The sequence below is a fragment of the Henckelia pumila genome, unplaced genomic scaffold, assembly GCF_033568475.1.
Source record: "Henckelia pumila isolate YLH828 unplaced genomic scaffold, ASM3356847v2 CTG_461:::fragment_3, whole genome shotgun sequence".
Lineage (NCBI taxonomy): Eukaryota > Viridiplantae > Streptophyta > Magnoliopsida > Lamiales > Gesneriaceae > Henckelia > Henckelia pumila.
In genome coordinates, this window is record NW_027331831.1 from 14,250,550 (window position 1) to 14,322,638 (window position 72,089).

Genomic DNA, 72,089 nt, shown 5'->3' on the forward strand with positions numbered 1-72,089 from the left:
TCAAGACAACCCCTTAAAACTTTCACATCGACATTGACATCATCATTATCTTCATTATGAAGATGAGGCAAGTGCACCACTGAAAAAGTATATGTGGAAAGATCATGAGAAACAATCACCCACTCAATCGGTCCATCAAGGCGGTGGACGGACCAATAGATAGCCCCATTCAAAAACTTTCCAGACCCACCAAATGCGTGTCCACCAGGCCAATTCAACAAGGTCTTCCAAGAGTTGGCCCTCAAACTATAAACCTTTAGCTGAATATCCAGTGTGGGTGCACCTGCAAAAGGCTCAAAACTAAGAGACTCCACCATTTTATAATCGTCGATCAACTCATCGTAACCAAAACCATATCCTATGCCGTAGTAGTCGAAATCCAGAACTGTGCCAGAATTTGGCAATTTTTTGGCTTTCCCTATTGTGGGGTTCCACAAGCTCAATGATTCATCCGATGAAGATAGACATATCAATCCATTACAGGACCCCTCGAACCATACCACATCATGGGGCTCGTACAAAGGACAATCAATGCAAACACGTTGAACAAGTAAATTTTGATCAAGTGGAGGGTAAATGGTGCCACCAAAAGCCGAGTGATCAGCAGCAGATTGAGGAGACCAAGTGTATAGATCCATCGAAAATCCCTTGGAACCAAACATGAGTCTATCATCGTTCGAATTCTTAAGATGGGCCTTGGCAAAATCATAACTTGAAATCAAGAAAAGCCAAGATTTGGAGACACACCTGAATTTCAAGAGGGATTTTGTCGGCAACCTCAAAAGGATTTTGACGATGATTTCCTCTGGAAGGGAAGGAACATCATGTTCCATCACTCAATTGTTCGTCGATCACTGGGCATTTGAGTGATTAATTTACGTTGACGATGCAAAACAAAACAAACAGTGGATTTTTAGGGTCTGTTTTATATTTGACTAGCGGTCGTGCGTGTGCATCATTCAATACGTATAGCAGGGGTCATTCCCAGTCTTATTTGTTTAACCTTAAAGTTGTTTTTGGTATGCAGGATAAGGCAAGGATAATGATAATATCCTTTGTTTGACTCGGTTTTTTATTGTGTTAGGATAACTATGGGCCCGGGATACTTTTTTTTTTTGTCAGTGGGAAAATGGGAGATAAAGTAACCCACGTGAGAGCTTGTATTATGAATCCTATTTGCTATAGTAGATGAGAGAGAAGAGTGTTTTTACTGATTTCTCCCTTGCCCTATCTATAATTCCTAATTCTCACACCGACAAAACACAACCAAGAAGAAGTCCTTTGCGGGCGACTAACGAGGATTACGAGCTCTCCTACTACAGATCTGAATCGATTTCTTCATCTTGCTTAGGTAAGGCGAGTACACGGTCTTCTACTAAACCATCTGGACTGATTTCTTCGTAAAGTAAGAGAGTGTTTTAGGCTGCTGAATGACCGTTGTTCTATGTTTGAAAAATTACGGTGATTTTTCTTTTATCCCTAATTTCTATGAACTCGATGATCTTGAGCAGATGACCTTTTCTGGAACGATGATTTTTATTTTATGCGTGAGGATATTGGAATGGGTATTTTCATCTGTTATCGATTCCTCCAAATTTTTACATTATATGACTTTTTTGTGGGTTATGAAACGTTGTCAGTCAGTATTTGATTGTAAACTTTTCAATTTGCTCATCATTGTGATGGATCTGTATCTTTTCTCCTTTGATTTGATACATACACATTTCATTTAACAGTTGTAATCAGGAAGAAAGTAAGTTCTCATTATTCTCTAATTCCTAGAATAATAGTCTACTTAATTTTCTTCTTTTTAAGAGATGGACAGAAAACGTACAAACATTATCCTCATTCTCATGGCCTGTCAAATGTTATGTCGAAATTTTTTGATGGTAATTATTTTAACACGACAACGTTTGAGATTACTCGAGAAGCAGCGACGTTATCCTCGTATAGAAACTTCATCATACACCCTGAATGGGAGAATATATGCTCAACTCAACCACCTACATAGGATAATTGATGCAGGGGATGTTCAATGTGTGGTTAACTTACAAATGAACCGCAATGCATTTGGACGGTTGTGTTATCTGTTAACCAACATAGGAGGGCTAGTTGATTCGAGATATGTACGAATAGAAGAGAAATTAGATATGTTCTTGTCAATTCTGGCTCATCATAAAAAGAATCGTGTCACTCGACATGGCTACATTCATAGTGGACAGAATATTAGCGCATATTTCCACGAAGTAATGCGAGAACTTTTGAAGTTACATCTGTTACTTCTAGTTAAACGTGCCCTTGTTGACAAGAGTTGCACAAATAAGAATTGGAAATGGTTCAAGGTACTATAATTTTATTTGTACATTAACGTAATTGATGTTCTTCTTCACGTAATAGTTTTTTAAATTTATTATGTCTTCATCATAATTAACTGACATAATTATACGAGCATTATCAGGGATGTTTGGGGGCGTTAGATGGAACACATATATCAGTACATGTCCCTACTCGAGACAGGGCAAGATACAAAAATAGAAAGGGCACTATTGCGGTTAACGTACTGGCAGTATGTGATCGAGAAATGAACTTCATATATGCTCTGACTGTGGGGACCCGGGTTGCTAATCTCATCTTAGGGCAATAAAAAATTAATAACAATTAATCAAACAATACATGAATAATAAACTAAGAGCTAAAATTTTTTTTTTTTTAAAACCATCACCTCGCTCAATCGGGCACATTCAGCCGATCGAGCGAGCTAAAATTCTAAGCTCTCGGTCTGCAAAACTTTTGGTCTCGCTCGATCGGTGAAAATCACCCGATCGAGCGAGCCCAAAAGTCACCCGATCGAGCGGGCTCCAAATTCTGGAAATTCTGCTGCAACTTAATGCTGTCAAACTTGGAATATAAAGACATCACTTAACACACTTAGACAAATAAGTATGTGATTTTAGAAAAACTCGAAAACCACCACGTTCTCGAGTTGTTCTACCTTGCGAGGATAATGTCGAATCATACCTTTCATCGCGATTCAAACATCTTGAATCTGTTGCCAATGCTGAGTATCTCAAAGCTAGCCAAATCAGTCATACAATGCTGCTCATTTCAATCAGTGCTACTTGAAGGTATTCTTGATTCAACTTCAAACACTTCAAGTCATTCGAATTGAACTCGTCGATTTAACTTCGATAATCTTCACTTCAAATCTGAAATGGTTTATAACATAGCTAAACATCAATATCCAATCTGAATTGATGTTTCTTTAAAGCTTATATAGTTCAAATCTTGCTAATACAATCGGAATTCAAACCGACGTCGCAACTATTCGAGTCCGATAAATCTTTTGATTCAAATATCATTATTTCTACGACTCGCAAATAAGGTTAACCGCAACCTTGGCATAGAATCAACTCAATATACAATCATATCAAAAGCAATAAAGATCCACTACCTGTGATGGATCGAAAATAACATAAGTTCTACCTCAAGAACAAGTACTTAAACAAGTATGTGATTTGTTCGGGATAACTCAAGAATAGTCGTTCTTGAGTTTCAAAGTCCCTGACTCGCGATTTCGTCATTATACCTTTCATTCTCGAGTTGACGATGTTCCACATCTGAATAGGAAGTACAACAACAACGCCTACAAGAATCTGATCATTCAAACATCAATCATCTTCACTCACATTCGCTTCCATCTTGATCACTTCTTCTTCGGTTTCAAGTTGAGGTTCTTGAGTCAATAGTCTCCTATTAAACTCTGAAACATATCATCAAAAACATGCAAATCAAACCTCATTCTATTCAGTCATTTCAGAATTGAATCAAACTCATCAATATAGATTCAATCAACATCATTTCAAACTTCAACTTTTTCTTATTCGATATAACTTGGAGTCTTGCATCGTTCATCTTTCAAACGTGACTGAAACTGAGAAATAAAAATGCTATATCATCGCTAACATTTCACTTACATCTCAATTCAATCTTTGGTTATCAAAATTGATCCTAAAACATCGACCGGTGTTGTAGCGATTGAAAATCGGGAACCGACTCGGTACCGAATTCATTTCTAATCAATTCAATCATTCGTATCACTTATATTAGCTGAATTCATCATTCAATTCATCATATCAGCAGCTAAATATATCAAATGTAAGCTGGACATCATAACAAGTTCATTCCTTAGTTCATTTTCAATCCAGCTTCGATATATAACGGCATACGAATTCAAGAACACAAACATCAAGTCATAATCTGATCTCTGCCAAATTTCGTTCCTCAAAACATGCCGAGATAACAAAATACTTACATCAAATCGAAGCCCTCGTTGCAAGGATTCCAGAACATCTTTCGGAATTGAAATCGGACGAGCGAAACAAAAGTTATCGACGTTTGAAAATCGAAAAGCAAAGGAAATGGAAGAGGGTTCGAGCTCCTCTGTTCTCATTTATGAATCTGATATTGACATACACGTATCAAGGCTGAGTAAGCTTCAAAAAATCTGATATATATTGAATATTTGCAATTTAGTCCCTCAAGTATTCATTAATTGCAATTCAGTCCTTGGCCTTCTTTTTAATTCAATTTCAATCCAAAATAATTTAAGAATATTAGAATTAAAATTGAAACTCTAAATATTTCCAAATTAAATATACTTGGATTAAAATAAATTAAATTCGGATTAATTAAATAATTTCGACCGTTTGCACTTTAGCCCTTGCAACTTCGATATTTTCAAATCAGTCCGTGATCGGGTTGTATCTTCAAAATTAATCTTCGTTAATTCCCGAAACATGGAATTTAATCTTAAATCCCATAAATATTCAAATAGAATATTTATTCTTTTAATTTAAGAATTCTCGGAATTTAATTCTCAAAATCCGTAAATTCTCAAATTAAATATTTTCGGCTCGGAAATTAAATCTATCATTTTCATAACTTCTCAAATCAATATTAGCCCTTAATATGGAATTTAATTCTCAAATTCCATAATTAATAATTTAATATTTTCGGGCCTTACAATTCCTCCCCTCTAAGAAATGATTTCGTCCTCGAAATCGTATTCATCCGGAATATCAAATCTAATTGACTGAATGATTATCTGAAGTGATTCTCACTTCAATCATCCAACTCTGCATTTCGTATCTCACTTCATCTTTCAATCTCATGTCAGATTATTACTTTGAATCTGCTTCTATTCTCTTGTATTCGGTATCTATTCAGTTGTACTTTAAGTCATTGAAAAAAATTTATTCTGAGTTGTTTCTTCCTTCAATCAAGGATTTGTCGAATAATCGACTTAACTTAGAATCTCGTCAATATCTATCTCATCTGAATAAAGTACATAAGAAGAATCTATTGATACTTCTTTTACTTAGATACTGAACTTATCAAACAGGAAAAGAATACATTCGGTCAATGAAATCATCAATTATGTCTGACAGTTCATTCAGTGAAATTCATCCTTTGTGATGACTTGATTCTTTCTCTATATCATTCTATACAGAGTATAGAACATAAATCAAGTCTACACTACTATTCAGTTCATCGCTTCAAGATTAGTATTCAACTTCATATTCTGAATCTGTAAATTAACTCTGCTCTTTCTCTATTCGGAATTGAATGATGTTTCAAGAATAACTTTTCTACTTAACTAATCAATTTCAGCTTCAATAGTTATATCTATCATTCAATTACTAATTCTGATTCATCTTCTTTGCTTTCATTCCATACAGATTCATATTCATCATCCTTGTGTTCCTCAAATCAAATCTGATCTGCTGTCAACAAATCATGTCTGATCTGATATCATATAATTCAGTAATATCATTCCAACACAAAGAAATCTAATTTCCTTCATCATATCATCATGACCTTATCTCAAAATCGATTCATTAGCTGTTACAGAAATTATAATTATCAAGTGGCAACACATCAAGACAAGTATTACCGAATTAGGTATCAAAGTTCTGAGAATAGTCTCAATATCTGGAAAATCAACTCAAATAAGCCATCAATCGACAAATGGTATAATGTAATCACATATAACCAACTCTCAGAACATCAATCAATCAATCGATGCCACATTTGTCGAATAAATCTAAAGTCTTAATTCTGACAATAGATTTTAATCATTCCTGTAATTCATCATATCTCTATCGTTAGATAGCTGTTATTCACATCTTATACAGTGTATTCTACAAATCTGATTATCGGACTATCTAGTAATCAGAGTATAATATGTTGTATTTTCAAATTTCAACGTATTCAGAGCTGTTGATAATCGATATCATAACAGATAAAATTTCATTCTCGAAATTCAATTCATCTTCTCTGATTAGTCTTCCAATTCAAAGATAACATGTTGTACCTTTACCTCAAAAAATATTCAAATTCTTTGGATTATCTGTATTACAAAGTAATAGTAAACCCAATGTTTTAATCTGAAACATTATTTCTTGGCTTACTATTCGTCTTGCAACGAATCTAATCACAATTCAGTGATTTGATCACACAGACAAATTATCGTATCCAGTAATTTTAATCAATCTGTTCATGGCTACCACCTGTTTACTTTATATAAATTGTTTCATCTTGGTAGTTTCACAAAATATTCTTTCAACTCATGATCTCATACCAATTCTGGAATTTCTAAACTGTCACCGAACTCATCTGGTCAACGATTTTCAACTTCATCAGAAACTCTCTATACGTTTAACTTCAAAAACATACTAATTCGGTTACTTCTATTTGCTTTATCTTCTGATAAAACAATTATTGGATGAATCCCAAATTCATTGTTGTGCATTTTCTTCATAATCTGATATTTCTTTTTGGAAAGATCAAGCACAATCAGATAATCAATCATAATAGAATTCATTCATTCTGATATGAGGCTTCAATTCATATCTTCATCTGGCATTCTTTACTGAATTCTCATCGCTTCAGTTTATTTTCTGTGTTTCTTTCATCTTATAAACAGTTCTGGATCGCTTCCAATCAAAAATCATTCTGATTGGTCACATATTCATCTGAATAGTCAAACCAAAATACACAGAAATCTAAAATCAATTCATCGGATGTCTAGTCCATTCCTCATTTCTATCTCTAAGTACAGACAATTCATATCATCTAATCCCAAAAATTCAGGAATCAAATTCAAATTCTTCTATCAGTTATGAGCCAATAATCTTAAAATACGCTGAAATATCATCAAAGGATCAAGAATTCTCAAAATCAAAAGAATAAATCAAGATTGAGAAAATCCCTCAATCAAGGTCATCCAAAAATCAAATCATCTGGATAACAAACTCTACAAAGTGAAAACAACTCACTTACATCGCATAACTCAGAATGAGTGAATCAACACAAGCTCTAAACGAAAGCAATGTGCCATGAGATCCAATCAATATTCAATCATTCAAGAATTATATCTCCAGTTGATGTAATCGATTCAGCATAATCAAAGAAAAGACTCATCTGTAACTGATTTTCATATCATCTTCTATTTTCTAAACCTCAAAATCACTATTTAGTTCATATTCTCATCACGTCGGTATTTCATCAATTCATCAATTCACTATTGAATTCCAGTTCGCAACTTAATCTAAAGTCAAAAATATTACTGGAACATCTCCGTAATCTCTATTCATTGGCATACTTATCACTGCTGATTTAGATCTTGAACATATCTAATGCATCGAATATATTGATTTCGGAATATTTCTGTAATCAAACATCATATATCAAACCGAAAAAGCAGAATCTTAATTCGAGATTCTATATCATATCAACTTATTCATATGCACGTTATGTTCTTGCTGATCTAATTTTATCGCTTCTTATCATCAATTCTTCTATTCATCTGTATTCGATTATTGCATCATCATCTATTGCACCAAAAATTAAACAGGTTAAAACAACATAAATTTGTTACCTGTACTTTCATTCTCAAGTGCAATTTCATTCTGATTCTCTGTATACTTCTGGAATAGAAATTGTAGTTAAATACGTGTTTTTCTCACACACCGTAGCATCTTTACAATTTCAGTCCTTTTGCTTCATCATTCAACTTTAGTTCTAGTAACCAAGACTATGTCTTTCATAACATGTTTCAGTCATCAGCATTTATTCAGGCATAACCTTCCAATTCAAGCCATAATGAAAAAACTAAAACCCAAGCTTCATTATTATTATTTACAATTCAAAGAATCATAATAGACTTGAAATCTAGCAATGCATGCTTTCCTATTCAAAGTACTCTTCTTCTGATTGGTATATTCTTCCTTTTCTCCTCATTTTTATTTGTTGTGGAAAAGAACTTGTTAATTAAAACTTTATTCTAAGCACTTACCAACAAACATATATACCTCTATTTTGTCAGAACTTATTCGTCAAAATCTATCAGCTAGTTGCTAGGTCTTGAAGTTGGTAGAAAATCAATCTGATATATCATTCATCGGTATCTTCCAGATATCTGAACATCAGTTCTTCAGAATAACTTCTACCTGCAATACATCTATTCATTCGCTGATATTCTGTTCTGTTCAATCTGACCATACCATTCTGTTCAGTCTGGCCATACAACTCTGTCAGTTTGGGGTGCTTACATCACCCAAAGAACAATATTCTCTTCGATTCCGGGTGCTTACATCACCCGGGGAAATTCTTAGAATAACATTGATAAGAATTTGAAAATTTACAAATCAGTAAATTAATCAATTCAATTTAAAAAGTAGATCCAGAGTACATGCAATTTATTAAATTATCGAATCAACTATTGCATAATCATGCAATACTATAAATGCATGTAACTCACTCTACCCCGCTCAGCTTCTATCTCAGTCCAAGAAACTTACGCTTTGATACCACCTGTTGTGGGGACCTCGGGTTGCTAATCTCATTTTAGGGCAACTAATAATTAATTAAACAATTAATCAAACAATTAAATAATAATACATCAAGAGCAGAAAAAAAAAAATTTTAAATCCCGAGCCTCGCTCGATCGGTTAAAATCATCCGATCGAGCGAGTATCAAAACAAAAGTCTCGGGTCTGTACATATATTGGCCTCGCTCGATCGGTCAAAAGCAGCCGATCGAGCGAGCAAGAAAAATCATCTTTTCTGCCCAACAAAGCAAGTCTCGCTCGATCGGTGATAATCACCCGATCGAGCGAGCTATCTTCTTCACAAAATTGCAGAATTCTGTTTGCTGATCTATTGCTGTCAAAACTTTAATACAAGGTATATATCATCATCCAAATCAATTCTAAGCATGTTATAAAATCTGAGAACATGCCTACATTCATATACCCAGTTCCTATTATCAACTCATACAATTTAATACATCCAATGAATAGCATAAAAGACATAAATCAACAAGCTACACTAACTCTCAATAGTGAGCTTCTAAACAAGATTTCAATGTCAAGTTCAATGCTATTTACTACCATTCTTCAACTTAACCCGAGTCCACACTTGCTACATCTCTCTCCCGAGCTATCAATGTTCTCTCAACCAAGCTCCTGCCCCACCTGTTGCAATGCACACATACAAAACAAAGCAACAGCCGGATAAACTCCAGTGAGAAATCATTCTCAGTATAATCGATATATAAATGCGTTAAATAAATTCATATCAACTCTAAACATATCAACTCAAGAATAGAGTAAAAATAACGCATAAATCGACTCAACTTCAAATCAAAATTTAAATTTATATAGCGCGCTTATCTCAAGAATTGATTCTTATCACTTCATTGTCATCAAGATTCGTAAACGATCTTGACATGGATATCCATCTAACGAGTTCGTAAACGACTCGCAAATAAGGTTAACCGCAACCTTGGCATAGAATCAACTCAATATACAATCATATCAAAAGCAATAAAGATCCACTACCTGTGATGGATCGACAATAACATAAGTTCTACCTCAAGAACAAGTGTGATTTGTTCGGGATAACTCAAGAATAGTCGTAAAAGTCCCTGACTCGCGATGTCGTCATTATACCTTTCATTCTTGAGTTGACGATGTTCCACATCTGAATAGAAAGTACAACAACAACGCCTACAAGAATCTGATCATTCAAACATCAATCATCTTCACTCACATTCGCTTCCATCTTGATCACTTCTTCTTCGGTTTCAAGTTGAGGTTCTTGAGTCAATAGTCTCCTATTAAACTCTGAAACATATCATCAAAAACATGCAAATCAAACCTCATTCTATTAAATCATTTTAGAATTGAATCAAACTCATCAATATAGATTCAATCAACATCATTTCAAACTTCAACTTTTTCTTATTCGATATAACTTGGAGTCTTGCATCGTTCATATTTCAAACGTGACTGAAACTGAGAAATAAAAATGCTATATCATCGCTAACATTTCACTTACATCTCAATTCAATCTTTGGTTATCAAAACTGATCCTAAAACATCAACCGGTGTTGTAGCGATTGAAAATCGGGAACGGACTCGGTACCGAATTCATTTATAATCAATTCAATCATTCGTATCACTTATATTAGCTTAATTCATCATTCAATTCATCATATCAGCAGCTAAATATATCAAATGTAAGCTGGACATCATAACAAGTTCATTCCTTAGTTCATTTTCAATCCAGCTTCGATATATAACGGCATACGAATTCAAGAACACAAACATCAAGTCATAATCTGATCTCTGCCAAATTTTGTTCTTCAAAACATGCCGAGATAACAAAATACTTACATCAAATCGAAGCCCTTGTCGCAAGGATTCCAGAACATCTTTCGGAATTGAAATCGAACGAGCGAAACAAAAGTTATCGACGTTTGAAAATCGAAAAGCAAAGGAAATGGAAGAGGGTTCGAGCTCCTCTGTTCTCATTTCTGAATCTGATATTGAAATACACGTATCAAGGCTGAGTAAGCTTCAGAAAATCGGATATGTATTGAATATTTGCAATTTAGTCCCTCAAGTCTTCATTAATTGCAATTCAGTCCTCGGCCTTCTTTTTAATTCAATTTCAATCCAAAATAATTTAAGAATATTAGAATTAAAATCGAAACTCTAAATATTCCCAAATTAAATATACTTGGATTAAAATAAATTAAATTTAGATTAATTAAATAATCCCGACCATTTGCACTTTAGCCCTTGCAACTTCGATATTTTCAAATCAGTCCCTGATCGGGTTGTATCTTCAAAATTAATTTTCGTTAATTCCCGAAACATGAAATTTAATCTTAAATCCCATAAATATTCAAATCGAATATTTATTCTTTTAATTTAAGAATTCTCGGAATTTAATTCTCAAAATCCGTAAATTCTCAAATTAAATATTTTCGGCTCGAAAATTAAATCTATCATTTCCATAACTTCTCAAATCAATATTAGCCCTTAATATGGAATTTAATTCTCAAATTCCATAATTAATAATTTAATATTTTTGGGCCTTACATATTCAATTGGAGGCACTCTCGAGCTCGAAGCATCATTGAACGAGCCTTTGGATTGCTTAAAAAGAGATGGACAATCCTTTGAAGTCCCTCGTTTTATCCAATAGCAGTCCAAAACAGGATCATACTAGGGTGTATCCTACTTCATAATTTTATTAGGACCCAAATGCCAGAAGATCCCGTTGAAGACGTAGAACAAGATAGTGTGGTCAGCCTAGAGGAGAACCAGGAAATTGATTTTATAAGTAGTTTTGAGTTGTCTGGCGTATGTGATGCTTGGAGAGACGAGTTTGCAATGAACATGTGGAACACAAACCATTAAATAGACTTTCTTTGTATTAAACATTTTCATTCCTATACGCTCACATTTATTTCCTTGCTTTCTTTATTAAACACTTTTCCTCGTACTATACATTTTATTATTTTTATTTCCAATCTTGAATGTTATTGATGCACCATTTGATGTGAATGTTCTCTTTAACTACTTTATTCCATGTAAAACAAATTTTCATTTCATATCCAATTAATGGTAGTGGGTTATGGTAACATTATTTCCCTATTTTCTTTATGATGAGTGCAGGTGTAGTATCGACAAGTCTTACATGTCATGGAAAGCAGCGCAACTTCTGCAAGTTTTACGGGAAAGTCAAAGAAGGGAGAGAAAACTAGAAGAAGTTGGACCGCACGTGAGGAGGAAGTTCTAATCCCTTCGTTGAAATACGTGATTGCTAAGGGATGGAAAAGTGAAAATGGATTCAAATCTGGATATTTAAACTTGTTGGAATATGCGTTGAAGGAGTCACTTCCAGGTTGTGATCTACGTGGGAATCTCCATATCAACTCGAAAGTACATGTGTGAAAGAAAACTTATAGCACTTTGGTCACTATTTTGAGCAAAAGTGGTACTGGTTGGAATGATTCTGAGAAGACAATTGAGGCAACAGACGAGACATGGGAGGCACTCATTAAGGTATTACCGTGGTCGTGGTTTTTGATCAGATAATATCATAACACTGAATATTGATTCCTGTTTAATTGCAGGGTGACACAAGTGTACGTTCCATGAGACACAGACAATTGACGCATTACAACGACTGGTGTGAGATATTTGGTAATGACCGGGCAGCTGGGGAGACGACCAATAATTTTATAGACGTGCTGCAAGATGTCCTCAGACTAGACAGTGGCACACCAACTAATTTTCTCAATTGCGAAACTCCGACTTGTCCACCTGTAGAAACCGCAGCTGAATCGATCACCGATACTCATACTCCATCATCTAAAACATTTCTAGGTACATCCTCTAATACAAACAAAAAACAAAATAGATGAACTTGATGACTCTTTTGTTGGAGCAATCAACAACTTGGCTCAAGTTACAAAGAGCGCAATGGCAGACTTGGTGAAGAATTTGGCACCCGAGGATAAGATATCAGATGCACAAGACGTCGTATTGGAAGCTGTTCAACAGATTTCAGAACTATCGGCGAATGAGCAAGTGCGAGCTGCACAACTTTTGTTTCACAATCACGACGACTTGACGCTATTTAAGCATCTAGGTGAGCAAGGGAGGATAAGTTTGGTCAAATGCTTGTTAGATGGAGAGTAGGCGTTGGAATGGTTACACAAAATCTTAATTTTTGTGTTGTCTGCGTAGCAGAATAGATTTCGATAGTTTTATGTTTACAAAGTCTTTTGTTAGTATTTGGTGAATATTGTTTTGTTCTTGAGGTAATAACTCGCTTCAGTGCTTACAGTGATGGAATCCGGTTGTTAACTAGATGGTAATGAAGATTTAGAGCCACTATGCATGAAGTACTGTGTAATGACAGTCTGAACTCAATGAAGTGTATGGTTACACACATGTTTTGTATGTGGTATTTGTTTGAGAGCCTTAATATAGTTAATTTGCAATGTGTTTTAACCAGTAAAATTAATATTATTGTTTTGGTGTGAGCTTTTAAATTAATTTGTTTTTACATTTTGAATTGAGGTCATTACAGTATGATCTTGAAAGATGGCGATGGAAGATATGAAAAAATGGATAGAGTAGATATGATGTCTGGTAAGTACGATTAAAAGAGGCAGATATGGATGAGTTAATGTGACCCCATGCTCAACTAATTCTTTGGCATAGGATTTAAATGCAATGTTCGTATGTTTCCTGACTTCAACATCTCATTTCCTAACAGCTGAGGTTGCCAAAAATATTGGAAAAATTGCAGATGATTTAAAGGGGTCGATTATAACATGGCAATTGACTCTTTAAATAATCTGTGTTGGGTTATTTTATTTTTTAACTTAATTTGGAACCTGGATTACATGATAGCGGTGATGTGAAGAATTAAAGACACAAGTTGCATGCTCTGAAATTTCTTGGTGGTTCTCATGCTGTGAATTCTCTGAACATGAGAAATTTTTTAGATCAATTTCATAAACATGATAATAAAACATTATGTACCTCACAATACCTTATATTGCCCACAATGATACAAAACATGAGTACACACATCACACTACAATACTACTCCATACTAATGGAGTATAATACATAGTTTCACAAGATTTAAACAAAACAATAACACAAGCCTAACTTAAACATCCAACCAACCCTATTACATCAACATTAGCAAAAACCAACAACACAAGCAGATTGTGAGCTGCATCCAAAAAAGTGAGGTTCCATACACAATTACGTACCATTTCAAAAACTTTATCCATTTTTTTCACTAGTGAACAATTAGATTGTGAGCTTTCAATCTCATCTTTGTTGAAAGCAGATATCTTAATTCCACTTCCCATGGTTGTACTGCACTCCATCTTCTTGCAGACATAGGAATCACGTCGATGCTTGCTCAGAGTTTCCTCTTCTTTTCTCATGTTAGCCACGAACTCTGCTGGAGTTATAAGAAAAGCATATTGTACAGAAGCTTTAGCTGCAACGTCGAAAATGATAGCATTCTTACGTTTAGCAGGAGTTTCCAAAACCTCAACTTCATCATCTGAAGTTAATTATACATACTCCAGATTTAATTTGGACTCCTTTGGCATCATGTTACACCAACAATAATGCTCAGTATCATGAGAGGATTGGTCCTTCGACTTACTCATGTCAGCATCTTCAAGGAATGATGAAGTTTGATTTCTAAACACGACACAAGTGGTTTTACATTCACTTTGTTCAACAACATTCATGCACAAGTCCTTATATAGAATGTTTGAGGTAGAAGTAATAAATGGAGCATTTACAACCACATGCACCTTCCACAACTACCACATTAATTTATAGACTAAAGTCTCTCTCACATCAAATTGAAGAATGACTGATGTGAATCATAAAAAGTGACTTGGTAAATAAATTCTGATTCTAATAATTATTATATTATATTAAAAAAGTCATAAGAACCAAGTAGTTGGACAATATAAATGCATACATAATACAAAAAATTACTTCATGGTTCAAAATAACCGTTACCTCAAACATATATTACCATAAGAAACAACCATGACACATCTAACAATCACAAAGGTTAGCATAGAAGCAAGTGTCATGGTAAAAAATACACTACGCACAACTAATGCAACATACTAGTCTAACGCATGGCATTGTCATAAGCTTATGTAATTACTTGAACAAGATAACAATAAGCAAGATTAGTAGAAGGAAGACCAAAGAATCGAGGAAATGAAGCCAAAACAACAACATATTTCCTCTACGGTGAACGTTGGAGTTGGACAAACACGTTTGGGTATGTCAGAGTGCAAGAGTGAGCTGGACTCAGTCTCAGCATTGAATGATGAATCTTCATGTCGTGAATCATTGGTTACTCTTTTTTTGTTAACATATTTGGTAGTTGGTCCACCTACTGATGCACTTCATGTTGATGTTGCTTGAAAATTGGATACGTCTTGGAATCGATGGTATTCATCATTATAAATTTCTTTGGGTGGTTGAGAGAGGCTGGACATATGTAGTAAAATTTTTCAGGTTATGTAGAAAACTATCCAGCTTATCGTAAAACCATCAAACCATTCCCACACTCACATTGTGGTGGATTTAGCGAGTCCATATTAACTACAATAGGAAATTAAGGTTAATTTGATACGGTTAAAATGAATTTAGGAAAGGATAGAATCCACATTAGAACTAAAATTTAGGACATTGTGTTTGTACAATTTGCCATAGTGCTATTGAAAGATTATCAGCTTAAGTCATATATACATTACTATTTAACTATCAGAACAATAATATTTTACACAATCAAACTATTATTTTTGTGGAAAAGAGTCTATATAACAATTAAATCAACAACGGATAGGAAGAGCTTCAAGAAAACTCATGTACTAATTAATAAGCACCGTTTGATACTATTGACTGCAATTTAATTATAACTGCCCGTTGAAGGTTCTTCATACAATAAAAATAAATAAAAATTAAATTAGAAACATATCAGTAGAAGATTAATGAAAGTTGTTAAAATTATGAATACATGTTAAACCCAAAAAAATATGTACTTACAAATGTTTGACATGTGAGGCTGCGGAAAATGCTGCATCATAATATGATTTATTAATTTTCCAAAGTTTTAAATCGTGTCATTTACATAGTTGTCAAGGAAATTCAAAAATCGCTTTAATGCTATAGATATGATAACTCATGTAAAGAAATCAAGATAATGTTGTGTTCAAAAACAAAATCCAAACAAATTACGTACAGGTATTCAAAACTGTAAATAAGACCATAGAATTCAAAATTTTCTTCCCATTGAATCTGATGCTAATACATTGACAAGCTGAAAATGAGACAAAAACGTTATATATTTACAAAGGGATGTCGAATAAAAGCAACACATACACTCATAAATCACACGGATCCAAAAATATACATTGATTCTGGGAAATCCTAATTTATTTCACAGATGACAGAGGTAAGAAGCGGCTACTCACCGAACGCTATTGTTGGAGCACCGGAGGATAAATCCTTGCAACGATTTGACAAGATAACTTGAGTCGATGATGGGCATTCAATGAATTGTGTGGACAACTGGTGTTGGGCTATCATTGCCATCCGTAATTTTAAAAATTAATCAAGGGTACTTTGGATAATGTACATTTATTTTTTAATAATACATAATTATAATCCCACCAAATCAAACACAATATAATTTATCACACCACAACACAATATTTCTTATAATCATTGATATAATCTATCCTTCTTTAATTTCATCACACGAACTAAGCGCACCCTAAATCTCTTTACTTCAAATAATATTTGTAGTCGGGTAAGATTTTTTTTATCTAATAGTTTTGTACTTGAGTTTTGTTATATTTTATTCTAGCAAAAGTAACATCTAATTGAAAATACAAAGATAAGATTATTTTATCTATATGATATCTTATATGATTTTAAAAATCTTATCTAAAACTCCTCGTAATTCATTAAAAATATATATTTTTCATTTTAAATTTAAATTAAACTTTACATCAGAATATATAAACTTGATATCATTCGAATTCGTATTCTAATCGATTGGCAGCTCTGATTATAATTGTGGTAGGAAACTAATTCCTTATAGTGTGTGTGTGTGTGTGTGTATTATAGCGCTTGAGGTTAGATGATCTTTAAGATTTATGGTGAAAGTTTCTTTGTTTTCTTGTTCTAATTTGTGTGAATTCAGGCTTCTCCTTGAAGTTTACTCCATCGTCAATAGAAATTTTTTTTAATCTGCTAAGACATGTCAAAAAAGTGCAAGACAAGTTCATCAACACAAACAAAAAAAGAGAACCATTTGTACGATGATTTGTTCATTTATCAAAAATACAATTTTATACCCGTAAACGAGATCGATCTTGGGGCCATGCTCCTGCCAGGTCCTTCCAAGGAATCCGATGCCGAGTCGAGATCCTCTACAGGAACCAAGGAATTAGTTGTGGTTAAGCCAGAGCCATCGGAATCCACTACAAAGGACATTAATGAAGCAACTTCTTGCATAATAGACGTGAAAAAAACTCGTCCGAGCAGGGGCAGATCCAGAATGTTAACTTTGGGAGGCCGTATGCTAAGTGACGACAGTGACAAAACTATCATTTTCTAGTGGAGGTCGCAAATTTTGATCTTTAGATTTGTAGTTTGTGCGCTACTTTCTTAAAACTTTATATTCATGTGTTTGAAAATTGAAATACATAAAGGAGAAAATTGAGAAAAAAATTTGTATTAGATTGATTGTTTTTGTTTCAGGGAACCAAACACTTTATCGAAAAACAAAAATAAATAAAATGATAATTTGTCATGCCAGCGTGAAATATTTTAAAATAAAAATTTACGTTCTTTAAATTGAAAGATTTTATGGAATTTTGTCTATTCAAGAGAGTAAAAACATGGAAATCAACATAATTAAAATTAATTATCTCAAATTCATCTATCCAGTACTACCTAATCGATTAAACTAGAATGTAATATGATGTAACTAATATGTGACATTAGCCTTGAAACGACACTACCGCTGTCACGTAACCTCTTCCACGACTTATACATTTCTGCTCCCATCTAGAGGAAAATTTATGATTTAGTCCCATTTGTTTGGAGTTATTTCTGGTTCAGTTCCAAATAAATTTTTTGTGTCGATTTAGTATCAAACGTTTAATTTTTTCTCTCATTCAAGTTCTTCCGTCAATTTGATGGTTAAACTAAATGGTCAAAAGCTTGCACGTGAGACACATAAGATCCAAAAATCTTACTCCAAAAAATTTGTCTCTGAACATCCCAAATCATTTGAAAGCGAAAATATGTTCATTGAAGAAATTAATTATTTCAAACATTAGAGAGGAATAGTTGTCAAATTCAAAGTTCTCTATTTTCTTAGATCATCGATCTTTGCCTTCTATTCCATTAAGCTAATTTCCCATTTGTTAAGCCCGAGTAGCCATTTTTCAACATTGATATCCACTTGCATAACAATTGGTATGTGTACATAGAATTACAAAAAAAATTGAAAGAAACTAGAAAATATATGAACAATGATGCATGATTTGAAAGCTAGAATATCACAAAGTTTTCCTTCTTTTTTTCGAATTTCTCCAATGGTTTTTCACACAGATGTTGAAAGTTGCCTGGTGGCCCAACTAATAGCCCATGATTGAAACCAATCCTTCAATCTTTAAAATTTCAATCGTCACTTCTCTTTTTCCCTAATGGACTGAAAATAATTTTGAAACTTAAGTTTTATCTCGTATATCTTGTGTTACAATTTCTATTTTTAGGTTCAGCAAAATTGTGAAAAAATATAAAGATTAATCGCTAAAAACCACATATGACAAAATAATGTTTATTAACAATTTATGTTTCAAATCTCACGTATATTTTTTAAAATTTTTAAGTGCACACCCCTTGTCCGTATGTGTTTTTAAGTAGGGACGGAGCCAGGATCTTGGTTTAGTGTAGCAGAAAATATAATATAATTAGTAAAAGTAAAAAAAAACACTAGTTAATCGAAAACCAGAATAATGTGTCTAATGTTGATACACAAGATATACACAACCAGAAGCACCTCTTAATTGATAAGATAACACCGAAAAAAATGATGAAGAACAATACATCTCGTATATTTTGTTTATCCCAAAATAAAAGTAATTTTCAGCCAAAATCAAAACGAACTCACTCGACCCAATTTCTGAAGGTTTTGCAACCCAACCGTCTTCAACCCATAAAAAATAGAAGTCTAAGCCTCAAGTTTGTAGCATCAAATCGAAATTGGGAGCATGAAAGTAAGACCCAGTCAAAATTTAATCATTACATAGTGGGAGAGAAATGTGACCTATGATGAGAGGGTGGAGTTGTGGGAAGTTGTTCCAATTAGCAAAGAAAAAGCAGACGTCGGAAATCAACAAGGATTCACAAAAAAAATCACAACAAATCAAGCTCCAAAAGTTCTCAATTTTCAGCAAATATTTCTGCAGATTTTTGAAACATCATCTTTCTTGTATTTTTTTTTTTTGGAAATTCCAGCGCACATTTCCAGCACTTTTTCTTAGTTCCTCGTAATGTCCAGCAACATATTTTATGTTTTATGTCAATTTTTTGTCCCTATTTGATTTCATAGTGGCGACGCTAATATTTCGATGACTATTAATAATTTTCTTTCAATTTATTTCTCATGTTCTTTGATGCTTAACCGGTGTAACTGAGACCGACGATAAAACCTAGGGGTGCAAACAAACCGAATCGAGCCGAATAATGATAAAATTTTAAGGCTCAAATTCGGCTCGATAAGAGTATATTCGAGTTCGAGCTCGATTCGAAGTTCGATAATTTCAAATATTTTGGCTCGAGCTCGGCTCGAAATGAAGTTCGAGTTCGGTTCAAAATATTCAAACCTATTCGTGAACTATTCGGATATTATGGTTTGAAAAGCTCGAAAAGCTCGAAAAAGTTCGAAATGTATATATATTTATTATATAATTATATTATATTAATTAAATATTAAGGTTCGCGAACTATTCGTGAACTATCGAACAGAGTAATTTCGGCTCGAGCTCGGCTCGAAAAAAAGTTCGAACATGTTCGAATTCGGCTCGAGTTCGACAAGCTCGAATACGAATCAAATATTTATCGAGCGGGCTCGTAAAGCTCACGAACATGTTTGGTTCATTTGCACCCCTAGTAAAACCGGGCTCATTTTTGCTTGTTTTAGAATTTTATTTTTTATTTTTTATTTTATTATCATTTTGGAACGCCAGTTCCTGGCACGCCCGCAACACCTCCCACTCGCCAATTTTTGTGTGCAAACATAATTTTGGCACACCCAGTGGGACCATGTCACCGAAGAACCGCAAGAATATTGAGAAGGGTGATGAGAAACTATTGTAGCAGGATGACAAATTTGGAGACTATGTTCCTCATGTTGATGCTCCTAAGAATATTGTTTAGCATATGACATATTGAAAAGAACAATAAAACTGGCGAAGGAGGATCTGGTAGCATTGTAGATATGTTGATGGTTCGTTCTGAACATGTTGATTCTATGGTCTCAAAAAAGTTCGAAGATATGGATCTTGTAGTAGCCCGTAACCAAGTAAAGTAATTAAGAAACTAATCACAATTATGAACCCTAAGTTTGGACGCTCCGAAGCCAAGATTGGAGGCTCCGAACGTATTTGGATGCTCCGTCGGCAGGTTTGGACGGTCCGATCGGGATCAAGTATTTTTTCATTGGTTACGTCAGCAATATGACGTCACGGCTGACGTGTTGATGTGACTTTGGACGCTCCAAAGTCAAGTTCGGATGGTTCGAACTTGTTCGGAGGCTCCGAAGAGGGGTTCGGACGGTCCGAACTCCATTTATAAATAGGGATGCCGAGCCTCATTTTCAGACGCACCAATCACCTCTCTTCTCTCGATTCCTTAGTCTTCTAACTTAGATCTAAGGAGATCTAGGCTTCCTTTGGGGAATCCTGAAGCGGCAGCCCGGTCCGGGCGTCGTAACGGAGCTGTGGCCTAGTTTTGATGCAAGCAGCAAAAGGCTGACGACGGACGCATATATAGCTTTGGCTCTTTATAGTAAATAGGGAGTATGCTATAGTCTAGTTAAGACTTTTAGAGCACTATAATGATATTAGTGCCATTTGGCATTGTAGCGCGGGCTGTAGGCGCGGACTTAGAGCTGGTAGAGCTTGCCTTTATTTGAGGTACAAAAGTACTATTCGAGATATCCTGACTGAGTATGCATGTATTATGTGACTGCATGATTTATATGACATGATTTTATGATGCATGCATTTGCATATTGAGCTATCTCTTTTGAGATGTCTGGTAGTAAGGTTTTACCCTATCCTGTTAGTGGATGTACTTTCATCGATTTGGGTCCAAAGTATCCACTGGTATTTGGTATGGGAGCCATCTCCTAAGGTGACGGCACAGCGTGCTACATGCCATATCCCGGTCTGTCTTTGTTATCTGATCTTTGGCCTCTAGTTTTAGTAGGCGGTACACTTGCATTCATGTATTTATATAATGTGGTATACTCATACTCTTGTGTTGAGAGTTTTATGCTCATGTCTCGTACTTTGTGTATCTAGATACCCTATTTCATGGGGCAGGTTTGCGATTGGATGAGGCGGGTGGATCCAGAAGGGACTAAGTAGTGGATGGCCAGCTGGGATTTTTGCCTAGGGTTTTATTTTGTTACATTGGGATAATAAATTATTCGATATGGTTGTATGATTATTTGGGTATTTGCATATTTCTTTCCTTGAAATTGTATAATGTTTATTACTTCCGCAGTTTGTTCGGGTTTATTGTTTTAATTAAGTTAAGTGCATGCTTAAGTTTCTGATTAGTAGGTAATCTCGGTAAGGGTCACTACAGATCTAATGGTTGCTAGTAAGCATGGAACGCATGGAGGAGGCACATAAACTGATTATCTTCGCCATGAGTTATATAAGAGGTGAGATTAGTAGAATCAAGATTAGTAGAGAATCTGCGCCAAAAGTCACTAAAAAAGTCTTAGGAGCAAACAGTTAACTGAAAGAGGTCTGCTGATGAGAGCCACAAATCCAATGAAGGTGGAAGATCTAGTGGAGGTTCCCCGGCTGGTGATATCGTCACCCCGAAAACTTTGGATCTGGCCATCAGAATGACAGGTACACTCCCCTAACAAAAGATAAGATGAACTGTGGGGGAAATTCCACCAAACCAGAAAGTCAGTGGTAAGGCACCCATCATTCAAAGTTTTGCAGTTACCAACCCTGGAACACAACCTGGGATCTATAATGAATCATATGCTCGCCCATATCCTATTTTGAATATTCGGGGGGCAACCAATTATCATAATCCATTAATGGGCCACCAGCAGTGGATCAGGAACTAATATAAGAGATGTTGTAGGACCTGCATGGACCAGGAATTAGGCCAGTGACTAGGCCTGAGTTCCACAAGCCTTACCCATAGATCATCGACATTAATAATCCGTACCTTAAGAGTTTCAAGGTACCTGATTTCATACTCTTTTCAGGAGATGATGGCCAGTCATCTATAGAGCATATAACACAGTTCACCATAAAGGTGTGGAACATTGGCCAACTATGAGAATTTTCCATTCTTCAAGATGAGATTGTTCCCGAACACTTTAACTGAGACAATGTTCACATGGTATACTCAACTGCCAAGGAACTCCATTTACACTTGGAAGGAACTGGAGAAAGTGTTAGAACTGAGCCAGAAACTTGCATTGCTGATCTATCTAGGTTAACACAAAATTCAGGGGAAACGACACAGTTGTTCATTGAACGTTTCAAATAGATGAAGAGCCATTGCAAGGTGTTCTTTCCAGAACCTGAATTTATCAAATTGACACAAAGAGGGTTGGACTTTGAGTTAAGAAAGAAGTCCCAAGGAAATGAATTCCATGATTCTATGAAATTGCCTCGATGGCCGAGTATGGAAAACTACTACAAGAAGAATCATGGAGAAAGAAAATCTGTAGTAACACGTACCCTATTTTAAGTTAATTAAATATTAATCATGATTAAAGGTTACTAAGTACGTGACCAAGGGATTAAATGAGATTAAAAATAATTGATTTGTGTGTTAAAAATATGTATTCGTAAATTTTGGTTTATAGACAATATTAAAATACATATGTGATTTTTATAGCACACATGAGTTTAAATAATTTATATTGGGTCAAGTTTTAAGCGCAAATGAATAAAAAAAGTACACACATTTAAACACGTGTACACATATGATATTGTGATATACATATATACATATATATCACATTATTACCCTACCTCTCTCCCCATCACATCACCATCTTTGCGTGTTCTCTTTCTCTCTCCCCGTCAAACTTTTCTCTCTTCTCATCGCCACCACGTTTTGCCATCTTCGGTCGTCGAAACTCAAAACCAAATATACGGTTGAAATCCTTGCGACGAGAGCTACCTATTGACACCCATTTTTCCTATTTTTAGCGCGACCCGACGAAACCCATTTTTTGACAGCCACCACTTCGCCGTCACCTTTCATTGTCGTACGTTGTTGGTAACTTGAAATTGATTGATGGGTTTTGTTCCTTACATCATAAGCTTCATTTTGATGTAAATATTGTGTAGAAAACTCACGATTCTGGTGACTGTAAATTTCCAGTCGTACCGCCACCACCGTCCGCCGATGAGTGTTGAGTTGATTTGGTTTAGTTGTTTGAAATTGTTTCGAAGTTTTGGGATATAATTTCAAACACAGGGTTTTGAAATCAACGGGCTAACTACGGACGAAGTTATGGTCCAGGAATCTTATTAAGAAATAGGAGTATCTGTTAGCTTAGTTAAGACTTGTAGATCATGATTAATGATACAATAAATATTTGGTTGTAGGCTTGGAATTTAGGTCCTGTCGAACTATCACGTAGAAGGTACATAAATATTGACTGAGATAGCCAGCGAGTATGCATGTTTATATGTTGCATTTTACGTGACATGATTATGTAGCATGAGATATGTTTTACTGTTTTTATATTAATATATCATGTGCACATACATGTTGAGCCTATTTCCTTTGAGAGCCATGTTAGTAGAGCCGCTCAGCTCTACACCTGTTTATATTGTCTGACACCGGGAGATACCGCATGAGCGGAAACTGATACTACGGTGATCTAGACGAGTGTGGATGTACCCCGCGGTCTGATTCCTAGATGATACTACACTTATGGAGCCTTTCTGAGCATGATTTGATGGATGACCCGATACCTATTCATCACGTTTGCATGCATCATATTTATATGTTTACTCATGTTTACGTACTGGGCGTTAATCGCTCATGTCCTTGTTATTATCTTGGACACCCCATTCGACGGGACAGATTCCAGGTTGGACAGAGCAAGAGGTTCAAGGCAGTTTTAGAGGGGAGGAGCTGTCAGAGTGTATATTATACAACAGAATTTGATATAGCTGTATAATAATACATTTTAGTTTTATTGTCTACATTTTAATATGGTTGTATCACTATATTTTGGGTTTAGTATCGGTTGTGTTCTGCCGGTTTATGTATATTATGATATATGTTTTCGTAAGTTTTACTATGTTAATTAATTATATTTTAATTAAGCTGCTTGCATGCTTAAGACTGCTAGTTAGTAGGTGATTCAAAACAGGGTCACTACAAAACCATTTTCGGTTCCTACTATCAGGATGTGGAGAATGTTACATTAGCATAAGTTTGCAAATCTGGTTCCTTTATATGCCCATCTCTGAAGCGCAAAGCTGGTGATATCGTCAAACTAAGTTCATTAGTGATTCAGGGTCAGAACCACACTCAGTTCACTTTTGATGTGTTAAAGACAGAGAAGATCTTTGAATTCCTTGTCAAGGTGAAGTTTGTCACATTTCTTGCAGATCATCAGGTTCCTAAGAAGGAGGAATTGAAAGGGAAGGAATACTGTAAGTACCATAATTCCTTCAATTATAATACCAATTCTTGTTGGGCATTTAAGAACATCATCCAAGATATAATCAATAAGGGAGTACTGAAGTTTCCTGATGAAAAGAAAATTGTACTGATTGACAAGGATCCTTTTCCTTATGTTGCACAAGTGAATGTCAGCACCTCAGATTTGAGGAGTATCATTACTCAAAGGAGGGAAAACCAACGAGACAAAGGGATGGGCCCCAAGAGGATGATAAAGATATGTTGGGTCCCTAGGAACATGATATTTGAGATCAAAGAAGAGAAATACACTGACAAGGTCATCCAATATGCCTGGAGAAACAGATATATAACCCATGAATATACAAAAAAGACCAAGAGCCAATGGCCAGGGAAATCTTTCAAAGGTCCAAGGAAAGTACACTCGGGGGCAACCAAGTGGTATCTCGAGGAACTAAAATGGTAACTCAAGCACATGTACCATCATCCACACAGGTGAACCACTGTCTAAAGGTCTAGACCACAGGGAGAAACAAACATAGATTCATGGTTCCAACCAATGTGCAACCTGATGGAAAATGACATTTGGTGCATCACAAGAAATTCCCTCTACCACTCACATGGACTCAAAATAGGAGACTTCTGAGGGAGAAATCAAGGGCACGTGGAACTAATAGTGAATCTTCAATGCCAAACAAGAGCAATTTTGGTTGAAAGTCAACCGATGACGAAGAGTTTGATGATGATGACTTGTTGTTCGAGGAAGAACCAAGTACCAAAAAACATGTTAGTTTCCAAGTAGTTCACCATATCAGTGGATTGTGTCACTGAATTTGTGATACTACCTGATATGTTGAAGTCCACGGAGGAAGCTGCCAGTTCAATGGAACCAATGCAGGAAGATGGCAAGAAAGAATTCTCCAGGGAACCATGCAGTGGTGTGAGCATACAAGGAGGGGAACTACATAAGCCAAAGTGAGTGGTGATAGAAAATACTTCCATCGAAATGACCAAACATATTAGAACATTATACATCAAGGCACATGTGAATGGTCAACAAATCTCAAGGGTATTAATTGTAATGGTTTCGCATTGAATATTTTGCCACTGAGGGTATTTAGGAACCTTGGGAAGGAAGAAACAGATCTCGTTCCAATGGAGGTCTCTGTAACAACATTCACAGGGAAAGCCACCAAAACTATTGGAGTGTTCCCTGCAAAGGTATTGGTTGGGGATTAAAAATTCTATTTCAAAATTTTTCGTGGTGAACTCTTCTGCAAATTTCCAGGCCTTATTAGTTCGGGACTGTATACATGAAAATCATGACATGTCAACGTCGATGCACCAGTTTCTGATCTTATGGAAGGTCGATGATGTAGAGATTGTATAAGAAGATTCCAAACCTTTCTAAACCAATTCAAGTGTGGTTGAATCCAGGTACTAAAATTGTGATTTTGGTCCAATTAAATTCCATGGAAATAATAAATATGGACAACCCAACTCTGTATATATAGAGACATTGGGAACCAATGAAATGTTTGGCAGACTCCTAAAAACAACTGTCATTGCGCCTCCTAGGCCAATGATCCAGCCACTCATCTAAGATGTTGATTATTGAGTTCAAAGATAGAGATGGAGGCAATTGCGACCGCCATTAAGAGGGCACATGTGCATCAGATAGTGTACTTGGCAAGAGGGAATTTGATATTGGAAGTAAATGGTTCTGAGATCATCTATGAAGAGGAACCTAATCCTTTCGAGGAACTATAATAGGAGGATCTTGCATTGGAGCCATCGCAGATGGAGGATCACCAACCCCAGGTACAGGACCCACTAGAGGAAGTGAACCTGGGAGACTTGGATAATCCACGACCTGTGTACATAAGTTCCTTGATAGATGATGAATTCAAAATCAAGTTGAAGGAACTGCTGACAGAATTCAAAGATTTCTCCGCCTGGAGTTATGAGGATATACCTGGGTTAGATCGGAAACTGGTGGAACATCTTCTCCCCAAACAAAGATGATTTCAAGCCCTACAAACAGCCCGCGAGGAGAATGTCCAAGGAAGTGGAGGCAAAAGTGAAAGAAAAGATAGAGAAGCTGTTGAAATTGGGGTTCATCAGACCAATCAGATACACAGAGTGGCTGTCAAATGTAGTTCCTGTAGTGAAAAAATGGGAAATTGATATTCTGTATTTATTTAAGGGACCTCAATCGAGCCACTCCGAAGGATGTTTATTTGATGCCCATAGCTGACATACTTGTAGATTTAGTGTCCAACAATGAACTACTATCGTTCATGGATGGATATTCCAGGTACAACCAAATAAATATTTCTGAAGGAGACACAACAAAAACTGCATTCAGATGTCCAGGAGCTATTGGCACTTTCAAATGACTTGTAATGCCATTTGGTCTTAAGAATACTGGTGCAACATACCAACGAGCAATGAATGTCATCTTCCATGATATGATCAACCACTTCATTTAGGTTTACATTGATGATATTGTGGTGAAGTCAAAAAATGTGGAGGATCATTTAGATCATTTGAAGAATAGTTTTGAGCGAATGAGGAACCATGACGTCAAATTGAATCCATTGAAATGTGCCTTTGGGGTTAAAGCATGGAACTTCTTGGGTTTCTTGGTGCACCAGAGAGGCATGGACGTGAATCAAAATAATTCCAAAGTAATCATGGAGGCCAAACCCCCATGTAACAAAAAGAAATTACAACGGTTCCTTGTCCAGGTAAACTATTTGAGAAGGTTCATTTCCAACTTGGTAGGGAAAACTCAAGAGTTCTCTCCGCTGTTGAAACTCAAGGACACCGAGGCATTTGTATGTGGATCTCATCATCAAGAGGTCTTCAAAAAGATAAAGGAGTATCTCTCCAAACCACCAATCTTGATGCCTCCAAGGTATGGAGTTCCTTTGAAATTATATATTGCAGCCGCTCCAAATCAATAGGATGTTTATTAGCCCAAAATAATGATGAGGGAAAACAAAGACTATATATTATTTGAGTCGTTCACTTAATGATGGGGAATGCAAATACTCTACAATTGAAATGTTATGTTTAAAATTGTTCTATGCATGTACTAAGTTGAGACACTATTTAATTCAGTCAACAATATTTGTTGTGTCAAAAAATGATTTGATAAAGTATATGATCAATAGACCAGTGTTGTCAGGGAGAGTAGGTAAATGGTCATTAGCTTTAGCATAGTTCACTTTGGTTCATTATCCCCAAAAGTTCATGAAAGGACAAGCCATTGCAGATTTTTAGCTCACCATCCAGGTTCGGATGAGTCAATACCAGAGGAAGTGGAGATCCCCGTCTATGGGATAGAAGTGCAACCATTAATACTGAAATTTTATGGGTCAAGTACAGAAGGAACTGCAGGTGTAGGAGTGGTGATCATGTCGACCACTGGAGTGAAAACAACGTTTTCCTTTAACTTGGCCTTCCCATGCACCAACAACCAAGCGGAGTACGAGACACTTGTGATTGGATTGGAGGTCCTCAAAGATTTTCAAGAAAATAGTGTCCTAGTAATTGGAGATTCACAGTTGGTGCTTTGACAAGTTGTTGGTGAATACAAGTGCACCAGTTTTTCTTTGGCCTCATATTTTACAACCGCTTCACAGCTGGCTGATGACTTCAAGGAAATTAATTTTCAGTATGTTCCAAAACAACAAAACTGGGAGGCCAATGAACTAGCCCAAATTGCCTATGGATTGAAGTTTTCTGAGAAGCTTACTCACCGATTGGTGCTTATACTGAAGAAAAATCATCCCTCCATCAACCAAAGGGGATTACACGTAGAAACTTTCAATTTGGATGTTAATTTGGCAGGTGATTTGAGAGAAGAATTGAAGGAAGCTCTACAGTCCCATGAAAAGTCAATCTCATATGGTTTGAAGATGAAATCTCTCAACTATTTATTAGTTGAAGGGAATTGTACAGAAAAAGGGATAGATGGATTGTTGTTGCGATGCATCGGGTTTCCCAAGGCATTGGAAGTCATGAAACATGTGCATGAAGGAGTATGTGGTGCTCACCAATCAGAGATCAAAATGCGATGGCTCGTGAGAAGACATAGATACTATTGTACATCAATGTTGAAGGATTGCATTAAGTACTCCAAAAGATGTCAACCTTGCCAAAAACATGGAAATATTCAACGGGTTCCTGTAGATGAAATATATGCAATTGTGAAGCCATGACCATTTCGGGGATGGGCCATTGACTTAACTGGTAAAATCTATCTATCATCATCTAAGAACCATAGTTTCATTATTGTGGCAACTGGCTTCTTTACTAAATGGGTAGAAGCAATACCATTGAAAAAAAACGATGTAAAAAGATGTGATTGATTTCATCAAGGAACACATCATACATCGATTTGGATTTTGGAATACCAAATTCTATAATTACATACCAAGGAACTATGTTTGTAGGATCTGAGGTGAAAGATTTGTAGTGAATTATGACATCAGACTACATTGTTCCTCGCCATATTATCCTCAATTCAATGAAAAAACAGAAGCTTTTAACAAGGTATTGATCAAAATTTTACAGAGAATGATGAAAGATAATACAAGGGACTGGCCTAGATTATTGTTCGAGACAGTGGACATGCAGAACCTCTAAAAGAAGTGCTACTGGGGTAAGTCCCTTCGCATTGGCCTTTAGACATGAAGCTATATTACCCATGTAAATCATGGTACCATATCTAATAGTGGCCATGCAGAACCACTTGATCCCAAAACTGTACAATGATTCCATGATCACATAGTTAAAAGATTTCGATGATATGATGATGCAAGCCCTTAACAGTATCATGATCCAAAAGGAGAAGTGGCTCGAAGTTACAACAAGAGAGTGAGAAAAAAATCTTCCCACGAAGGGGATTGTGTTTGGAAGGCTATATTACTTATATGAGCAAAAGACAAAGACAGAGAACTTGGTAAATGGTCCCAAATTGAGAAGGACCATTCAAAGTTCATTGAGTGCTTAATGGAAGTGCTTACTGGTTGGCAAGTGTTGAAGAGGAACTACACAAAATATGCATCAACGACAAATACTTGAAGCAGTATGTTCCCAGCATGCATGAAGAACATGAACAAGAATCAACGTAGATGGCTACGAGGGCCATATTTTTAAATATTAAGTCAAACTATGTATTCTTGTACATAAATAAAGAAAAGTAGGCTAATAGCCACTTTTGGTGCTAAGTGTGCGTTGAAAATACTTTACAAAAAGTAACGAGCAGTAACAGTCAAAAGGGTCAATTGATCCAAACAAATAATAATATAAGTTGTTGCAAACATGGATATTCAAAACATGATCGTGATTCATTTGGCCATAAGACACCGAAACCTAGCAAAATCAGTTTAAATCAAAGCAGAACCTAGTAAAATCTATCCATCATCATCTAAGGGTCATAGTTTCATTATTGTGACCACTGACTTCTTTACTAAATGGGTAGAAGCGATACCATTGAAAAAAGCGGAGCAAAAAGATGTGATTGATTTTATCAAGGAACACATCATACATCGATTTGGAATACCAAAGTCTATAATTATAGGCCAAGGAACTATCTTTGTAGGATCTGAGGTGAAAGATTTTGCAGCGGATTATGACATCAAACTACATTGTTCTTCGCCATATTTTCCTCAAGCCAATGGAAAAACAAAAAATTTTAACAAGGTATTGATCAAAAAAAGTGGACAGTGGACATGCAGAACCTCTAAAAAAAGTGCAACTGGGGTAAGTCCCTTCTCATTGGCCTTTAGACATGAAGCTATATTACCCATGTAAATCATGGTCCCATATCTAATAGTGGTCATGCAGAACCACTTGATCCCAGAATTGTACAATGAGTCCATGATCACAGAGTTAGAGGATCTTGATGATATGAAGATGCAAGCCCTTAACAATCTCATGATCCAAAAAAAGAAGTGGCTCGAAGTTACAAAGAGAGTGAGAAGAAAATTTTTCCACGAAGGGGATCTTGTTTGGAAGGCTATATTACCCATAGGAGCAAAAGACATAGAACTTGGTAAATGGTTCCAAAATTAAGAAGGACCATTCAAATTTCATTGAGTGCTTGAAGAAAATGCTTACTGGTTGGCAAATGTTGAAGGAGAACTACACAAAAGTTGCATCAAAGGCAAATACTTGAAGCAATATGTTCTCAGCATGCGTGAAGAACATGAACTAAAATCAATGTAGATGTCTACGAGGGCCATCTTTGTAAATATTAAGCCAAACTATGACTATGTATTCTTGTAAATAAATAAAGAAAATTAGGCTAGTAGACACTTTTGGTGCTAAGCGTGCGTTGAAAATACTTTACGAAAAGTAACGAGTAGTAACATTTAAAAGGATCCATTGATCCAAACGGATAGTAATATAAGTGTTTGCAAACATGCATATTCAAAACATGATCGTGATTCATTTGGTCATAAGACACTGAAACCTAGCAAAATCAGTTTAAATCAAAGCAGAACCTAGTTGTTTGCATAACACGACAAAAAACGATTGAACTATTGTTTTCTTTCATCAAATGGAACTACTTCAAAGGAGCTTCATCAAAATCTTTCCACTTCACCATGCACTCAGCCCTCATGCTCTCTGCATCAACCAAAAACTTATTCCACCCCTGGTACTCATCTTTTTGGCTCACCAGTTGATTCTCCTTGGTTTGAATCTCTTCATCCGCAGCAAGCATGACTCACCCTCCTCCAACAACATCAGACGCTTTGTCTCATGAACAACCAGCTCCTCTCTGAGCTTGGCTATATGTTCTTCCTCAACGTCAAAATATTGCCAAACTTCAATCAGCTTGGTAAAATCACCATATCTAATAACTTTTAAAGCATCCCAAGTTTCCTTAGAAGTAAATGTATCGATCTTGGACCATAAATCTGCACACTTGTTGGTGTAGTCCTGTGCATGTGAAAGGACAATAGGGAAATGGTTCAAAGTCATACCCAAACTATTTTCGATCTCTTATTTTTCAAGTCAAGATTGAACAACAAACATGCAATTAATTGGCCAAATTAAAAGCAAGAAATATGTGTAAATATTCAATAAACATAAAATAAATCAAAATATCAATTAATTCTAAACATGAACAAAAATCAATAGTTTGGCTCTATCGTAGCCCCGATCAAAAGATGACTATTCCATAAAATCAAAACTAGACAAAAATATAATGTTTGAATTCATGACGAATAAAATAAGTGAAGAAGAATAAGAAAATCTCAACGATGATGCGCAGATCTTGCTTATGTCGTTCGCTTCTTCTCTCTCCCACGCTCTAGCCGTCGTCCCGAAAAATTGGCAAAAGTCCTCTCAAGTCGAGCCCTAGTTTTTTTTATATATTACCCCCTTCAAAAAAAAAACCCCTTATTTTCTTCCTTAATTATCGCCCAAGATTGCCCAAAACAATTGAAATCCGAAGTTTCCTTCCATTGCAAAATTTTGCGCGAAGTGGGAATTATTTTCTGCGACATGTACGGACCCTAGACACCTTCTGGAGTTTGGTTCGAAAGGTGGTCCGGACCTGGTTCCGTGCATTTAATTTTCTTGCGATCTTGTTTTGATGATGTATGGCCCTGTTCCAAACCATCTACAGGGTCCGTGCATTAGATTTTCTTCAATATTCTTGGCTTCTTATGATTTTTTCCTTGTCTACCGGCCAAACTCCAATGTGGCATCCCGATGTTTACTTCTTCTTTAATATTCAAGCTTCCTCCAATTTCAGTCAAACCTACAAACAATGAAAGTGTGATGATTTATGTGCAAAACTAGGAACAAAAATGTCAGATAAGCACGAATACGACAAAATAGAGTGTCAAATATTCTATAAGATTCGTTCTTATCAATGTGAAAAGGTGCCACACCAATTAAATGATAACTGGGGCTCTGTTTGGACATGTACTTATAAAACGTTTTTATAAAAAAAATTTAATTTATAAAATATTTAAAAGTTGTTTTAAGAATAAAAATGTGTTTGGAGATCTATTATATAAAAATATTTTAAAATTTCAAAAGTAATATCGTTTATCTTTGCTTTCCATAGTTCCATTCTAAAAACATTTAAAAACACTTCTCAAGTGTTCTTTAAAAACTATATTTGAAGAATATTTTTTAAAAATTAATTTTCAAAAATATTTTACAAAATTTTTATTCAAACACATACTTTAAATTTTTTTTCATTTATAAAACACTAAAAACGTTTTTTAAGTATATGTCCAAACGAAACCCGAATGATCTCGTGTTAAAGGGGAAATAGTGAGTATGAAGGATTGTATCATTATGTAAATAATCATTTTTTTTATTCATGGTTTTTCAATCTCTTTAAATAGATCTTATTTAGAATGAAAAATGTTTCACATTCAGAAACTCCTTTATATATATAGACTGTCTCACAAGAGGCTCACTCTAAAAAAATGTGCTTGAAAAACTAAATTAGGAAAATAAGCATAGAAACATGGTAAATGTAAAAGCTACCTATAAAATATGAATAGATTTCTTGTGAGACGGTCTCACAGATCTTTATTCGTGAGATGAGTCAATTATATCCATATTTATAATAAAAAATAATATTTTAGCATATTTCTTCTCACAAAAAATTGGTCGGTGAGATCTTCTCATATAATTTTTTGTGATAAAATATACTATTGACATTTGACAAACCTTACAAGTCAATAAATTCGAAATGAATATATTCGAAAATAAGAGTCATACATAATTATAAAAATTAATAAAAGACTAAACTATAATTTGAAATAAAAAACCCAAAAAAAAACCAATCTACAATTTAAAATGATGATATTTTTAACGAGTCCATTACACCAAATTCGTCTTTGTTATCCTAAACTTTATAATAATAACAGATAGTATTTAAAAAATATATATTAGTCTAGATAGATAACATAGAGATTTCAATTTGTAAAAATATAATATAGACATAAAAAAATTATTTCCCTATGCATAATTATTATATCTATTTTACTAAATTTGAAATTAATATTTTCAAAAAAAAAAAGTTTGAAAATTGTTAATGAGAATCGAAAAAATTAAAACGAAGAAATCCAATATTTATATTTTATAGGGACCAAAACAGACCAATGTCAGTTTCACTATTAGTTGAGACTTCAGCTTCTGTTGCCATTACGCTCCCTAGCAACAAATTCAGTTCCTTCTCAGGCTAAGCATTTGTACCTGCGTGTCCGCCGGCGCCGGAGTTATGTCGCAGCCGACTGGTGGTGGTAACGGCGGCGGCGAAGTTTACAGGAACGGAAACCACAACGGTGGTGGCGTTCCCTCGATTGAAAGACGAATTCGAAGGAGGAGACGCAGGTCACGTGATTCCGAAAGTGGCTCCGATCCTAGGGTTGCACAGCCGCTGCAGGAGAGAGGCAGAGCTCCGCTTCCGTGTACGGACTTCGACGTGGCCTATTTTCAGTCCTACGCTCACCTCGGCATTCATGAAGAAATGATTAAGGTGCGGTACTTGTTTTTCCCGTAGACAGAGAGTCGAGTCGCTAGTTTACAAAGCCTTAGGTAGCTCCTGCCCAGTACCAGGTGCTTTAGGATTGCCTAGTTGTGCGGTGCTGGTGTTGGTGAGGTCTAGGAATTTTACCCTCGTCATTTCTCAAACCAGATTTGATGAAAGGAGATATATTTGTTGCTGTTAGTTGAATTCTTAAGTTTTGGAATTCATGAGTGAACATGTCTTTTCGTTTATACAGGATCGTGTACGTACAGAAACTTACAGAAATGCAATTTTCCACCATCAAGATCGTATTCAAGGAAAAGTAAGCATTTTTTCAATTGAATAGGGAATTGCAGACGCGGGTTACTGTTCCATGTACAAAGATACCCCGATGACTTTTGCTGCTACTATGGTCTGTGTTTTAATTAGAATTTGAACCTACGTGGATGTTATGTAATGTTTGCTGATGGTTAAAAAATAGAACTAAGATAGAATGCTAACTATTTCCAAGCCAGTTATGGCCAAATTGCTAAAAATTGATTTTATTATTAGTTGTTTGAGTTTTGACTCTCTTATCTCAGGTGGTAGTTGATGTCGGTTGTGGTACTGGAATACTGTCTATATTTTGTGCTCAGGCCGGGGCACGACGGGTGAGATGTTGTTACAGTTTGTTAACCTCTCGTTTAAGTCTATATATTCCCAACATTGTTCCAATATCCTTTTGCTAACGTATAAATATTATGCATTGAAACGAACATCACTTTTAAATTGCATGATAACCACACTTACTCCGTTACTTCTATGTAAATTTGTTAATGTTCTAACCTCATTCATTACACTGTTCTTCTATTTATATTGATGATTTTATATTCTTGCACCGCTCAATTTGTGTCTCTATATATAAATGTTTGTATCTCAACCTGATCCGAGCATTGTGTACTTTCATGGAGGCCATTACCCTGAATACTGTGCACAATCTAAGAGGAGCTGAAAGGAGTTCTTTAGTTGTGAAAGTTTATTTTTCTTTTCTTATTGTTATTTATCACGTGATATTTTACTGGTCTAGCCATCCTGAGTATTTATCATTCAAAGAGATAATATAGTATTTAGGAAATGAAAAATCAACCTTCTGGAATGGAATGTTTGGGGCATGGGATGGTTGGAGTTAATACTACAACAAAAAATTGTGCATTTCATATATTTTAGTTGTCAATTGTCTTGCATGTCTTTATAACTTTTTTCCCTTTTTTCCCCAATTTAAGATAGATTGTATTGATCTCTAGTCATTTTTACTATCAGGTGTATGCAGTGGATGCCAGTGATATTGCAGTTCAGGTATGCAGTGATTTCAAATCTTCTTAGGATATGTGGCATACCATTTAATTTACATCTAAAGACCATGAACATAGCTCATTCATAGAAACAGTAAAATAATGAACTAAGCATGTCCTTCTTTCTTAAAACCCTTTGAGTGGATATGAAAATGAGACAGCATCTAGGAATTTATAATTATTATGCCTTTCTTGATCCAAAATGGAGAATTTGGTAAAAATAGTTATGATGGCATTGCCAGTTCTCCTTGTGATAAATGGGATATTACTTGTGGCGGTTTGTGTTTTAACATAGTTTTGATAGGTGATGTTGTTTTGAAATATTACCGCAGGCAAATGAAGTAGTCAAGGCAAACAAGTTCTCTGAAACCATCACTGTTCTGCATGGCCGCATAGAGGTTGCCTCTTTACTAATTCCCAATTCTCTCAGCAAGATTAGCTATAATTTGATTTTCAAGAGGAAAATGTATCATCTATGTTCTGAATTTTTGAATTGGACAATTTCCATAATTGTATCAAACTAGTTGACCCATCATGGCTTGCTTGAAAATTTTAAATTTGTTCAGAGACATTCAAGAGTAGATTTGTGTGTTATGGTAGCCATGTGGAGTGGACACAGTTAAAAGTTCCTGGCGTCCACCTGAAAAGGCTAAAGGCGCAGTGCAAAAGGCTATGTTCTTTGAAATAAGTAAAATTTCGTGGGTGTGAGAATACGTTTCTTCCCCCAAAACAATTGTAATTCTGTTAACTATAATTGGCTCTCTATAATTATGATCCTGTTGACTCTACTTGAGTTTGCTTGTGAAGATATGCATTGAATAGTTCTTCACATCAGATCCTTTGTAAACCTTGATGTTACATTGTGTTAGTCATTGGGTTAGGATTTAACCGGTCTCTTTTTTCTTTTTTGGCAGTGGTGGCTGTAGGTGGTGAAAGTAGTTTTATACACGAAAATTCATTAATTTTTGCAGAATATAATAAAATAATAATATTTTGGGAAAGGTGGGTGGGGGAAGGACTGACTGTCTCATCTGCGTCAGAGTTCTGTAACCAGCATCTTGACGATGGTTTTTATTGTGACTGTTATATGTACTTCCGCTTCTAAAGTACAAGTTGATGTATTTTCATTGTTACGAGTAGAAGCATAACTTTTTTTCTGGTCACAGGATGTTGAAATCAATGAGAAAGTTGATGTTATAGTTTCAGAATGGATGGGTTACATGCTGCTGTATGAGGTAAGTTTTGATACATGACAACCAATCTCAAATGGAAGCATAATTGTTTTCTTGATGCGTTTTCTTGTGAATATTTTGGATTACTTCATCTTTTCTGATTCTAGCATTGGCTTCATTCCTTGTCATTTTGCCTTACGGACATTTTGACGATCCTGTTAGAGCATGCTGGGGAGTGTCATTTCTGCTAGAGACCGTTGGTTGAAACCTGGAGGTCTTATACTTCCCTCAACTGCCACGGTATAGATCAGTTATTCCCCACTCTCAATCGCTCCCAGTTTTTAGCATGTATACTGTGCTATTTGTTGGATTGTAGAGGTAGCTGTACTCAATTCACTATTTAGCTGCTCAGCTCCATGTTACTTGATATCAAAGTTGAATCTCTTTCTTACATAGTTGGGTCTTGGATACAAATCCATTTAGTCATGATTCTATCCAGAGCATTTAATAGCTGATAGTTTAGTGCACATAATGTCATCCTTTGTACATTATGCAGTTGTACATGGCTCCTGTCTCACATCCATCCCGATATGGTGATAGTGTTGACTTTTGGCGTGATGTCTATGGAATTGACAGTGAGTATTCTTCTGAGAATCCTGTTAATTATATTGCTTGAATTTATTGAGCTACATTGCCTGGGTATGAGATTTTGTATTATCTTTCTTTTGTAGTTCAGAAAAATATCCTATCACATAAATTCTAGAATTAGATGGACTTAAAAGTTTGTTCTATCCTGGATTTCAAGTCATTGTTGAAATTCCATGGCATTAATACCGAGAAATACAGGTACTAGCTACACTTTTCATCGTTTCCAGTCAAAATAATGCTGACTAGGAATGATGTTAATATTGTAGTAGTCTACTTTCTGACTCTATTGAGTTTTAAATTTTGACGGATCTTGGTGCCACAAATTTTGTCATTTTACCCATTTTGTTACTCTTAGTCTCTAGTTTGGACTTTTTGGTGCACTGAGTTTTCATTACTTTTAAATCCATTTTTGCTAGAACTTCATGTTGAATGTATCAAACAATAAATGTCTCGTAGTTTATCGTGCATCCATTCTCAAACCCCTTCACAATCGATGATAGAATTGTTGCGTCGTGAGATCTTCGCTTTCGGAAGTGGGCCACCCATAGGGATGTTGAGGAAGTAGATTTTTCTCTTACCTTGTCCAGAGATGAGTTAACTGTAGATATGTTTGGTGGTTGGAAAGGTCCATTTCCTTTTCTTGCAAGCCACCTTGACTCTTTTTGATGAATTACCCTGTCCTTTTCCCCTACAAATCTTCTCTCGTCAGAAAGCCTCTGAACTCGTTAAGGTTTGAGAAAATTTACTCAAAAGCTTAACAAATATATTATCTGTGTTTTATATGAAAGAAAATCCTGCTCGCGTTGCCCCTTACTGGTATGTGCCTTGTATAGCTTGCTCGAACCTAGAGACCACTTGTCTCTTACGGTTTCACAGTATATAATCGGCATAAGATTTTCCCCTTAATTGCTGCAATGGTCATTTTAAGTTGTCTCTCTCACATTTAAACTTTTCATTGCAATAGTTGATGTACTGTTGTTATGTGCAGTGTCTGTCGTGATGCCGTTAGCAAAACAGTGTGCATTTGAAGAGCCTTCTGTTGAGTTAATCTCTGGTGAAAATGTATTGACATGGCCTAATGTGGTAAGTCCATGTATTTAAGATCTTTATTTTTCCATCCTCTGTACATATAATATTCTGTCTTTTTAACTCGGTATTCATCAAGTTATTCTTTATTGCTGTAAGGTTATTGGACACCTGTTGCGGAAGTTAGTTTGTTTCTAGAAAGTTTTCAGCATTACATGTTGTGCTTTTAAGGTTATTCCTTGGCTACTGGGTATAGCCTTTACCAGGCCAATTGCACACTGTTTGGGATCCTTTTAGCTCTTAATTTCCACTTTTGTCATTTATTTTGTTTTCACCTGTTCATTTTATCTACTATCCTTTTGTTTTTGTTTTCTCTGTCTCCATCTCTATCTCATTTTTGGCCCTGATTTAGGGTATGCCATGACCGTGGTATTAATTTCCTCTAATATCCCCAAGTTTGGGTTTTTATCCTACAAAAACGAAGTCGCGCTTGAAGTTCTTTTTTGCAAACTTCCCACCGAAATATCTAAAGATATGAAAAATGTTTTCCAAAATTTATTGAAATTTACCATAATGTTGTGCCAAAACTTCCGCAAATGAAATACAGATGAAAAAGATCACATCTCACAATTATTTGATAGAATTGTCCTAATGTCCTTAACACTATGTTTGGATTAGTGGAATTAGTCATGATTTGAAATTGAAAATACCGTTTTAGTGTTTGGCAAAATGAGATTTCAAAACAGGATTGGTATTTGTTGGGATTTCATGGGATTTCACTTAACTAAGTGAAATCTGACAAAATTGGTCGGATTTCGTGGGATTTCATGGGATTTGAGTTTGTAAATCAGTAAAATTATTTTTAATAATAAATTTATATACTTTTCTTATAAATTATTCCTTGGCTACTTTAAAATTTCATGTCACCAGAACTTTAAAAATTTTCTGAACTTTTAAGAAAATCTTGAGATATATCAAAATCGAGCGTTATAGATGTGTTGGTTTGCTGTACATTTTTTTAACAGAGGATGAGAGTTGCAATGCCATGAGTAGGTGATACTTTTACTGCATTTATAAATATAAAATCCTATTGTTGCTTGGCAGCATAAAAAGGTGGGAGAAAGAAGGTGTAGAAACTGTAGATGATGACATGAATTTTTTCTTTCCTTCTTTTTTCTTTTTTTTTAAAAATAGAAAACTCGAATATTATAAATAGACATGAAATTAAACAACAAAATATTTTAAAGCTTAATGACAAACACACGGTGACTATATGTCTATATGATATGCGTCTGTTAGGTTCTGTACACGAGTATTTGTCTATTTGGGCTCAGAGATGGGAGGCCTGTGGATCTAAGATGATAATCTTTTGGTTGGTTTCAAACATCAGTTTATTTATAGGGAACACCAAGGCCATGCCAGATAAGCTATAGATTCCTAGCGATTTGTTTCAAAGTTCTATATGAACACTTTGCATTCTTTGAGAATTAAAAACGGTGTGAGAAGTGGCAGAATAACAGTTTACTGCATTATATTCTCCTCATTGTGCATTAGCCATTCAATACCAAGATATCGTCTTTCAGAGGCACATGCCCATTAATTTCTCCTTTAAATTATTTCCCTTATACAGTAACAATTTGCAGTTATACACGATATTTTACTAGCATTCGTGAGACCGTGCATGTATATAACTTTTTGAACTTGATTCCAAACTCCTGTGACAGGTAAAGTACGTGGACTGTAGTACTGTAACAATTGATGAGCTAGAACGCGTTTCTACAAAATTTAAGTTCATATCAATGATGAGAGGTAAAGTACTTCCCTTTCCATGATACATCTCAGGCCGTCGTGAGTCAGTATGTGTATCAGTATTGATCCATCTCTTTCACGGATTCTTGCATACTACTTGGCCCCTAATTTTGTTCCCCTCGAGGGCATATTCTCGTTATTTTACTTCCCCTTTTTTGTTTCTTTATTCATTTATCATTCATGGGCTCGTATTGTTTTTAATACAATTGTGGGGAGGAAGAATAACTGGTAAGAGAGACCATGCCAAATGATACGATGGCTCTGGGCAGTTCGTAGTTTTTCTGTTTACCTTAACAGTTCATATAATGCAAGAGAAGATTATTTTTCATTGAAGTCCTTATCTTGTAAATGATTCTAGCACCCTTTCATGGATTCGCTTTCTGGTTTGATGTCGAATTCGGTGCGCCTGCAATGTTCTCTTATGACATGATCGAACAATCTACATCTGTGGAGACTCCTGATGGTCGTGTCACAGATTCCTCTCAAGGAAAGAAACGCTCCAATCCCAATGACACCCTTGTGCTATCTACAGCCCCTGAGGAAGCCCCTACGCATTGGCAGCAGGTGTCTTGCATACTCTCATCGTGTAACCTTTTATTTTTGTTGCATGGTAGTAATATGCAGACACGTGCTTTGAATCTCCAATTTCTAGAAACATGACTAGCTATCAGCGCTCATAGAACCCCACTCCTCACCACACCCCCCCCCCCCCCCCCCCCTCTCTAAATCGAGAAAAGTAAAATTTTATATATAATTTTTCTAAAAATTCAAGTTTTCCACCCCTAATCTTATTGAGATTTCCCTTTCTCGGTCTTGCTGCTCCTCCCTAAAAATCCTAATCTGCAGGGATGGCAATGGGTCGGGTCCGCATCAAACCCACCCCGACGGGGCGGGTCCGAGGCGGGTCTCGGGTTTGGCCAAACCCGCCCCGCCATAATATATATATGTATATAAATTTAAAATATACATTTATATATATAAATATAAAATATATATGTAATATTAATAATATATAATTATATTTTTATACTAAATAATTAATATTTTATCCATAATTTGAGTGTATAATATTATTGGATTGAAATGAATTTATTTTAGTATGATATGTTTAGTATAAAAATATATAATTATAATATTTTTGGTTAATAATTATTAATTAATTACAAGTTGATAAATTTTAACTTGTAAAAATATTTTTTTGCCTTAAATATTATCAATATATATTTGAAATTTAATTTAATGATTTTTTTTAATTTTTAAACTTTTTGATTTAATAAATTTAAAAATATTTAATTTTTGGCGGGTCCAACGGGTCAACCCGCCCCGTTGCCATTCCCCGGCCTCTGGCTAATTTTGTTTTCCTCATGCTGAACTCCATCATGACTGTGCGCTTGTGATAAAAAAAAAAAGACCTTCTCCTCCTGCTTATTTAGTCATCAGATTAACTCCATGGAATTTGCAGACATTAGTCTACTTCTATGATCCAATGGAGGTGGAACAAGATCAGATTATTGAAGGATCTGTGACTCTATCTCAAAGCATAGAAAATGCCCGGTTCCTGAATATTCGTCTAGAGTATGCGTAAGTCAAAAAAATTATCTTTGTTTTCTCCTATAATCATTTAATCTCCATGATAATACATGTATGGTGATTGCTACCTTCTGGCAGATCCAACGGTCGATTTTTCGTCAAAGAATCAGTTATGCGGTGAATGAGGCAGTAGTTTCTTCCAACTTAGTTCCTAATCTCCAAAAAATTGAGCTCTAGCACGTAACAGAAAGATACATGGCATCCGTTCGATATAACTTTAGCAGATTTCGGTTCCTTATTGATATGCTTGCTGTAGGCATCTTTTTTTCGAATGCGAACTCAACCAGATCCGTGCTGCTAGACATAATTGACCTCAAGATGGCATTCTATCTGATCATAACATGCACAAATATAGGGGTAAACTTTTCGAGCAATTTAAGATGATATTTTTCGGTCGGCATTCTTTTGCTCCAGGAGCGACACAGGCTTTGGTGGCTGTTGACGATTCTATGTTTTGTTTCACCATCTTCCTTTATTCTTGTTCTTTAGTTTGAAAAATTACTCCCACTTGAACTCGAAATTGAAGCCGTAGGAACCATTGTGCTAATCAGATGGATTTCTAGTTCTTTTCTTGTTATTTTGGCTTCTGCATTTGTTTCCTCGTGCGAGGATTGGGGTATTTTGGTATCTGTTTTGAGTCGATGCTACCCTGAAGGTACACTCAGGGTAGCATCGTGTCAGTTTTTTATTGGCCACTTCTGTGGGACCCATGTATGGGTCCCACATGAGTGGCCAATAATAAACTGACACGCCACCCTGAGGGTGGCATCGACACTGTTTTGACGTGAGATTTGATGGAGCTTTGACCTACTTTCAAATTTTATGTTTTTGGAAATAGGTTTAAAGAATTAGATATGATGTCATATGTGTAATATGTTGGTTTTACGTGATTGTGTGATTAAATAGTGACATAGTCATAGTCAATATGCACTTGATTCTTTTGAAATGAAAATCGTTTGTCTAGGGATGTGTTGTTCTTGAACGCTGCTTTGTCTATGCTAGCACATGGGCAGTGCTCACGTGCTGCATCCAACGGCTCATTTTTTTTTTGCATTTGAGATTATCTCATTTCAAATTAAATCATATCAAATACTAAAATAGGATAAGTTAGATCCTACATATACAGACACTGCCTTCACATACATATAACGGTTGATATTTATCAATAAATGTGGGGTCCATTATTTTTTAGTGTAATCCACATGTATTGATAAATGATCACATTTAGATTTATCATGGGGGTTGTGTGTGTAAAGGTAGGTTAAAATAATCCCTAAAAAAGATTGATCGTTGAATCCCCATTCGGGCACTACCCGAATGGGATAGCATAGACAAAACCCTTGTACACACGCTTCTCCCAAAATGGGGTTAAAATATCCTTTATTGATGAATATTTAGATTACAAGATCACGATATTAATAGAATATTACCATAACAATATAATTATATTTTACAACGCAATTGATACTAATATAACATTTTGGAAGGAAAGAAACCCCAAGTATTTTCAGTTGTGTCTTACATTGATTGTTTCTAGGTTTTTATTGTGAATGGTTGCAATTGTATCTTTTATCAACAATTATATCTTGCTTCTTTTTTAAATTAAAAAAAGAAAAGAAAAAAGAGAACCCAACTTTCCAAGCATGCAGCTCAATCCAGAGACACTAGTTTAATTAAAGTTAAATTTATAGAGTAATGACTTTTGTAAAATATAAGAGAGGGGATTGTTACAATTGAGTCTCGAACTCAGACTTCGTTCCATTTTCATATTTGGGACCTTGTGTCAGATGAGCTTCATATCATTAACAGAGTAATTATTTTTTGGTATATTTATGGAAAATGTCATGTATGGTATAATCTTAAGGACATGATAGTATTTCATTTGGTTTGAGTGATGAGATAAATAATATATAGATACGTAATATAATGTAATAAAAAATAAATAAAAAATGATAGTTAATATAGTATTTGATTTGATTGATAGATTATAGTTTATTTGATTTGATTGATTAAATTATATATAAAAATAATAAATTATCATTTTGTCCTTTTAACAATAAATAAAATATGAATAATATTATTTATAAGGAGTAATATAGTAATTTAAATTCAATGATTTGATTTATATAAGATAAATAATTAATGATTTGAATGATGTAAAATAATTAATTAATAGATGAATAAATAATATGACGAGAAGAACGCGAAATTGGATATGATAAATTATATATAGATTAATAATACGGTGTACCAAACGGTACCTAAAAAGGTATATCCAAATATGAATATTTTTCGATTAATGAAATAGAAATCAATAGATCTCACATGAATTAGTCATTGTCCACTTTGGATGTACGATAACCCAAATGTAGCATATCATTAACCGGTATGTCAGTGAAATTGGTTGCGTCATCATTATTTATATTAGCAATCGAAACACATATGTTTCATGTGTATAACAAAATATATGAACATTTGGTGTATATATTTGTATATAAATTTTATTGTAAAAGTACTTGATCGATGTGTATATTTTAGAAATTTGAAAATTTTATTTGTAGTGCAAGAATAAGTGTATTAAATTAAATATCTAAATTCTTGATAGAGTGTTGGTTTTTTTCGAGCAAGTGATGTGCAAATATAAAGACGACAAAAAGACGTATAGTAATTCGGATCAATGTGATCCTACATTCAAAAGAAATTTTGCATGTTGGTTCAAATCCAAACTATATTGGTAAAAATATTATTTTCCAGATTGAGTGTTGGGTTAGCTTATCGAGGTCAGCATATTATTTTCCAGATTGAGTGTTGGGTTAGCTTATCGAGGTCTGCTAATTTTCAATCAAGTTCGAAACAGATGATGAACAAACTTAGATGGAAGCAAACATATACTAATTAAAAAACACAAAATAATTCGAAAACGCAAGGTAGATTAATACCATTTGAAGTGAGGTAATGATTTGCCTCAAAAAATTCAGATGCACCAATTTTCTATGTTTTTACACAACAGTAACTAAGCTCCAAACAAAAGCACAAACCCATAATTCATGGATAAGAGAAATTGGAATCTCACAATAATTTACTCAATCATTACATGACCTGCACAAATCGAAGAAAAATTAGGCAGTTAGCATGTGTTCCATATTTCAATCCATAAAAAAACATGTGAACATGTGCACCTATATGGGTGAATTTCACAGCAACAAAAACTATTTCAAACCATTTTCATTACAGACCAATCATCTTCAAATTCAGAGACTACACATGGAAAAGTGGGGTGAGCATAAATTATCTGAAACAGGTGCTGCAAAGGGAGTGTTTGGGGACTTGAGATTATCTAAACTTTGGATGCGCATGAAAAATTCTGTCATATGAAATATAACTTGTAAAACGCGAACTTTTTTATATTAAAAATAAAATTCATTAATAAATTTATAGTACGGTTGGAGCGAGGGTAAGACATCCTCGCACAAAACTATTCCACCATTTAAATTACCAGCCAAGTTGCATGTTCTAAACACTTCACATTGTAGGAGGTCTGTGATTCAAGCTCAAGTTAGACTTCTAAAATTGCTGATATTTTGTGCGTGTTCCTTTGTATTTCCACCAGAAATTTCACATATAGATCCTCTAACCTATTGGTTCTTCGATAGGCCATTAATGAAATGAAGTGATAGTGATAGTTCATAATAGAAATGAAGACCTTATTGAATATTCCACCCTTAATGCCAAAAGAAAACCAAAACAGGAAAAGCTAAAAAAAGTTCTTATATCCCAGAAAAGCTATGGGAATAAACCAAGAAAACGTTTCAGGAGTATTATGTGAAAATAGACTGGATACATGAATTGAATACATAAAAATGTGAGAAGTAATTACATCAGATTAACAATTGATACATTAGCAAGTTTGATCATGTCAGGCACGTTAACGGGATGAAATGTAAGAGGGCACGATTGAATTTTGCTAGTTTTTGGAAACCCAAGCTACCCCTTCTATTAGGTTTGCACATGAAATTCCATGTATGCCAGTGCAGTTTCCGTCTTCCATTCTACACCCCCACCAAAAGTTGGCACATTCTCTTTCTATATCCTTAAACCCTAGTCGGGATTCTGAAGCACGACATCGCATAAGTAGGTATAGCTTGTAACAACGACTTAATCAATACCTCTTTACCTCCAGAGGTAAAAAATCTGTTACTCCAGCCATTTATCCGCTTAATCACTCTTTAAGTTAAATATTTGAACCGTAGCATCTTACTTCTCATAGATACTGTAGGCAAACCCAAATACAACTCATGTCGCTACACCACTGGAATAGTCAAAATAGATTTCAGAGCATCCATCAGAGATGTATCGGTATTAGGACTGAAAGAGAGTGCTGATTTTTCATAATTGATAAGTTGTCCGGACGCTTTTTCGTACAAACTGAAACATTCTTTAACCCGTGCTCCTGTCGCCATGTTTGATCGGAAGAAAACCAAGCTATCATCTGCAAAGAAAGATGAGACACAAAAGGATTGGTATTTGCTTCTTCACCCCTTTGAACAACCCTCGTGCTTCATAATTCTGAAATAGGGCCGAAAGACCTTGGGCACAGAGAAAAATAGATATGGCGACAAAGGATCACCCTACCTTAGTCCTCTTGTTGGTTTAATAGGGCCGACCACCTCATTGTTTACTCTGAAAAAATAAGACACTGATCTGATACAATTCATAATCCTCTCTATCCAGCGTCTTTCAAAGCCCTGTCTGTTACGCTTTAAACGCATACAAATCTCGTGTTATGAGATTAATGTTTTTAATGCATTAACAAATCTCATATTATTATGTTTTGATGATTACAAAACTCGGTTAATTGTTACTAACCATTTAAAGTGAGACTTTGCAGATTAGATCATATTAACAATCAAATTCTTGGAAGTTACTTTGAAGTTGTAAAAGAAATGGACAAGGACAAGCCAATATTATAAAGCAGAAACTTGCAAAATTCACCGGGCACTTTCCAGTATCCAAATCAGATCTCCAACAGTGAAAATCAAGATCAGGATGTTCTCAAGCTTCTCTCCAAATTTCATAGCAATCCAACGGCTGGATATGGAGATATGATTTTTTTAAACAAAGCTGCACAGTACTTACTTCTGCAAGGAATGAACTATGAAGACTCAACTTCAGAAAATACCTGGGAATGCTTCGGTTATTAAAATCGATCTCCACCGATCACATGGATTTCCATGATGTTTTAAAGTCTGTATCCAAATTTCAAATCAATCCAACGGCTGGATATGGAGTTATAATTTTTGCAAATATGTTGAACAGTAGCTATTTCTGCAAGGAGCTAACTGCTGAAGTATCGGATTCAGAAGACTATTGGAATCGATGGAGGCATCCAAATCCAATCTCCACCAATCACTATCAATATCGGGGTGTTACAAAGATTGTGTGTTAATTTCAGGCCAATCCAACGGATTGTGAGATTCGAATTTTTGAAAAGTAATGCTCAGAACAAAAGCGAGAACATGATTTTGCGACTTCCGAGATTTACTGGACGTGTTTGATTCTTTCAAATTCAATCTCCACTGTTCAGATTGAAGATTGAGATGTTTTCAAGCGACTGTTCAAATTTGAGCTCAATCCAACGGTTAGATTGAGAAATATGGTTTTTCCACAAAATCTGCTCAGTGCTGGAAAAAGAAGGCAGCGGCGCCTACACTTTGTCTCTACTCCTTGGCTTCCCAATAAACGCTCCAAGCACACAAATTCAAATTCAAATCTTTGTCAACTATAAATAAGGCTTGCCAAGACCATTTAGAGACATCCCAACTCATTTCTTCTCTCATTTGCAAGCAATATTCTCTCTACCAAAGTGCTCAATCAATATTTGAGAGTTATTTGTGAAAATAGTTTGTGAGTTGGTTGTGCTATTGTTGTAAACACTTAGTGTGAAGCCAAGTGTATTGTGAGATTGTTGTAAACACTTGAGTGTGAAGCCAAGTGTTGTGTTGAGGCTATCCTTGGAGCCCTTAAGGCCAAGAGTGTTGAGTTGTATCGGCGCGGTGATCGTGTCAAGTTGTAAGGCTATCCTTGGAGCCATCAAGGCCAAGACGTTCGAAGTGCTAGTGGATCCTTGGTTAATCGACTTAACCAAGAAGGGGAGACGTAGACGATTTATCATCGAACTTCCATAAACATCTCTTATCCCTTTTACTGCTTTATTTACATTACGCATTTATTTACCGCACTTATTATTTGATTGCTTAAGTCTTCCGCTTACGTACTTGCATAATCGCTTTAAATTGCTAAAGTTGCCAATAGAACCTAAATCCCCCCCCCCCATTAGGTTCTAACAAGTGGTATCAGAGCCATTTGAAAATACTTTTCAAAACCTTTTTATGGCAAACCTAGCAAGTGATTATGCTCAAGGGCAATCTACTAATCGTCCTCCTCTTTTCAATGGCATAAACTACGGGTATTGGAAAAATCGTATGTCCCTATATATCCAATCCGTAGACTATGACCTATGGAAAGTGACGGTGAAAGGTCCCTATACACCTATGAAAATAGTTGATGGGGTTGAAATTCCTAAGGGAATGGATGACTTTTCAAAAGAGGACATGAAAATAATTTCGCAAAATGCTAAAGCTATGAATATCTTGCATTGTTCCTTAGATATGAACGAGTACAACCGGATATCGATGTGCTCATCTGCTAAAGAGATATGGGACAAGCTAGAGATATGTCACGAAGGCACCAACCAAGTGAAAGAAACAAAGATCGACTTACTCCAACTCAAATACGAAATATTTGAGATGGAATCCAACGAAGATGTTGACACCATGTTCCGAAGGCTTACTCAAATCATCAATGAGTTAGCGCAATTAGGAGAACAATATCCTACAAAGCAAGTTTGGAGAAGAGCTCTTCGTGCCCTACCAAAAGAATGGGATGCAAAGAGAACCGCCATCATCGAATCCAACAAAGGGGACACTGCCGCCTATGATCTTGATCAACTACATGGGATCCTAAAAACCCATGAGTTAGAAGTGTCCACAAGAAAAGAATCAAAGAAAGAAGATGTCAAGCACAAAGGGATAGCCTTGACTACACAAGTCGAAGAAGATGACGATGATGACATGGCTCTCTTCGCAAGAAAATTCAAGAAATTCATGCGAGGAAACAAATTCAAAAAGGACAAGAAACCTGAGAAAGAAGTGACCTGCTACAACTGTCAACAACAAGGTCACTACGCCAATGAATGCCCACTCAAGAAGAAAGTGGACAAAGGAAAGAAGAAAGCCCTACTAGCTACCTGGAGTGATAGCGACGACGACGACGAGGAAGCAAACCTCTGCTTAATGGCTAAAAGTGATGACATCGTCTCTGCGACGATGACGAGGTACCTACTTACGATGAACTCTTACATGCTTATAAAGATATGTTTGATATGGTTAAGGTTCTTAGAAAAGAGAATAGAAATCTTAAAAAGGAATTAGAAACTAAGGAGCATGATAACCTTAGACTTAAGGATGACTTAGATCACTTAGAAAAATATTTCGATAAATTCAATGTGAGTAGCAATAAATTGAACAACCTACTTAGCATGCAGAAATGTAGCTTTGATAAGGAAGGAATAGACTATGGTAAAAAGTCTATAGACTTTGCTAGTCTAATAGCTAAAGCTAAAATGAGATCACCCCCTACTTGTTCTTATTGTTGCAAATCTGGTCATGTTAGACATAAATGCAGTCATTGAAATATCAATATGTTCAAAAGAGCTATATGAAATGGAGGCCTAAGAGTACTTAACAACTCATTAGTCGGCATTATGAGATCACAATCTAAGGGAGTTCAATATAGACCGGCTTAAAAATGCCTTGACTTGCGGCTGGTCTCCCTGTTGAACGTTGCTCTGTCCAAGGAAATAGGTTTTTAAAGTGGCCATATGCCCTACCTACTACTGGGAGCACTCTTGGAAAGTGGCGATGATGTTGCTATGAGATACTGAACTCTTAGAAGTCTATTTTGTATCTCTCTTTTCTAACATTGTGGACCCAAAAGAACTAAAGGGTACCAAAATCAATTATTTTCAGGGAAACAAGAAAAATGCTCTCCCTAGCATATGGTATCTAGACAGTGGATGTTCTAGACATATGACGGGGAATAAGGATCTTCTTCAATCAATCAAACCAAAGGAGAAGGGGACTGTCACCTTTGGAGACAACAGCAAAGGAGTAATTGAAGGCATCGGCTCAATAGGTATATCTAATTCTTGTCTAATTGATGATGTACTCCTAGTGAAAGGACTTAAGCATAATCTACTAAGCATAAGTCAATTGTGCGATAGAGGTTATGAAGTCAAATTCACTCCCCAACACTGCACTGTATCATTTATTAGTGACAAATCCATAAATTTCAAAGGATATAGAAGTGAGAACGTTTACAAGGTCTCTTTAAATAATTTATCTTTATCAAATATAAAAAGCCTTGTATCCGTGAATGTTGATGACAACATTCTTTGGCATAGACGATTGGGTCATGTTGGTCCTAGTACCATCGAAAAACTTTTAAAACTTGACTTAGTCGTTGGTATGCCAAAACTTGATTTGAAACTTGATTCTGTTTGTGATGCGTGTCAATTTGGCAAACATACAAGGGAATCTTTTAAAAGCAAAAATTTTGTATCCACTTCTATGCCCCTTGAACTTCTCCACCTAGATCTATGTGGTCCCTCGAGGAACGCTAGTTTAGGAGGAAAGCTTTATGCGTTTGTCAATGTAGATGATTTTTCACGTTACACGTGGACATTATTTTTAGCTCACAAAAATGATGCCTTTGAGTATTTTAAAACTTTTGCTAAACGAGTTGAGAATGAAAAAAATCTTTCAATAAAACAGATCCGTAGTGACCACGGAACTGAATTTCAAAATGAGAATTTTTCAAACTTTTGTATAGAAAAAGGCATCGGTCACAATTTTTCTTGTCCTAGGACTCCTAAACAAAACGGGGTCGTTGAGAGGAAAAATAGGACACTTGTGGAGATTACGAGGACCATGATATGTGAGCATTCTCTACCAAAATATTTTTGGGCTGAAGCAATGAACACTGCCTGTTACATTATCAATTGCGTATCAATAAGGCCAATTTTCAAGAAAACTCCATATGAATTATGGAGAGGGAGAAAGCCTAACATTTCTTACTTTCGAGCTTTCGGTTCCAAATGCTACATACATAACAATGGTAAGGACAACCTTGGCAAATTTGATGCCAAATCCGACAAAGGTATCTTTCTCGGATATTCTACCTCAAGTAAGGCCTTTAGAGTTTTTAATAAACGCACTTTACTTGTTGAAGAATCTATGCATGTTATTTTTGATGAATCTATGTCTACTATTGTTCGCACTAACATTGATGATGTAGAATTACTCGAAGAAGAGTTGGCTTCCTCAAGCCTAAATGATATAGATGTTTCCGTTGAGGAAACACCACTTCCGAAGGATTGGACGCTTCACAAAGATCACCCAATGGATCTTATCATCGGAAGTCCTTCGAAGGGAGTAGCCACTCGTTCTTCTCTTAATAATATTTGTAATCATCTTGCCTTTGTTTCGCATGTTGAACCTAAATGCATAGATGATGCTTTGTTAGATGATGCATGGATAATTGCGATGCAAGATGAGTTGAATGAGTTTAAACGCAATGATGTTTGGATTCTTGTTCCTAGGCCGCATGATAGATCTATCATTGGTACTAAATGGGTGTTTAGGAATAAACTTGATGAGCATGACACTATCACTAGAAATAAAGCTAGGCTTGTTGCTAAAGGATATAGTCAAGAAGAAGGCATAGATTATGATGAAACTTATGCGCCTGTTGCTAGACTAGAATCCATTCGCATGCCACTTGCTTTTGCTTGCTCTAGAAATTTTAAGTTATTTCAAATGGATGTTAAAAGTGTCTTTCTTAATGGTGAATAGAAAGAAGAGGTTTATATTGAGCAACCTGATGGCTTTGTTGATCTTTCTTTGCCTGATCATGTGTTTAGACTAAACAAAGCATTGTATGGTTTGAAACAAGCTCCTCGAGCTTGGTATGATAAAATGTCTACTTTCTTGCTTTCAAATGGTTTTTTAAGAGGAAAGATCGACATTACCTTATTTACCAAGAATGCCAAAAATGATCTTTTGATTGTGCAAATTTATGTTGATGATATAATTTTTGGTTCTACTGACGAAACTCTTTGTCAAGATTTCTCCAAGCTTATGCAGGAACACTTTGAGATGAGCATGATGGGGGAACTTAACTATTTCCTCGGATTGCAAATCAAACAGTGTAAAGATGGGTTCTTTGTGAAACAAAGCAAATACATTAAGGAGATTCTAAAGAAGTTTGGGATGGAGAACACAAAATCATCATCTACACCGATGAGCACAGCAATCAGACTCGACAAGGATGAAAATGGTAAATCTGTAGATCAATCTTCCTTTCGTAGTATGATTGGCTCCTTATTATATGCTACTGCTAGTAGACCAGACATTATGTTTAGTGTTTGCTTGTGTGCACGATTTCAATCATGTCCAAAGGAATCACATTTGTTTGCCTTAAAACGCATTTTCAAATATCTTTCAAATACTCCAAATCTCGGCTTGTGGTATTCGAAAAATTCTTTCTTTGATTTAAAAGCTTACTGTGATGCCGACTTTGGTGGATATAAGGTGGACCGAAAAAGCACTAGTGGAACCTGTTTCTTTTTAGAAAACTGTTTGGTTTCTTGGTTTTCCAAAAAGCAAAACTGTGTTGCGTTATCAACGACCGAAGCCGAATATATGGCTGCCGGTAGTTGTTGTGCGCAAATTCTTTGGATGAAGCATCAATTGCTCGACTATGGCGTCTCTTTTTCAAAAATCCCTATTTTCTGTGACAACACTAGCGCCATATGTCTTACAAAGAATCCGATTCAACATTCGCGCACCAAACATATTGACATTCGTCATCATTTTATTCGTGACCACATCGAACGAAATGAAGTTGAACTTCAATATGTTGACACTAAAAATCAAATTGCCGATATTTTTACAAAACCACTAGATGAAAATACTTTTATTCGTTTGCGTGGTGAACTTGGAATAATTGAATTGTAATCATTTGAAGACATAAATAAATTTAATGTCATATTAAGGGGGAGCTTAATATAAAATTCGAGCAAATTTAATGTTGGATAATACAAATTAATTGTATTTATTCAATATTAAACGCTCATATTTTGTTAATTATGTGAATTTATGTGTTGTATTTAGAAATCATATTTTCTATTTTTTTCATTTAATTTTCCAGCCTTTTTGATTATCACAAAAAGGGGGAGAATATAAATGGTTAACTAAGGGGGAGAATAATATGCTATAAAAAAGGGGGAGTTTTATTTATGCATAGTTTTATTATTGCAATTATATTGTGCAAATTTAAATTGTTTATTTAATATTGTACTTTTATTTCCCCTATTTAACCAAGTTTTGTGATCATCAAAAAGGGGGAGATTGTTACGCCTTAAACGCATACAAATCTCGTGTTATGAGATTAATGTTTTTAATGCATTAACAAATCTCATATTATTATGTTTTGATGATTACAAAACTCGGTTAATTGTTACTAACCATTTAAAGTGAGACTTTGCAGATTAGATCATATTAACAATCAAATTCTTGGAAGTTACTTTGAAGTTGTAAAAGAAATGGACAAGGACAAGCCAATATTATAAAGCAGAAACTTGAAAAATTCACCGGGCACTTTCCAGTCATCCAAATCAGATCTCCAACAGTGAAAATAAAGATCAGGATGTTCTCAAGCTTCTCTCCAAATTTCATAGCAATCCAACGGCTGGATATGGAGATATGATTTTTTTAAACAAAGCTGCACAGTACTTACTTCTGCAAGGAATGAACTATGAAGACTCAACTTCAGAAAATACCTGGGAATGCTTCGGTTATTAAAATCGATCTCCACCGATCACATGGATTTCCATGATGTTTTAAAGTCTGTATCCAAATTTCAAATCAATCCAACGGCTGGATATGGATTTATGATTTTTGCAAATATGTTGAACAGTAGCTATTTCTGCAAGGAGCTAACTGCTGAAGTATCGGATTCAGAAGAGTACTGGAATCGATGGAGGCATCCAAATCCAATCTCCACCAATCAATATCAATATAGGGGTGTTACAAAGATTGTGTGTTAATTGCAGGCCAATCCAACGGATGGATTGTGAGATTCGAATTTTTGAAAAGTAATGCTCAGAACAAAAGCGAGAACGTGATTTTGCGACTTCCGAGATTTACTGGACGTGTTTGATTCTTTTAAATTCAATCTTCACCGTTCAGATTGAAGATTGAGATGTTTTCAAGCGACTGTCTAAATTTGAGCTCAATCCAACGGTTAGATTGAGAAATATGGTTTTTCCACAAAATCTGCTCAGTGCTGGAAAAAGAAGGCAGCGGCGCCTACACTTTGTCTCTACTCCTTGGCTTCCCAATAAACGCTCCAAGCACACAAATTCAAATTCAAATCTTTGCCAACTATAAATAGAGGCTTGCCAAGACCATTTAGAGACATCCCAACTCATTTCTTCTCTCATTTGCAAGCAATATTCTCTCTACCAAAGTGCTCAATTAATATTTGAGAGTTATTTGTGAAAATAGTTTGTGAGTTGGTTGTGCTATTGTTGTAAACACTTAGTGTGAAGCCAAGTGTATTGTGAGATTGTTGTAAACACTTGAGTGTGAAGCCAAGTGTTGTGTTGAGGCTATCCTTGGAGCCCTTAAGGCCAAGAGTGTTGAGTTGTATCGGCGCGGTGATCGTGTCAAGTTGTAAGGCTATCCTTGGAGCCATCAAGGCCAAAACGTTCGAAGTGCTAGTGGATCCTTGGTTAATCGACTTAACCAAGAAGGGGAGACGTAGACGATTTATCGTCGAACTTCCCTAAACATCTCTTATCCCTTTTACTGCTTTATTTACATTACGCATTTATTTACCGCACTTATTATTTGATTGCTTAAGTCTTCCGCTTGCGTACTTGCATAATCGCTTTAAATTGCTAAAGTTGCCAATAGAACCTAAATCCCCCCCCCCCATTAGGTTCTAACACAGCCTTCGCATGAGAGCTTCCAAAAGGTCCCAATCCACTCGGTCATAGGCCTTACTCATATCCAATTTTAGAGCAGCATACCCAACTTTTCCAGACTTTCTACATCCCATCCAATGCAGAATTTCATTACCCACAATAACATTATCTGTTATCAGGCAACCCGAGATAAAGGCACTCTGTGAAGCGGCAATAATCTTATCAAGAATAGGTCTGAACCTATTAGTAATAGCACGGGAAACTATTTTGTAGCAGACATTACAGAGACTGATCGGTCTGAAATATTTCACTAGCATCGGGTCTTTGATTTTTGGAATTAAAGTGACAAGAGTTTTGTTAGAACCTAATGGGGGGATTTAGGTTCTATTGACAAATTTAGAAATTTAAAGCGATTATGCAAATACGCAAGCGGAAGACTTAAAACAATAAAAAATAAATGCGATAAATAAATGCGTAAAAAAAATAAAGCGATAAACAAGATAAGATATGTTTATGGAAGTTCGACGATAAATCGTCTACGTCTTCCCTTCTTGGTTAAGATCGATTAACCAAGGATCCACTAGCACTTCAACTTCTTGGCCTTGATGGCTCCAAGTATAGCTGTACAACTCAACACGATCACCGAGCCGATACAACTCGAACACTCGGCCTTAAGGGCTCCAAGGATAGCCTCAACACAACACACTTGGCTTCACACTCAAGTGTTTACAACAATAGACAACACACTTGGCTTCACACTCAAGTGCTTACAACAATAGCACAACCAACTCACAAATTATTTTTACAAACACTCTCAAATATATCACTTGAATAAGAGAAGAAACTTGCAAAGGAGAGGAGACATGAGTTGGGATGTCTTGGGATGTCTTCAAATGACCTTGGGAAGCCTCTATTTATAGTTAGCAAGGATTTGAATCTGATTTGAGTGCTTGGAGCGTGTGTTGGGAAGACAAGGAGTAGACAAAAAGTGTTCGGCGCCGCTGTCCCCTTCCAAAATAGCATTGTTCGGATTTTGTGGAAAAATCATCTCTCTCAATCTAACCGTTGGATTGATCTGAAATTTTGATTGAATCTTTAAAATATTTTGATCTGCAATCTGAACGGTGGAGATTTGATTTCAACAGTCAAACATTTCCAAAAATTTCCGGAATTATCTTTATCATGTTTTCGAATCTGTTCTGCGCGACACAATTGAAAAATTCATATCTCCCAATACGTCTGTTGGATTGACCTAAAATTTGGACAGAAGCTTTAGAACATCCTAAACTTGAATCTGATCGGTAGAGATTTGATTTGGATTTCTCAATTATTCCCAGTTATTTTCTGAAGTCGAATATTCATGGTTTTATTCCATGAAAAAGTGGGTACTGTGCAGAATATTTGAAAAAATCATATCGCTTAATATAGCCGTTGGATTGCTCTCAAATTTGGACAGTACATGTAACACTTTTGCATCTAAATTATGAATGGTGGAGATTGGATTTCAATGTCTAGAAAATTCCCAATAATTTTTGGAAGTTGCTGCTTCATACTTTGGCTTCTTCTTGTCCTTTTCTTCATATCCTCATAACAATGTTCCATATCAACCACATAACATTGTGTCCCTTATATGAGCAATATGAGTCTTCATAAATACATTTATATCTTCAAAATAACTTCCAATAATTTATTTATCAATAAATCTAATCTGCAAAATCTCATGTTAAATGGTTAGTAACAATTAACCGAGTTTTGTAATCATCAAAATATAATATTATGAGAATTGTGAATACATTAAAAACATTAATCTCATAACTCGAGATTTGTATGCGTTTAAGGCGTAACAAGTTTCATTCCAACCATCAACTGAAGCCCCCTCATTAAGTACTTGAAGCACTTCCTGTGTTACATCCCGTCCTACCACCTGTCAGTATTTCTGATAGAACATAGCAGACATCCCATCTGGTCCCGGAGCTTTATCTGGATGCATATCAAATAGAGCACGTTTCACCTCAGTATCTAAAAACGGGCAGCCTAGAAACTGGTTCAGTGAGTGACCACCACCGGTTCCATCACGTCTAATACCCTTTACATATCCTGAAATCCGGGGTTAGACGATGTAAACAAGTTACCATAATACTCCATCACAATCTCCCCCATTCCACTCGAATCCGAGCATCAATCGTCGTCATTGGAAACCAATCCAAAAGCTGTGCCTTTTTTGGTTTAGAACCTAGCCGTATAATCGAAATTGGACTGATTGGCTTGAACCCTACTTCTATTTCACTGCTCAGGTTATCCTGAAGCTGCTAACCTGTCCCCTTCGACTGAATGACAGAGTTGTTTCACCGCGCTCTATTGTCTTACGGGGATGAGAAAGATGGCTTGTTTTGTGTTCTTCGGACCCTGCGACTGTCCAGTCCCTGGACGTCTCTTGGTCCTTGAGCATGTTGGCAGTTAAAAGAGCTGCTCGAAAGCTTGACGAACAAGCGAAAAAGCCTATATATATTCTTATTGGTCAAGGGCTTTTCCCTTACTAGTAAAGTGGTAAAGTAGGTAAGGTAGGGCGCTATTCGATGAGAAAACAACTTTTTTCAATTTATCTTTATTTAACGAAGATTTTAATAAAATAAAATAATTATACAAATAGTTAATGATATTAATTTAATAGAGTTAAATTGATAAAATAATATGAAAGATAATATTAAATAAGGAAACTAAACTATATATTGGGACGAATGAAAAAGAAAATATAGTCTATGAGTCCAATGTAGAAAGCAACATCAACCATAATAATAATAGAATTCTTTAACATATTCCAAATAAAGTAAGCTATAAATTGAATTTGTGGAAAAAGTATTATCTCTTAAACAAAATTTGACCCTTTTTAAATTAAATTTTTTTTGCCAAGCCAAAAAAACATTTTTAAGTAAATGAAACGGCCGGCATTTCTAAACCTCCGCCAAAAACCCTACACAAATCCTCCCTCGGAACACCTCACTCCGCTCAAACTACAATCTTCTGCAAATATTTTCGTTGATTCATGAGATAGCAATGATCGAATCGGCTTCTGACTTCAAATGGAGCTGAGTTTTAAATTCGTCTCATGTATCCTTGCTGTTGGTCTAGCCATGTTTTTCCTGTTCCGCGGGATCACAAGATGTCGCTATGATGCTGCTCGTAGAACTTCTCTACCGATTTCTTCATGTTACGTGCTTTCAGGAAAGGTGTTCATTTGGGCAACTCATTTTTTCTGTGTTTGTCGATATCCCTTTTCTACAGCTCCAGATTTTAGTAGATTCGATGGACTGTTTGATAGAGGAACTATAAAGAAAATTGTGAGTGAAGGGAGATGGGATGATTATAGGTTAGTTGGATTCTTTGAGTCTGCTTTAGCTCCCAATTGGGTGTCGAAAATCTTGGTTGAACTGAAGCAAGACCCTTTATTAGCTCTGAAATGGTTTAAATGGGCTCAATCACAAAATGGGTTTTGCCATACAGTGGAGAATTACTGCGTAGTTGCTCACATTTTGTTCTGTTCGAGAATGTATCATGATGCTCACGATGTTCTTACACAGTTGGTTAGGTTGAAGAAACTTGGTGAAAGTGGTATTAAACAATCTCCTTGCAATATATTGGATGTTTTGTGGTTGACAAGGAACGTCTGCAGACCAGGTTATGGGGTGTTTGATGCGCTTTTTAGTGTACTTGTTGAGTTGGAATTGCTAGAGGAAGCTAGAGAGTGTTTCTTGAGGATGAGAAACTTTAGAATTGTTCCGAAAGCAAGGTCTTGCAATATTCTTTTGCATAAGTGTTCAAAGGTGACAAATGGAGTTTTGGTGAAGAAGTTTTTTAGTGATATGGTTGGGGCTGGAATAGCACAATCCGTCTATACCTATAACATAATTATTGGTTATTTATGTAAAGAGGGGAACTTGCTAGCTGCTAAAAGCTTGTTCGACAAAATGAAGGGCATGGGTATTTTTCCTGATGTTGTCACTTACAACTCTTTCATAGATGCGCATGGAAAACTCGGTGAGTTGGATCATATGATTAGTTTTTACGAGGAGATGAAAGAAGCAGGTTGTAATCCTGACATAATTACATATAACACATTGATTAATTGTTTTTGTAAATTTGAGAGCATGCCTCTGGCCTTCAACTACCTTGGGGAGATGAAGGAAAGATTTCTTAAACCTAATGTTGTAACATATAGCACATTCATAGATGCTTTTTGTAAGGAAGGAATGCCGGAACAGGCAATTAAATTTTTTGTAGATATGAGACGGGTTGGTCTCACTCCTAATGAATATACCTATACTTCTTTAATTGATGCTAATTTTAAAGTGGGAAATATTGGTAATGCATTGAAGCTTGTAAAAGAGATGTTGGAAGCCACTGTGAAATTAAATACTGTCACCTATACAGCATTGGTTGATGGCCTATGCGAAGAAGGGAAAATAAAAGAAGCTGAAGAAGTATTTAGAGCAATGCTAGAAAATGAGGTGGTACCCAATGAGAGACTCTATACAGCTTTTATTCATGGGTATCTAAAAGCAAACAGGATGGACGACGCAATGGGCATTGTGGGAAAAATGAAAGAAAACAATATCCAACCTGATTTATTACTCTATGGAACTCTAATCTGGGGACTTTGCAACCAGGGCAGGTTTGAAGATGTGAATGTTTTGTTGGATGAAATGAATGGGCGTAATATAGAGATCAGTGATGTGATATACACATCACTTATTGATGCATATTTGAAGGCAGGTCAAGATGGAGAGGCAAGGAAACTGCTAAACAAAATGCAAGAAAGAGGAACACCTCCAACCATTGTGACGTATTGCTCGTTAATTAATGGTTTATGCAAATTGGGATTTGTCCAAGAGGCCATTGATTATTTTAAATCAATGAAAAGCAATGGTTTGCAACCTAATATTATTGTTTATACATCACTAATTCACGGTCTCTGGAAAAACAAACATATTGATGCCGCAAAAAAGCTGTATCTGGAGATGCTTGATGAGGGCTTGTTTCCTGATAAAATTGCTTATACATCCTTGATTGATGGAAACTTTAAGCATGGAAACATTGAGGATGCCTTAGATCTGGTAAATACAATGTCTCAAACTGGGGTTGAGTTTGATCTTTATGCCTATACATGTTTGATATCTGGACTCTCTAGATGTGGTCAGCTTCAGCGAGCCAGGGATCTGCTTTATGAGATGATTGAGAAAGGTGTTCAACCTGATGAAGTTGTTTATGGTTGTCTTATCCATAAGTATTTCGAGCTTGGCAATAGGGAAGAAGCTGATGTCTTGCTTAATGAAATGTTGGAAAGAGGGCATGCGCCCATCAAGACCCATGAACCCAAGTTGGCCTAATTTTGACCAACCTCCCTTACTCGAAGCACGAGCTTGAAACAAGAGAGTTGAATGTTGTTACCCACAAAGGTGTCTCAACTTCCCAAATAGCTGTGAATGGTAAATATTTGACCCCCTACACTCCCCCCATTGTTTTAGTTATTTGTCTGCATGTTTAGGTGAACGTGAGTTCTTAAGGACCATTTAGTATTCTCATGTTGCGGATGTAATAATTGTTTATCTGATAATATATGATAGCTTCCTTATATCTGCATGGTTTATGTTTTACATTTACAAGCAGATCGAGTATACTGACCTTCGTTTCTTTTATTATTTTCTGTATATCAGATGCATAATATATCCACTGGAAGAACTGCCCTCTGTAATCATAATGCTGCAAAAAGTGGAGATGATTGTATTTCATAGGCATATATTTTGGAGACCGTACGGCCAGGGGCATTGTGCTTTGACATGGCTCGGCAGAAAGAGCATTCTTTCACTGATTTGCATCGTCTTCTTGCGGCCACTGGAATTGGAGACAATGATTACTTTGTAAGTTAGAAAATGTCTGAATTATCTAAAAACAAATTCCGTCAATCACATATCATTCTAGAAATATGCCATTTACATCATGTGCTTAGATGATGGTAATCCAATTGTGTAATGCTAATTGGATCACATTTAGAAGTCCAATCTAATAATGCTGTCACATTTAGTCATCTGTACCTAAAATCTTGGGAGGAGTTGATAATACTTGTGTTTTAAATCTTTATCACATATACTGTGCGCTGTTTCAGCGTTTCGTCCTTTCATCCTTGTAATTGAACATTTTCTCAATATTGGAACCATCATATAAGATCTGGTTAGCCGCCCCAGTTACGATCAAGTTGAGCTTCGGACTGTGAAATATTATAAGCTTTAACAAGTTCGTTAATCAAAGTGTCCAGTAAATATTCCCTTGGCAGCCTTAGTGATGAGTTTCGACTTAAATCTATCAGCAAACCTAATCAATCTTACTCGGATCTCTTTACCTTATTAACATCATTGGTACAAATAGTGAATGATAATGTGTGCAGTAAAAACACTTGCATTGTTATTATTAGCTAGATTCATATCATAATCTAACTAAGGTTGGAAGGGGAAAAGTGTGACTCCTTGATGTGGCCAAGATTGTGCTTTTATTGTGCCACTTCTTTCAATCTTTTTTATTTTACTTCATGGGAACAACTAATTTATCATTACCAGTTGGTGCTAGTAAGCAAATAGTTTTAATTTCTTTCTAAACAACTACACAGTCACGCTAATAGTTTTAATTTAATCTGCTGATGTCATTTAAGAAAGATGATAAATTTTCTCCTCGTATGAATGTTTTGCTTCTTTTATCCTGAAGCTTAACCTTGTTCTAGGTTATATCTTTCGATTATGGAGGTTTAATTGTGCTTGCCACTGGTTAAAATTGTGAGGTTGCCATCCTGGATCTCTATGGAACTTACTTTTTCGACAGGTAAGCTCACTTTAGCATTTCTGGCAAAACAACCTTCTTTTACCTGCTCCAAGATAGTCCTGTATTACAAAGGACTTGGATTTATCAGCATTTATACGAGTCCTTAGCATCCTTAGCATGAGGTCAAGTGCTATTTATGCATCTTGGACTGCCTTTCCAAGGCGTCAAGAAGTACTATGCTACTACTGTTTCAAAAATTTAGGTTGGATATATAGAGATAGTGGTTTACTTTTTTCAGCAGTGATCAGAGGGAAACACAGACATCTGCTGAGGTCTTGATTCTGATTTGGACTTGGTAAATGATAATGAAACAGTTTCTGTACATATTAGTTGTTCATCATCTTATTTTATGTAATTTTAATTAAAAGTAAATTGTTGTGTTAAAGCAATTCTTGAATTGTCTTAGTCAGTATCTGCTCTTTACATTTTGTTACTTACATACTATCACCCACACAGGTGGGTCTGTCACACTGCACAGTCTCACTTGTGTAGCCATTATTGACTTAATATCACTTTATTTTACCTAAACTAAGTAAACTTTTTTGAAACTTCACGTTGTAATGCTTTCTCCATCTCAATCATCACACTAGAAAGAATCATGGCAACCATTGTAGTTGGGTGCTGCTTGGCATATCACACCTGATCACCAAAATTTTATTGTAAAACTGCCAATGTAGCAACCATGTATGGATCTACGCTAGCTTGAATTTCTGATATTAATTTATTATTGTTGTTCAAAGCAACTGTTGATTTGCGTTGCGTGCTTTTGGGTTTGTGCATCTGTGCTTTTTATAAATCTTGAATTCAGTTATCTTTGTTTTTTTCACCTCTCTCATTACACTGTTAATTTTAGTGTGATTTTTGTCATAGTAGCACTAACACGACCTACTATGAAGTCTTGTTTGCATAAAGAATGATTGCATTTGGTGTTATTTTGGTATATTTCCAAACTAAAGGTACCTCTGAAACCAGCAGGAGACCAATCTTTGTTACAGTATATCAATTAGTCGTTCCAAGCTTTGCTTTCTGATTTCTCTTTTTTCTGTCTCTCTTTCTATGTACTTCTGAATTGTTTACCCTCCACTCACAGTTTCAAAGAGCTGAAACGACTGAAGTTGATGAATCATATGGACAATGAAATGACGTTCAAGGGCTCGCGACTCTCAAATGGTCTTGAAGAATGAAGAAATAATTTTCAGGCAAAATGATTGATTCATATTTCGTACTTGTGAAGTTAAGAATGAAATAATGTTGATCTGGTAAAGAACTAAAGATCATAGTTACGAGAAGGCTTCAACTAGACGCATGGCTGGGCGCAAGTGTGTTACGCTCAACTTTTGTGTCTAAGTGCAAGCTCAGACGGACCATTCAACAGAGCCGTCAGCTTAACTTTAGTGTCTAGGTGCAAGCTCAGACAGACCATTAAACAGAGCCGTCTTTATGGGCTTGGTGCGAGTTTAAGCACTCCTCAAATGCAGGAGATTTAGAATGTGGTTTAAGTGTAATGTGTGAAATAGTCTTTATATTTTCTTGACGATCGAATAGTCTTTATAGACTCATATATATATATATATATACTAAGAAAGTGGCACGTGCGTTGCACGTGGAAACGCACAATGATTGTGTAAAACACATTAATTTTTTTGTAAAATATTCTAAAATGTTTTATTGTTAGAGCAAAAGAATCGATGACATACTATAGCAAATCGGTGAAGTAGAACAATATAACGAAACAGAGCAATTTATAACTAATATATTCCATAAGAAAAGAAATAGTCAATTAAACGTTTAATTTAGTCCAAAAGGTAGGGATGTAAATGAACCGAACTGTTCACGAGCTATTCGGAGCTCGGTTCGTAAAAAAGCTCGTTCGGGCTCGTTCGTTAAGCTTATTGAGCCGAGCTCGAGCTTAATTTTGAGCTCGAAAATTTTAACGAGCCGAGCCCGAGCTTAAGGATGTTCGGCTCGTTAGCTCGCGAACATGTTCGTTAATAGGCTCGGAAGCTCAAGCTCGAGCTCGAGCTCGGCTCGTTTAGGTGGCTCATTAGCTCGGGCTTGGGCTTGGCTCGTTTAATGGCTCGTTAGCTCGGCTCGTTTAATGGCTTGTTAGCTCGGCTCGTTTAATGGCTTGCGAGCTCGGGCTTGGACTTGGGATTGGATCGTTTAGTGGCTCGTCAGCTTGAGCTCAGGTTTTGGATCGGGCTCGACTCATTTTTTTGGCTTGTGAAAATATATTAATTTATATAGTTTCTCGAACTCGGCTGGTTTAGTTATTTATATGCTCATTGAGTAAATTTAAATCTATAATATTTTAAAAATTAAATTAAATATTCCTAGAAAAAACTTGTTTTTTTTAAATAATAAAATTTTGATTTGTATTTGAAATTTATATCAAAGTATTGATATGATATAATAAATTTATTTGTTTTTAAAATATTATTGTAAAAATTATTAATATTGTTTTTACATATATATGCACACGAAACATTTGTTTGAAATTATAAAATTGTGATAACATCATATCAAATTTTCAATTTTAAAACAAAAATTAGTATATTGTAATAAATAGAAAATTGCTGATAAGTGATAACATCTAATCAAATATAAAATAAAATTTTTATATTAGCATATATTTCATTTATATAAATGTTCACGATATGGAGACACAAAATTAACTAAAATAAAAAATTAGTTATAATATTCGATCAAATTTCAAATTGTGAAACCAAATTCATACTTTCATTGTAGATATAATTTATGGATATTTTCACATATATATGGATACAAAAAAGTTAAGTATAATTAAAAAATAATGATAACATTTAATCATGTGTTACATTATAATGATAACGAGCCCCAGGCATGCTTACTGCCCCATTGCAAATTTAGTAGACTGAAAAAGGGACAATATGTGTTGATAAAAATATTTTCATGGCCTCATGGGTAAGCTTAAAGCAACACATATATAAAAGTATCTCACTTCGTATAAGCGATCAACCTACCTTATGTTTCATAGCTGCATAAAATGAGAGTTCGAGCTACTTTCAGTTACATAAAAAAAATGAGAAGCCTCGTTTCGTGAACAAACGTTCAGTTAGCAAATTATATGTATTATATTAGAAACTTATATATAAGATATACTATTCAACTTTATTAATGCAATATATTTTCCTCAGAATAAAAATGCATAAACAATAAAAAAATTCCAAAATACTATTGTCCGAAGATAGCTAATATGATATTACTAATTTAATTACTCTGATTTTGCTTATGAGTTAAAATAGGTGTCACGAGGATTCAGAGAAATATTATTAATTTATTGCCCAAAATATTATCATTGTAAATTGCATTAGATGATAACATTAAATCAACATTTTTTTTAAAATCAGTGCGACGATACTTTTATATGCTGGTAGTTTATTATAATAAGATATCATTTTTCAAATGACCGTTTATTGACTTGTTTGTGGTTTTATTATGTGTCTATTTTTTTTTAAATATCCTTTTAAATCATATATGTACATTTTACTAATTTAAACCATGTACATGAGCTTTACTTGAATTCAAGTTTTCTCACGCATTTAGCTTCAGTTTACTTAGAGGTGTCGAAATGAGTTTGATTAGTCGGCTTATCACACGCTGCAAACAAATTGTAATTTTTTTTTTGGTTTTATAAATTCATGAATTAGGTTGTGGACTATATACAAATCAAGACTTGTAAGTAGAGGTGTTAAAATGAGCTAGGCTCGTCGGGTTGACCCGCCCCATCCCGCCACACAAAATAGGTGGGTTGATTTGACATTTTTTTAACCCTCCTAAAAGGTGGGACACCCCACTCTGCGTAATGGTGTGTTGTGATGGGTTGCGGATTGGCCCGCCAAATCCACCAAATTACACGTAGATCCGCTGAGTTAACTTGTTCTACCTTCTAAAATAGGTGAGTTGAGTTAGTGTTTTTTCAAACTTTCTTAAAAGGGTAGGCCGTCCCATCCCGTAGCTCCTAATGGTGTTGCGACGGGTTGTGGGACGACCCACGCCTCTAACCCGTTTTGACACCTCTACTTATAAAAAATTATTAGCAATGTTAAAAAACCGTGGAGCATGACGAAGCATTACAATAAATCTTCAAGCTACACAAGTTTATACGAATTTAGACCAAACATGAGTTATTAATCAATAAATTCTAATGGGCTAAGATGAATGAAACTCATATTTAAAGGTATCTCACTTTGTATGATTGGTTAACCAACCTAATGTTTCGACGTTGTATAAAATAGAGTTCGAATTCTTTTAGGTCACACAAAATTTAAATGGATCTTTATTCACAAAATTAGTATTCGGTTACCAAATTATATGTGTTATATTATAAATTTATATGTACTATTTAAACTTTATAAATGTGATGCATTTTTCTCAAATTTAAAATGCATATATAATTAAACATTCAAATTTAAGATGAATGACACTCATATTTATAGGTATCCCACTTTGTACGAGTGGTTAACCAACCTTATGTTCCATCGTTACATACAATGAGAGTACAAATCCTTTTGGATCACACACAAACTTTAAATGGATTTTTATACGCAATTAATATTTGGATACCAAATTATGTGTTACATTATAAATTTATATGTACTATTTAAACTATATAAACAAAATGCATTGTTCTCAAATTTAAAATGCATGTACAATTAAACATTCAAAGTTATTATTATACGCATATAGCCAATATTGCATAAGTAATTTTTTAACACTCAATGTATAATGAGTTAAGTGACAAATTTATGAAATATTATAACAGGTGTCATAAAAATTAAGAGAACTGTTATCTATTGCCAAAAATATTATAATTCTAAAATGTAATTAGATGATAACATTCAATCACATTTTTTAAAAACCAATACGAGCGGAATCGGATAACTTATTTCAAGCCCCCTGTGAAAAAATCGAATAGGCATATAACTCTCTAAAAAAATTTAATAAACTAAATGATCCTCCACTTTTTAAAATATTTGTGCATAACACCCATGACTGCTATGTTAGTAACACACGCACGGTTATTGCAATTATTCATATCATTTCAACATTTTTATATAACATCTTCCATCATTACCCTTGCAAATATATTAATATTAACTTTTACTTTTGAAAACGAGCGGATCGGATATAACTTATTTCAAATTTATTATAACGAAACAAGATGCAAATAATTAATGTAAAATTTTAAATTATAATAAAATGTTGTGTAAAGGAAAACACTATATTATAATAAAAAATGATGCAGATAATTAATACATATTTTTATTTAATCAAAAGATATTATCATTGTTCTCTAATTTTGAAAAGTTAACATTCAAGTAGTTAAACTTGATCGGTTTCCGAAAATTTAAAATTAAATGATTTTATTTTATTTTAAATAAACATCTTAAAATTTTTAAATTCTAATAAATTATTTAATATTTTTTAACAACATATTAGTGATATGATCTGATTGAATCAAATAATGGGCGTCAATTCTAAAATTTTCATTAAAGAATAAATTGATATCTTAGTAAAAATAAAATTGAATTACTTTAAATTATTATGTGAAATTAAATTTATTTCAACTTTATAAATAAGAGGGTGTTTGACTAAACTTATTAAAAATAGCTCATAAGCTCTAGGAGCTTATATTTTGTTTTAGGAGCTTATAAGTTGTTATGTCGTATTTTAAAAATAAGTTGTTAAAACGTTTGGATGAACTTATTTCAAACAACTTAAAAATGTTGATGTATTTGATATTATAATATTTTTTTATTGTCGAAATTATCAAAAAAGATATTAGAATATGAAAGTAATATAAATAGTAATATATATACACAAATAATTTTAAATTCATCATAAATGTTAAACATATATATATATATATAAATAAATTATTTTTTATTTTAATTTAGAAAAAATTTGATAAAATATCTACAAAAATTGAATAGAGGGAGTGGTGAGAATTTAATTAAATATATAAAGATAATATGGAGAAGTAAAATATCAAAACAAGATCTTTTCCAAAAAAAAAGATTGACTTTATTTTATTAAAAATAGCACATAAGCTGTCAAACAGCTTATTTTGACAGGTAATAAGGTATTTGGCAAAAAAAATTGCCAAACAAATTAGAGGAGCTTATAAGCTCTGAAACAACTTAAAACTATTAAAAATATTTTCTATGCATAAATTAGAGTTATAAAATATAAATTGTATCATTTTAAAATATAAAATAATGATATTATTAAATTAATACATAACATAATAATTTTACAGTAGTATGAAAATAAAAAAATTAATATTCTGATATTGGTTGGTTTTTTCATGTCAAGAAACTAGTGGTCAACTTTTTAACTTCCATTCCATATTATTCATTTATTAAAAAAACACAACCCATTTAGAAATAAAGTGCAAATTGCTCAAAAATCCCTAATGCAAACATGTTTTGCTCTGTACTCCCTAGCCACTTTTTTGTACCACATTTTTTGTTAATTTGTACTACATCTTGTATAGTTTTGTACCATATTTTGTATTGTTTTGTACTACATTTTATAACTAGGGACCCCAAAGCAAAACATGTTTGCATTTGGGGATTTTTGAGCAAATTGCCCATAAAATAATGCACAAATGTATTTTTAAAAATGCCAAATTTTGGGATAAAAATGGCCAAATATTATTTTTAATAATTTTTTTTATTAACAACGCGTATTATTTAGTCAAACAACATGCAAATTGGATCACAAATATTTCAATTAAAATAAAACAAAAAATTATTCAAATTATAATTTTTAAAAAAAACAATTAATGAGTAACCATTTTTATTTTTTATTTAAGATATTAATTTATTATTTAATGGAAAACATTTAACATTGACGTATTCTATTTTAATCACGTTACTAATATATTGTGAAAATATTATCAAATAATTTATTAGAATTTACATATTCTAAGACGTTTGTTTAAAATAAACTAAATTAATTAAATTTTAACTTTTCATAAACGGAAGGTTAAGCTAAATGAATGCTAACTTTTCAAAATTAGAGAGATAATATATTTTTATTAAACTAAAATTATGCACAAAAAATTTATATTTTAAAATTTGATTTTTACGCATCATATTTGATTATAATTAAAAAATATACATTAATTAAATAACATCTTGTTTGATTAATAAGTAAAAAATTTCGAAAGGTAGGGACATCATCTAGTTTTCAAAAGTAAAAGATAATATTAATATTTTGCAAGTTGAAAGGGTATTGATGGAAGATGCTATATAAAAATGTTAAAATAATATGAACAATTGCAACCTACATGCGTGTGTTACCAACATAGCAGTCATTATGCGTAAAATATTTTAAAAAGTGGAGGACCATTTAGCTTATTAAAATCTTTTAGGAAGTTATATGCCTATTCGATTTTTTACAGGAGATGTGGAAGCATTTAACCCCAATAGTTTTATATGTTTGTGGTTTATTATAATAGCATAATATTTTTCAATATACCGTTTATCAACTTCTATCTAGTTTTATGTGGTTAATTTTTTAATCTCCTTTTAAAAACTAAATATATATTTTACTAATTTAAATATGCACATGAGCTTTATCTAAATTCAAAATTTTTTCACACTTTGAACACTTCACTCTGCTTAGAGGTGTAAAAATTAATTGGCACAGTCAGGTTGTAACACGCCGCTAGCCCAGTTCAACACCTCTTTTTCTACTAAGACCAAGAAAAAAAATATCATCAATTTGTTCAACGTGTATATAAATTAAATATGTCTATATATAATTAAACGTAGAAGTTTTGTTGCTAAATTTCGGAAATAAATTTAATGATAATATATTTGTTCAAAATATATTTACTTTTTAATATAAGACGTAACATCTCATTATTTTTAAGACGGACAGTCTTAAAAGTTGATATTTGAATTGTGGTTTTACCTTCCAGAAAAATGATCATCACAACATTACTTGGTTCAGTCGGGTTGTAACACGCTGCAAGCCCAGTTCAACACCTCTTTTTCTACTAAGACCAAGGAAAAAAATTATCATCAATTTGTTCAACATGTATATAAATTAAATATGTCTATATATAATTTTTTTTGAAGGGTAATATGTCTATATATAATTAAACGCAAAAGTTTTGTTGTTAAATTTCGGAAATAAATTTAATGATAATATATTTGTTCAAAATATATTCACTTTTTAATATAAGACGTATCATCTTACTATTTTTAAGATGGACAGTCTTAAAAGTTGATATTTGAATTGTGGTTTTACCTTTCAGAAAAATGATAATCACAAAATTATATTTAACTTATTTATATCGATATTATAAGAATCAAACGTTTGTTACAATATATAAGAATTATCTTATATCATATCTTTAAATTAATATTCAATTCTATGTTTCATGTTATGAGTCGACCTTTGAAAAATATTTCATACATATATGGAATATACAAAAATTAGCACACATAAAAAGAGTAATTTTATTTAAAATTAAGTTTTATTCTATATAAATTCTTGTCAAACTCAACGATTATGGTTTGACGTCTACTAAATCAGTAAGCTAAATAACATTAAATCATATTTTTTTTAAATCAGTGCGACGATACTTTTATATGTTGGTGGTTCATTATAATAAGATATGATTTTTCAAATGATCGTTTATTGACTTGTATGTGGTTTTATGTGTCTATTTTTTAATATTATTTTAAGACATATATGTACATTTTACTAAGAAAAAACTACAATTTTGGTCCTTTATATTTGTTACTTTGTAATTTTGGTCCTATATGTTTTTGTATTTTAGTTTTAGTCCTGTATGTTGTAATTTTTGGCAATTTCAGTCTTTTTTTCCTCGAAAATGCTTACGTGACACTGTGCACGTCAGTTTCACATCATCACTGCATCGGTGCCACATCAGCGCCACATTAAAAAAAGGACTAAAATTACCAAAAAATAAAAATAAAAATAACAGACTAAGAGGATCGAAATCGCAAAATAACAAACATACCGGACCAAAAAAATAATTTTTTCTTTTACTAATTAAAACCATGCACATAAGCTTTACTTACATTAAAGTTTTCTCACGCATTAAGCGCTTCAGTCTACTTAGAGGTGACGAAATGAGTTTGATTCGTAAGCTTATCACATGCTGCAGACAAATTGTGATTTTATTTTTTATTTTACTAAATCATGAGTTAGGTATGTGGACTATACAAATAAAGACTTACAAGGAATTAATAGCAATGTTTAAAAAGCGTGGAGCATGACGAAGCATTACAATAAAACATCAAGCTACACAAACTTAGATGAGTTTAGACCAACATGAGTTAATCAAGAAATTCTAATGTGCTAAGATGAATGAAACTCGTATTTATAGGTATCCCGCTTTGTATAACTGTTTATTCACAATTTTAGTATTCGGTTACCAAATTATGTGTTATAATAGAAATTTATATGTAGTATTTAAACTTTATAAAAGTAATGAATTTTTCTCAAATTTAAAATGCATGTACATGCAATTAAAACATTCAAAGATATTATTATATGCATATAGCCAATATTACATAAGTAATTTTTTTTAACTCTCAATATACAATGAGTTAATGTCACAAATTAAAATAGGAGTCACAAAAAATTAACAAAAATATTTTTTTCAACAAAAAATATTCTTATTCTAAATTTGAAATAAATTATAACATTCAATAAATATTGTTTTAAAATTAGTACAACATTACTTCTATATGTTGGTAATTATTATTATATCTCATTTTTGAAAAAAAAAATCACTATCGACATGTGTGTGGTTTTGTATATTTATGTTTTTATAATAATTATTTTTTTAAGCGTACATATATTATACTAATTTTAAATATGCACATCAGCTTCACTTTAATTCTGCTTTACACACGCATTAAACAATTCACTCTAACTTAGATGCGTCGAAATACTAAGACAAAGACATACTCCCTTCGTCCCATATATGTTTTCTTATTTTAGTTTTCACACGAATTAAGAAAAATTTATTGGGAAAATAAATTTTATATAAACTTCATATTTTATCCCTATTTAATGTATTAAAAAATGATTGCATAATTTTCAAGATGTAGTTAATAGAGATAT

The 72,089-nt window shown here is 34.5% G+C and overlaps 4 protein-coding genes across 4 annotated transcripts in view; 3 read left to right on the top strand and 1 right to left on the bottom strand.

Moving 5' to 3' along the window:
• Positions 1-833, bottom strand: part of LOC140872042 (F-box/kelch-repeat protein At3g23880-like) — an 873-nt gene extending 40 nt beyond the window's left edge. The window contains exon 1 of the mRNA XM_073274778.1: positions 1-833. This exon is cut by the window's left edge and continues 40 nt beyond it. Coding sequence (XP_073130879.1) covers positions 1-833 — 833 coding nt within the window.
• Positions 834-26,925: 26,092 nt separating this feature from the next.
• On the top strand, positions 26,926-29,098 carry LOC140872043 (uncharacterized). The gene is made up of 4 exons (XM_073274779.1): positions 26,926-27,033; positions 27,362-27,789; positions 28,150-28,444; positions 28,520-29,098. The coding sequence occupies exons 1-4, from the start codon at positions 26,926-26,928 to the stop codon at positions 29,096-29,098; spliced, it is 1,410 nt and encodes a 469-aa protein (XP_073130880.1).
• A 4,925-nt stretch (positions 29,099-34,023) lies between these two features.
• Positions 34,024-42,526, top strand: LOC140871601 (probable protein arginine N-methyltransferase 6). The gene is made up of 13 exons (XM_073274182.1): positions 34,024-34,392; positions 34,640-34,705; positions 34,965-35,033; positions 35,683-35,718; positions 36,047-36,112; positions 36,881-36,949; positions 37,109-37,186; positions 37,443-37,521; positions 38,523-38,617; positions 40,285-40,369; positions 40,728-40,933; positions 41,832-41,950; positions 42,038-42,526. Exons 1-13 carry the CDS (start codon positions 34,135-34,137, stop codon positions 42,078-42,080), a joined length of 1,269 nt encoding a protein of 422 aa, XP_073130283.1. The 5' UTR covers positions 34,024-34,134; the 3' UTR covers positions 42,081-42,526.
• Positions 42,527-58,009: 15,483 nt separating this feature from the next.
• Positions 58,010-63,468, top strand: LOC140871498 (uncharacterized). The gene is made up of 4 exons (XM_073274032.1): positions 58,010-60,550; positions 60,779-60,982; positions 61,837-61,934; positions 63,025-63,468. The coding sequence occupies exon 1, from the start codon at positions 58,148-58,150 to the stop codon at positions 60,449-60,451; it is 2,304 nt and encodes a 767-aa protein (XP_073130133.1). The 5' UTR covers positions 58,010-58,147; the 3' UTR covers positions 60,452-60,550; positions 60,779-60,982; positions 61,837-61,934; positions 63,025-63,468.
• Positions 63,469-72,089: the final 8,621 nt, after the last annotated feature.

Coding starts and splice junctions, on each gene's coding strand:
- LOC140872043 (XM_073274779.1), top strand. CDS start 26,926: ATGTCCAAGGAAGTGGAGGCAAAAGTGAAAGAAAAGATAGAGAAGCTG. Junction 27,790..28,149: donor CCAATCTTGATGCCTCCAAG/GTATGGAGTTCC, acceptor AAGCCATTGCAG/ATTTTTAGCTCACCATCCAG. Junction 28,445..28,519: donor TAATTGGAGATTCACAGTTG/GTGCTTTGACAA, acceptor ACCGCTTCACAG/CTGGCTGATGACTTCAAGGA.
- LOC140871601 (XM_073274182.1), top strand. CDS start 34,135: ATGTCGCAGCCGACTGGTGGTGGTAACGGCGGCGGCGAAGTTTACAGG. Junction 35,719..36,046: donor CCAGTGATATTGCAGTTCAG/GTATGCAGTGAT, acceptor ATATTACCGCAG/GCAAATGAAGTAGTCAAGGC. Junction 38,618..40,284: donor TATTGACATGGCCTAATGTG/GTAAGTCCATGT, acceptor CTCCTGTGACAG/GTAAAGTACGTGGACTGTAG.
- LOC140871498 (XM_073274032.1), top strand. CDS start 58,148: ATGGAGCTGAGTTTTAAATTCGTCTCATGTATCCTTGCTGTTGGTCTA.